Here is a 69,770-nt window from a genome sequence, read left to right on the forward strand (position 1 = left end):
ACTACCGGGCCCGGTTCTGGTACAGGAGATCCACCACGGACTGAGGCAGCTCTGCGGCGCTGGGATTCTGTCACGCCTGGCAGGAAATAGCAAATATCGAGACTTTGCACCCCACGCTAATTTTTTTATTAGCGTGCGTGGTTTAATTTTTGTAAGTCGTCTCTAATTGTACTGAAGGAGGATGTATGATGTATGAGGATGAAATGATCCTGGCAGGAAGGGCTAAGCTTGCTCCCCTGCCTGGAATCACACACGTGATAATGGGACTGTGTCCTGCTCAGAAGGAGCCAGTTCTGCTCTGTGTTGTGTCTGTGCAATCCCTCTGAACTCTGGCAGAGAAGAGATCACGCAAAGAGCAGCAGAACTTGGTGTAGAAACTTTAACAAAGCCTTAAGCTGCCTTCAGCCACAATTCATTATTTGTAAAGCTCTGGTTTGTATCCTTCAGTCTGGGGTTTTGGTGAATTCTTTGTGGTTTTTGTTTCTTGGCCGAGTAGGCCTGCAATTCTGAGTTGTGCCATAAGAATTCAAACAGGATTTTCAGTTGTTTAGATGAATTCAAGAAATGGTCTTCTAGTTCTCGTGTTAAAGTCAGACTTCATCTCATCCTCTTCTGAATTTATCTTAACAAGTGGGACCTCAAAGTGAATTCCTAATAGTTTTAAGGAATATCCACATTGCAATTAAATGTGACAGTGCTGCTGCAAGTGAAAATAATTTTGCCTTAGAGACCTTGAATATCCTCTCAAAGAAAGAAACCTGTGCATCTGAATTTTTGTATGTGTACCTCAGAAATGTCACTGTTTCATTTGACTGAGAAAACTTCATCTATGTCTTACACAGCACTTCAATGACATTCTTTTTTAATTAGTCACAAACCCAGTGCCCATTGTTGAGAAACTGTGCTTAAAACTTCTCCAAGTTGGAAAATTCACTACTTATTCTCCCAGAGATCTGCCTGAGCAGAGCCTTAAATTTGTTTTTTGAGGCCTCCTCGTGCAGAGTTCCTGGGCATCACAGCTGGGAGGCTCCTTGGGCCAGAGCTCAGCACTTGCCTTGGTGAGGGTTTTGAAATTGAGGTGGTTCTTGCTGCTGGATTAACTTCCATTATTACACTGAGGAATTGTCAAGGGCTGGTGAGGGTACAGGTTTTGTCTGTATTTAAATAAAGATTGCCTTTTAAAAAGCTCTTTGATACAATAAAGAGGGAATTGTGTTTTGTTTTCTGTATAACAAATGAGAAATGGTCAAATATGGGAGGCTGGGGCTTGGGGACTTGGGAATGATGCATTTGTTGTGTTCCACCTGAATCAGGTACAGACTCGAGATGTAGAATGTGGGAGATTTTTATTTAAATAATGAAATTTAATTTTCTCTTGAAAGCTCCCTCTATGCAGAACATTTCTGAGGCTGGATCCTCTTTGCTCCTGCTCTGCCTCTGTGCTCTGACCCTTCAGGGGCAGTGGTGCCGAGGATGGTGGTGCTGGTGGGGCAACAAGGAGAGGCAGAGCTGGGGGCAGGAAAGGGAAGTCCTGGCACAGTCACTGAGGCGTGATGTGGGATGGGTGGCAGCAGTGGCTTTTTTAGTTTTGGAGTGCCACCTTCTTTTTAATTCTGCTAAAGCACCTGTCTGTAATTCATGCACTTGTTACTGGTGTTTGGAATCTGCTTTTACCACCCTCTTTTTGTGGTTTATGTGTTGAAGCACCGCTGTGGCTGTGAACTGGGGGAGCTCTCACCTCAAGTTTCCGTAGCTCTGGGGGCTTGAACTTGCAGGGCAAGAGCAAAAAGTCACTTCTCTAACACAAAACCATCCTGCCATTGGTACCCCACTGCCTTTCCATATCCTGGGCATCCTCCTGAGGCCACGAGGTTGTTGGAGAAAGAAGGGCTGGGAGAAACAACTAATCCTGTTGAGGGAGAAAACCCCAGGGTGAAATTCAGTGTGCAAGGCCAGGCTGGATGGGCCTGGGACAGCCTGCTCTGCTGGAAGGTGTCCCTGCCCATGGAATGAGGTGGTCCCTGAGCCCCTCCAAGCCAAAGCATTCCCTGACTCTGGGAACACCTTTCCTGTGCCACTCTGGAGGTGCCAGGAATTCCTGATGCTCCTGCTCCTCGTGCTGTGAGAGCTGAGGCTGCCTGGAAAGCCGGAGGAGCTGCAGTGGAATCCTGCCCTGCTGGCCCTGAGGCAGGGCTGCCTTATCAGCGCTGTGCAGCTCCTCGCTGTGCCACGGCCCTGCTCTCACTGCTGCAAAAGAGGAAACAGGAGCCCGGGCAGAGGGCTCGCACTTCCCACTGCTCAACTGCGACAAGCTGCTGCAGGGAGACCAAGGAAAATCCCGCTTGACGCGGCGCTTTCTTACTTCAGTCGCCAAAAGGGCTTTTCTTGGGTTTCATTCTGCCCTCCTTTCATCTCTGCTGTCTCAGATATTATCTCACATGAGCAGCTTGTCTGCAGGCTGTGAGTGCTGCTAGGGCAGAGCTGTCAGATGGACTTTGCTGAGGGGAGTTCCCCACACGGGCACGGCTCGAGGGTCCCCATCCCTCTGGTTCCTCTGGCTCTCTGTGCTGCTCCAGGTGCACAATGACAACCATGGACAAAATCCCCAGGAGCAGCACACCTGCAAAGGTAGGGCTGGGTTATGGGCAGGGAAGGGTTTGGTGTTTGAATTCAGTGGGATTCTCGGTGATGTTGGAGTGGCAGCAATGAGAGCCCTCCAGTTCTGGCTCTTCCTGGCCAGAGAGACACTGAGGGGCTGGAGCTGGGAAGGGAATGGAGCTGGGAAGGGAATGGAGAATTCCTGAGGAGTGGGAAGGGAATGGAGAATCCCTGAGGAGTGGGAAGGGAATGGAGAATCCCTGAGGGAGCTGGGAAGGGAATGGAGAATCCCTGAGGAGTGGGAAGGGAATGGAGAATTCCTGAGGAGTGGGAAGGGAATGGAGAATTCCTGAGGAGTGGGAAGGGAATGGAGAATCCCTGAGGAGTGGGAAGGGGCTCACCTGGAGCACAGGAGGATCCCCAGGGATCTTTTCCCTCTCTGCAATTCCCTGCCAGGAGGGGACAGGAACAGGGACAGGGACAGGAGCAGAGGGAACGGCCTCAGGGCAGCTCAGGGTGGGCACAGCAGGAATTTCCCCATGGAAAGGGGGTCAGACAATGGAACTGCCCAGGGAGGGTTCAGTGCCCATCCTGGAGGTGCCCCAGGAACTCCTGGAGGTGCACCCAGAGCTCTGGGCTGGCACAAGGTGGGGATGGGCACAGCTGGGACTCAGAGGTCTCTGCCAGCCTCAGTTCTGTGGCTCTGAAAGTTTTGGGTTCCTCATCTCAAGGGACAGAAGGCTCCTGTACCTGATGTCCCCCTGTGCTTTTCATGGTGACAAAACCACTGACTGGGAGAAACATCTTCTGGTGAGGATGCTGGATAAAGCAGAATTGTGCTGGAAATAAACACATTTGTGAAATTATAAAGATACAATGTCAAGGTTGCACCTTACTGCTGTGCTGCAGTGACATCAGAGACACAGATCCTTTCTCTGCCAGCCCTGGTGCCCTCTTGCATGACAGAATTTCTTTCTGTTACATGCGAACCAGAAAACATTTTGAAACACTCTGTGTTCCTATTTTGAAAGACAGGACCCAGTGTATAAGGTTTGTTGCATTTATTTCTGTATCACATTCCACCTAGATTAATTCTCTATAGATCAGAGGCCCTGCTGCAGCTGTAAGGGTTGGAGAATGCTGAAATCTTGATTCAAAGTCAATGCCTTGCTGTCCTGCTGTCTGCAAGTCTAATAAGTGACTGGAATTAGGATTTTCATTGTGGATTATGATCCCAGTGTTTACTGTAAACAAACTGCCTCCTGGAAATTTAACACAAAGTGTAGTGGGGGGAAAGCTTAGTAGGAGCTCAATGAGTCATGTTTTTTACACTCCAAATTTTCCATCAAGGCTTGTAAAGATTAGGGGGCAACTTTTCACACTGAGTCATCAGTAACTGAGGCAGGGTATTTTTCATCTCTGTATAGAAGAATTTTCTATTTCTCCATATATTTCCAGTTCTCTAGAGTGGATTGTCAATAAATCAATGTAATGGTAGCAAACTGATTGCCTGTTCTGCTGTGAGCACTGTAGACATGGCCAGAGCCCACCCAGTCAACTTCAGCTGAGTAATAAAACACCAAAATTATTTCTGCAACATCATTTACGAACTCTTTATAAGTCCCCTACCACCCTGGCAGTGTGTTTATTACCATACTTGAATGATATAAAAACACAAAGGGTTTTTTTATTTCTCTCTGGACTCAGCAGCGCTGCTGTGACAGGAAATGTCTGCAATGATGATCCCTGTGCCCCAGCTGTTGCACCTGCAGGGGAAAGCCCCTGTGAGGAGCTCGGGGTGGGCTCAGCAGGGCTGTTGTTGTGTTGGGTTGTTGTTGTTGCGTCTCCAGGGCCAGCACAGGAAGCCTTGCAGCCCTTGCTGCAACCTCAGACCCCTGTGAGCTCCTGCAGGGCCCCAGCTTTGGCTGAGGGAAAATGGGAGAGGATTTGGGCGTGCCCCAAGTGGGTTTGGAGTTTTTGTCTCCCGGTTCACATCCTCACAAACACGGGCACGGGGGTGACAGAGACGCTGTGCCCAGGTCAGAGAGAGCTGCCCTGCCCAGCCCTGGCACCTGGGGGCAGCTGGAGCTGCTGGGGAGGGCCCAGAGGAGCCCCAGGATGGGCAGAGGGATGGAGCAGAGCTGGCATTGCTCACCTGCACAGGAGAAGCTCTGGGGTGAGCTCAGGGCGGCCATGCAGGGCCTGGAGGAGCTGCAGGAAAGATGGAGAGAGAGGATTGACAAGGGATGGAGCGACAGCACACAGGGAATGGCTTCAAAGGGACAGAGAATAGGTTTGGGTGGGATATTAGGAAAAAATCTTTCCCTGTGAGGGTGCTGAGCCCTGGCACAGGTGCCCAGAGCAGCCCCTGGATCCCTGGCAGCGCCCAAGGCCAGGCTGGAGCCCCTGGGACAGTGGAAGGTGTCCCTGCATAGCAGGAATTCCCTCTGGGGTTCATTCATGGGAACATTTAATTGCATTTTAAAGCAGTTCTGTGGCCACAAGCTGTGGGTTTGTAACTGATACCACCCCATCACTTCAAATGCTGGAGCACCTGAGAAACTCCAGGGCAGCAAATGAACGGCTCCTGATCAGCTGCATGAGGTGTCTGAAGGGCTCAAACTGCTGCTCCTGACGTTTAAAACATAAAAAGAAAGAAGAGAAAAACCACAAAGGCATTGAAATGGCTGGTTTGTGCCAGGAATTCTTTCTCCTCTGGACAGCAGCTCCCATCCCAGAGGTGTAGATTTGGTTGATGAAGGTTTTCAATTCAGCATTTTCTATTCAAGGTATTAAAGTCTTTTCTAGCTGCAGGATTGTGGCTTTGGGAGCCAGTGTCTAATTTAATCTCGAAGCTACTGTGGAAAGAGGAAGGAAGAGGCTTTTACCAGAGAAAAGCCAACGTGTACAAAGGCAAAACCAGTAAAAATTTGCCAACCCTCAAGATATCCTGAGTCCAAAGTGGTAAAACCTGTGCACCAGCATGAGCAGGACTCAGCTGCTGCCAAGCAAATAGCAACCAGTAATAATTTTAAATAACATGATATCTGAATAATACTCAAGGATTTTTTTAAATAGTCTAAGAAAGAAAGCCCTTCAGCTGCAGGTCATGTTTAGCTTTCCTCCTTGGCTTTTCTGCCTCTGCAGGGTGAGGTGGTTTTGCAGGGGATTTATAACCACAAAGGGGATCTGTTCCGTTTTCTAAAGACTGATTAGAAGTGTATCAAAACTCACAGCACTTTGAAGTTGAAAAAAAAATTTAAAAACCTAAACAAACAAACAAAAAGCCAAACACAACAAGACAGGAGTAAAAAAACGCTGCAGAAAAACGCTTCCCAATGCAGCCCTTTCCCTGGGGCAGCCCTGCAGCCCGGGTTTTGTGTCAGAGCAGGGCAGGCTCTCCCTGCAGGGCAGCCCGTGTGTCCTGCACATCACCAGCTGCAGCCACAGCTCCCTGCAGACGATTCTGCCACGTAATGAGCTCCCCCCATGGCCAGCGCTGCTGTCCTGGGGCTCCCAGAGCAGGGGCAGGCAGAGGCTGAGCTTTGCCTCCCCAGGCAGAGCCTCCAGAGCTGCCTGAGCGCCGGCAGGGCTGGGACATCCTCCTCATCCTCCTCATCCTCCTCCTCATCCTCCTCAGGCGATGGACTAACAGGGACACACAGCAAAATGAAGGTCAGTGTGAGTACTGGGCTCTTTTCTTTCTGCTGCAGTTGATTTATGGACTCTCCTGATTCCATTTGTAGTGGACAGAGAGTCAAATCTGCGTCTGGTGGGGTCTCTTTGCAGTGTGCGTGTTCAGCTGCTTTGCACATCAATAACTGAATTTTTAAAATATAACCCAAATTAACTGTTTCTCAATAGCACCAGCGTGGCAGAGGAGGGTGAGGGTTTGCTCTGTGTCCATTGAGTAATGACAAGTTTATTAGAAATGATCATGAGTGACTCACACTGGTCACTTCCACATTTTCTTGGGAAAAAAACAACGAGGTGAAGAGTTGAGCAGTGCTTTACCTCAAAAGAGATGATGGTTTTGCATTGACTCCCAGAAAATGGGTAATGGAAATGTCTCAAGAATTGAGGTCACTGTGTGATGAGGAAAAAGCCAAGTAATTTCAGTCTCAGCTCTGTGAGCCTGGGAAAGCCTTTGCACTCGAGGGTGAGGACTGGCCACATCCTGCCGGGGAGGAAAGCAGTGCTCATTTTTGGGAAATACGCATTTTTGGGAAATACTCACGTTTGGGAAATACTCATTTTTGGGAAATACTCTTTTCTCCTGGTGCGTTGGGGGGGATGAGTGATGGATCAAAGCCACTTTGTGCCTGGGCTTTGTGCAGAGCAGGGCTGGGCTGTGGCAGGGCTGGCTCAGCTGGGCGGGCAGGCAGGGCTGGGCTGTCACCGTGTGTCCCTGCTAATGACAGCCCGGGAGCAGAGCCCAGCTGCTGCCCTGGGCACTCTCACCAGGGACTAGCCCAGCTGGAAACCCTCTCTGCCCGGAGAAACGTGACAATGTCAGCAATACTCGCGCAGAAACCATCCACTCCTCAGTTTACTCAGTGCATCCCATTCATCTCACAAACACCAGCTTCGCAGGGCTGTGCAGAGGGCAGGGTCAGGACAAGATTTTGGGGGTGAGGACGAGATTTGGGGGTGAGAACAAGATTTTGGGGGCTGCTCAGCGCAGCCAGGAAGATGCAGCTGTGAGAGTTGTGCTGCTGCTGCTTCTTGGTGGATCAGAATCCCCCACCCCGCCCTCAGCTCCCCACTGCTGCCACACCAGGGAAAAAGGGCACAGCATGCAGGGACAGCAGCCTGGCACCTCCAGCAGCAGGAATTCCTGAAAAATTCTATTTTTCAATGAAAAATGTCCATTTGCTCCTGCTGAGTTTCTTTGGGTTTCACAGGAGGGTGAGGACGCTGCTCTGAGGAGGACACTTGTACTCAGCAGGACTTGCTGTAGAAGAAATAAACTACATTTAGACTACAAATAGAAATAAAATAGACTAAATTTAGAAATAAATGTAGTCAGGTGTAATTAAGATATGAAAAGGTTTAAAAAAATTTAAAAACCCTGAAGTGATTGGGTGCATATGGGAAAAAGAAAGGTTTGAGGACCCACACCCCTGGAATGGGCAGTTTATTTTCCCTTGAGCATGGGCATGAGAGCACTCCTGTAAAAATGCTCTGAGTGGGGTGAAATCTTGGCTGCAATTTCCCCTTCTTGTGATTTTAACACACACAGCATTTGATTGACTTCATTTGTGGAGAAAAGAGAGTCTGGGGCAAATTAGCACAACTCCAGCTTGTAATTCCCACCTCTGCAGCAGTGCCGTGTGAAGCTGCAGGATTTGTAAGCTTCCTTTTTTTAAGTGCTGCTTCTGTATTTGATCAAATTTAGAATTCAAAACCTGTGATCAGCACCTGCTTCCACCCCCACAAAATCAATTAAAGCAACAAAAGCATCCCTCCTCAAAGCTCACACAAAACTTCTGCATGAGCTGAACATTTATTTTCCAAAATACACAAACGAAGCAAAGAAATGCAGAAGGACTTTCTGCAGGTCACAGGAAATGCTGCACATGCAGGTGGAGAATGATCTGAGCTTTTAAGGTGAATTTTCCTTTTTTCTGTGGATGTTGATGTGAACTCTCTACAATTAACTGAGCAAAACTTCAGTGACTCAGAGTGGTCTGGGGTTTACAGGGAATTCTCAGGGAAAGCTGTTCCCAGCTCAGGGATGCTGGGGAATGTTTATTTCTGCAGCTTTGCTGGGAGGTGAAGAGATTAACTGGAAGCTGCTCTGTAAACATGTCAGAGGTGTCTCTGATGGATGAGCAGAACTGTTTAGCAAACACAGCCCTCTATCTCTTCCTCCTCAAATATTTTAAGTCCCACTTTCCTGCAGTAAAAGAGCTCACTCATGTATTGATGTGCAACATGAGAAATATTTCAATCCACAAAAACTCCCAGGATTAAACTGGGAGTTTATTCTCAGTTTATAGAGAATAAACTCCCAGCTTATTTACGTGATCTCAATAGGGGCTTTTAAGAAGCAAATTGAAGATAATAAATGAAAAATATATTTTTTATCTGAAATGCTGTGAAATAGTGCAGTACCCATTCACATGGAATAATAGAGGGTAGCAAATTGAGATTTCTAAATACAAATTGAGCGGGACAAGGGCATAGAGAAATTATTTTGTGAGGCTTGTGGGCAAGATGCTGAAATTATCACGTGCTGAACATCACTGTGTCCACTTGGATTTTTCTAGCAATGTTTTTATATATTTAATAATGATGTTTTTTTCTCTGTTGCATGAAGATCAGGCTTGGGATAGGAGAGGCACCAGGAGATTTTAGTAACAGTGGGATGTTCCATCCTTAGCATAAATATCTATTGTGTACACAGAGCACAGATGTCGCTCTGAGGGTATAAAATTTTACATTATAGACCTGGGCACTGATCAGCTTTACTGCCCTTAATTACAATTTCTCCATTAATAAACATGAGGGAGCAGCTTTCATCCCTACTGCTCCCAGGGGCTGCCAGGGCTTTGTAGGGGAGCAGGGCTGGGCAAGGATCTGCAAACAACAAAGATGAGACCAGCCCAGTTTGCAGGGGAATTACTCTGTCCACATCTGAGCCACAATCCAATAAAGGAGATGCACGTGCAGCAGGATGAGAGCTTTTGGGGTGAAGCTGTTGCAGGGACCTGCGCTGTCAATCCCCCGGTGTGGGACCCGCCTGCCTTGCTCTGTGGGCTCTGGGGGTCCCAGTGCCTCGGCAGGGGCTGCAGGGGACACTCTTTGGTCTTTTCCAGGTCTGTGCTTGGTCAGCCCCTCGTGTAAACCCACCCAGCGAGAGCAGAGCCCCAGCACTGCCTCTCAAGGTGCTTTTTGTGGGGCTTTTTGATGTTCTCTGTCTTAGGAGAGGTTTTACAAGGCTGCTGATGGGGATGAGGCAGCAAGCAAAGAAGGAAAATCACTTGGACCTCACCTGTGCTGCTTTAGTGCTCTTTACACGTTGGGTATTGAGGACACAACACACAAGGCACCAGAGAACACTGCACAGCCAGATATCAGGGATATCAAGGTATCAGTGCTGGGTATCAGGGAAATGCAGCTCCCAGTGCCCCCAGCACAGCCCCTGCTCGCTGAGCATCCTGGAGGGCTTGGGATCTGGGAATGCAGCCCTTGTTTGGAGCCAGGGCAGGGCAGGGATGTGGTGCTCACAGGAGAGCAGGGGGGATCCCTCACACAGCCCCGGGGAGCTGGGGGACCAGGCAGGGCCGGGCTCTGCCTCACAGCCCTGCAGGGAACCCCAACCATGGCCCTGCAGGCACAGGGGCAGCCAGCACTCACCCCTGAGCTGCTGCTGGGCTGCTGAAATGCTCTGCACCTTCCTGACACACTCCATTCCTTGCTGACATACTCCGCACCTTCCTGAAATACTGTACATTTTGCTGAAATACTGAAATACGACAGGGGATGGCAAAGATGTGCTCTCCAGATCCACAGTATTGAGGGTTTGTCCTGAAACTTGGAATTTAATTTAATTAAGCCCTGCCTTAGCTGGAAAACCTTTAGGGTTTGTTTTTTGGGTTTAATTTCCTTTCTAATCTCTTCTTTTTAAGAGCTCCACTGACCCTGCCTGTGCATGCTCTGACAATCTCAGTTCAGTCATGTTCTACAGACTGGAGTTTAGAGCTTCTCTCCATCACTTCTTTGGTCAAAGCCTTCATTTTTCCATTCCATCTCTCTGGATGGGATATGAGATGATCCATGAACAGATCTGTTCTCTAGCCAGGTCAGGTTCCCCAGAGTGCCCTATGATTTAATTGATTCATTAATAATCTCCTGCTTGGCTTGATTTGGGATGATTCTAGAGGTTCCTGGGTTTGTGTTGATCACAGATGTGAGCTCCAGAAATGCAAAATCTGAGCCACAGTGTCCTGCCTCAGCCTGGCTCGGGCTGGGGGCTGCTGGCCCTGGGACATTTGCACATTTTTATTGGCCAAACCAAGGGAATGTGTGCTGTGCCTCCAGCAGGGACCCCTCTGATGGAAAGGTTTGGGTCTCTGGTTATAAAATGAGGCTCAGCAGCATCTTGCGGGTGCTGTTTCCACAGGAAAAGGGAAATGTCAATATTTAGATGCCTTCTAAAACCACAGTGTGAACCAAAGGTTTCTCTCAGCTGTGTGGGTGCACGTAGGAAGGGCAACCTTGCTGCGTGTGCCCCACCAGGCTCTCACCCTGAGCCCAGCCTTGCTGGCCCTTCACCCTTTTCCTGTGTGTGCCTGGATGAGGCTCTTCATGTGGAAAAGGGGCAGAAGAAGAGGGTCTGTCCCTCAGGAGTGTGGCTGTGCACACCCAGCCCAAGGAGCCAGCAGTGCTGAAGGATAACAGGAAAAGTTGGCTGTTCTCCATTTTTTTAGAGGGTCTGTCCCTCAGGAGTGTGGCTGTGCACACCCAGCCCAAGGAGCCAGCAGTGCTGAAGGATAACAGGAAAAGTTGGCTGTTCTCCATTTTTTTAGAGAGTCTGTCCCTCAGGAGTGTGGCTGTGCACACCCAGCCCAAGGAGCCAGCAGTGTTGATGGATAACAGGAAAAGTTGTCTGTTCTCCATTTTCTGTCAGTGTGGAGCCCAGGCCTGGCCCAGGGGGGATTCCTGACTCCAACATTTGGCATTGTCCCCATCCAAAGTGACTGCCGTGTTCCAGGCACGAGCCAGGCTGGAGCAGGAGGCCAAGGGGGCTGCTGTCCCCCCTGGCAGCTGCCCTGTCCCACAAAAAGCCATTGTTCAGGAAATGCCTGCAGCCAACAGCGGGCCCTGGTCACCAGCTGAGCTGACACGTTTGAGTTCTTGTGCTGCAGCCTCAGGCCAGCTGCTGCCCCACAGCAAATGCTCTGCACAAAAATACAAGGCATCACGTTTCCTATTTGGGTGCTGTCTCTCTGGACATTACTTGCACTTTCTGATAAGAAATTCATGCTGAGGCACAGCCAGTGTCCCACTGACCGGGGAGGATACAGTCCATTTAAAAGCTAAAAGCAAAATCTATCTTGTACTGAAAAGAAACCTAAAAATTGCCATCCACAGCTTTCTCTACCCTTTGCAAAAATGCCTCAGGTGACTAAAGCTACCTGCTGGCTCTGGCTGCCCCATCCCTGGAAGGCTGGACAGGGCTTGGAGCAGCCTGGGACAGTGGAAGGTGTCCCTGCCATGGCAGGGGTGGGATGGGATGATATTTAAGGTCCCTTCCCACCCAAATCATTCCGTGATTCTGTGATCTTGTAATGAATAATTATGAGATGAAGAATTCACAGAATGGCAATGGGAAAAACACCTATTTTTTATATAGGAGTCACAGAATAGATCCCTATTTTTTTATATAGGGATCACAGAATAGATGCCTATTTTCCATATAGGGAACACAGGATAGATGCCTATTTTCCATATAGGGATCCCAGAATAGATCCCTATTTTTTATACAGGGATCACAGAATAGATCCCTGTTTTTTATATAAACCATTAGGATTGAAAAGGACCCCTGGAGATCACCGAGTCCAGCCCCAGTGCCAAGGCAGGGTCACCTGGAGCAGGTGGCAGGAGTGCATCCACCCAGGTGGGTCTGGGTGTCTCCAGAGAGGCAGATCCACATCCTCCCTGGACAGCTGTTCCAGGGCTCTCATAGACAGAGGTTCTTCCTCATTTTGAGGTGGAACTTCTTGTGTTTTAGCTTGCAAATTCAATATATGTAAGTCTAATATAATAAATCTAAATAATGATTAGGAGTGCTCTTTAAAGGCCTTGAGGAGGAAAAGGTGATGAAGAAATGTATCACAGTAATCTTATTATCTATTTCTTTATTGCACTGACCATAGCAGACACAAAGTATGGGAATAAATCACATGGACTCCATTTTCTTCATGGTGGAACAAGCCCATTCTTTATTCACACAACTCCTTTTTATAGTTTTACAGACCTGGTGTGGGACTCCAACTGGTCAGGAGCTTTCTTGTTAATTACTTTATTGGTCATTAACAAGTTGTTATCCTGTATTGACTGGTCACTCAAACCCTGGTGTGGACATGCAGGAAAAGTTGTTTGTGAGGGATAGTTTTCATTTTTCTATCTAATGGTGTAAAAACTGGTTGTTTTTCACCCAGGAATAGATTGTTATGTTAACAAACTGCTCACACCAGGATTGCTTTACATGGGAACTTGCAAAGTGCCATCTTGTCTTAGAAGAAATGACAGACAGCAGAGCAGCTTGATTTTATGAAGCCTTTCTTGATGATTTTCCTGCCTTACTGCAACAACAAAGTGCCACACTTAACTGTGATGGCAAAGATGTGCTCGCCAGCTCCACAGTATTGAGGGTTTGTCCTGAAAGTTGGCATTTAATGAAGCCCTGCCTTAGCTGGAAAACCTTTAGGGTTTGTGTTTTGGGTTTTATCTCCTTTCTAATCTCTTCTTCCTAAGAGCTCCACCGACCCTGCTTGATGATTTTCCAGCTCAGTGCTGCAGAGAGGCTGTTCAATGTGCAAAGGGGTGGGTGAATCAAACCGAGACCCAGGTGGGGAAAGGATCCCAGCAGGGTGGGAACAGCAGGGTGGAAGCAGGGAGCCTGGCACGGGTATGACAAAGTGACAAAGTGACACCGTGCGTGCGCTCGTGTCCCCAGCACAGCCTGGCCAAGGCTCTCTACGACAACAAGGCCGAGTGCTCGGACGAGCTGGCGTTCCGCAGAGGGGACATCGTGACGGTGCTGGAGCAGCACGTGGCGGGCAGCCAGGGCTGGTGGCACTGCTCCCTGCACGGCCACCACGGGCTGGCCCCTGCCAACCGCCTGCAGCTCCTGCCGCCCTGCCCGGAGCTGCCAGCCGCACTCGGCATCTACCAGGTGCCCTCCGTGCCCTCTGCGCCAACAATGCCCACAGTGCCCACGGCGCCCTCGGCCACCTACGAGAAGATGGAGGGCTGGGTCCAGCCCCAGCTCGTGTACCAGGTGCCAGCCCTGCCAGCACAGCTGCTCAGTGAGAGGACCAAGCGCTCCACGCACCAGGTGAGCTCTGGAATAAGCTGGTGTTGGTGTTAAAACAATGGCTGGGAGGGGGGAATAAGGACCATGGGATTTTCAGTGGGGAATGATGGTTTTTAGGAAATTCCCATCAATTCATAGCATGGGTTAAGAAATGCTGCTCAGCGAGAGAATCAAATGCTCCATGCACATTCTAAAAAACCCAGATGTTGCTGTTGAAACAATGGCTGGGAGCAGGGAAATAAGGAAACCTGAGATTTTCAGTGGAGTTTGCAGCAGAGGAATGATGGTTTTTAGGAAACTCCCATCAGCTGCTCAATGAGAGGACCAAGCGCTCCACGCACCATTCAGGTGAGCTCTGAAAAACCCAGATGTTGTTGTTAAAACAATGGCTGGGAGCAGGGAAATAAGGAAGCCTGAGATTTTCAGTGCAGTTTGCAGCAGAAGAATTGATGGTGTTTAGGAAATTCCCATCAGTTTATAGCATAGGGTGAGAAATGCTGCTCTGGGCGACAGATGAGAGTCTCTACGTTCTGTGCTCCCTCACCTTTCTGACAGTTTGAAACAGCTGTAAAACAGGGCAGGAAGTAAAGAATATACCATTTGTTTGGGAGAATCTATAAATTATTTACAAAGTTAAAATAACAAGACACAGAACCTTCTCCAGCAGCCATCCAGAGCCCTCCGGGCACATGTGGAGTCTCTACATCCATCTGTACAGGAACATGATTCATAATTTTTAAAAAATCACCCTGTGGTGTGTGATTGCTGGGTTTGGTCTGGGTTTTACTGTCTCCAGCAGCTCAGCAAGATCAGAATGATGCTGCCTGTCTCTTGTGCTGTCCCTAGGCTTGCACCAAGCAGCAGCCCCTGCCAGACACAGAAGGACACAAAGTTTTGCTCTGTGCCCTCAGTTTCTCTCCCAGCCCTTTATTGCTGCTGCTGAGATGTTGACCAAGGTGTACAGGAGGAGAGCTGCCACCAGTTCCCCCAGTTATAGAGGAGAGCAAACTGGTTTTCCAGGGTTTCATTACAGCTCCATGGCCTGGCTCTTCGTTCTCCCAGCTCCTCGTGTTTGACACTCAAACATACATGGAACATGCAATTTGATTACATCTCACTGGTTTTTACCATCAAAACCTTGTGCTTTCTTCAGGAAAAAATGAGTGGGGAACGTTTCGTAATGAAAGGGAAATAGAGCAGGTGGGGACAGAGTTTGAGTGTGAGGTTTTGTTCAGTTCTGTGAGCTCTCCAGCCCTGGGTGGCTCTTTATCCTGTGTATGGAAATCACATTTGAAATTCTAATTGAGAAAGGAACAGGAAGAAGATTCAGCTATATGGTGTTTTAGGCTGATTTAATGATGGTGTGATTTATGGGGCTCATTGAGCCCCCTTGCCTCCTGCTGTGGGGAAGGCCAGTGATGGAAACCTCCTTGCTGCTTCCTGCTGGGTGCCAGCTGGGGGCTGGAAAACAACAAACTCAGGGCATCCCTGGTGACCAAAACCTCCTTTTCAGATGCAGTGCACGACCACAGCTCAAACTCAAACCGAGTACAGCTACACGAGACTCTTCTGCACTTGCTGTCATTGATTTCCCCACATTCCCGACCCTAAAGGAGCCTCTGGCAAACTGTACCAGAGATTGGCATCCATTTTCCATGTTGTGCCAGCAAATCAGGTGGAAAATGTCATCTATTCATTATGTGGATGAATGGTCTGGCAGAGCAGCTCCTTGGCTCTCCCTGCCTCATTTCATGAATTTATCCACCTAAGCTGTGCCTAGTCTGAGAATGACAAAGAATGGAGAATGACAAAGAATGGAGAACGAAAAAGAATGAAGAATGAAAAAGAATGAAGAACGAAAAAGAATGAAGAATGAAAAAGAACTGTCCCTTTTGATGGTTATCCAGAAGCTGAGAGTGGGGCTGCCTGTGGCACAGTGTCCCAGCTGTCCCCACACCAGCTGCACCCCGGTGGTCACAGGCTGTCCCCAAGGCAGGGGAGCTCAGGGAGCACAGAACAATCCAGACCATCCCACAGAGATCCTGTGGCACAGCTGGCAAAGCTCCTGCCATACTCAGCTGTGCTCTGAGCAGCTGGGAAAAGCCACTGTGACTCTTTGGGGGAGCTGACTGAAAGCAGTGAAACAAGAATAAATCACTCAGAGCTGGGGTGTTTCACCCCTCAGAGAAACCTCCTTGCTTCTGCCTCACACCCAGGGGCACTTTCTGGTTCTACTGCCACTTCCAAAGGTGCCAACATGTGATATCCAGTGAGTTTCCTTCCTGCTGGATTCTCAGATTTGTCCATCTGGAAGCAGACCTGGCCTAAGGATGGCTTTTACCTTTTACCCTTTCACTCAGGGAAGCTGTGCCCCTGTTTGTGAGGAAGATGCTCCTGTTCAGGCACAGGCTGCCCAGGATTCCCCATCCCTGGAGGAGTTCCAGGCCACACTGGAGGGGGTTTGGAGCAGCCTGGGATGGTGGAAGGTGTCCTTGTCCTTCGCAGGAGGTGGAAGAGATGGTCTTGCAGATCCCTCCCAACCCAAAGCATTTTGTGGCTCTGTGATTCTCTGTCACAGCACTCAGGGGATTTGTGCTCACTCCTCATTCCCTGTTCCCACACGAGAGCTGAACCAGGCAGAGTGAAGCTGCACTCTTCCTCCTCTCCCATATTTCCCCTACATTTAGCTGCTGCAGGACTTGCACGATGGGAATCACTCCCTCCAGTTTAAAACCAATTTAACATTTCCTGTAATATCTCACCCCAGCAGTGTTTCTGGAGGTCAGTGCTTTGCAAGGGCCCATTTATAAATCAGCTGAGGGCAGCCAGGCTCAAGGCAGGCTGGATGAACAAAATTCCATCTTTTGGTGGTCGATTTCAAAAAAGAAAAGTCCTAACCCAGCATTCATATTTTGTGACATTATTTGTCCCACAGATCTGGTCATGGCTGCTCAAATTATGTTTTAATCAATCTGACTGCAAAGATACAATTCCCTGTTTATGGAGCTGGACAGGACATCAAGGTTTAATCCTTCCAAATGAGTCATTTGTTCATAACTACAGAATAATGCTCAGCCTGCACTTTTCTGCTGCTCTGACATTAAATTGGCTTGACCCAATGACTGTGGCCCCGGAGAAGTCAAAATTTCCCCACTTCCTTTTTTAAGTGGTTCTGCTTTTGGGCAGTTTAAAGCTTTAAGTGATAACTGCAGCTGGATTTTCTCCAAATCTTTTCTGCCCTGTGGTCAGTAAGGCAGATTGTCTTTGTGCCAGGTCAGATCTTATCTAAAATGTACCAGAAATGCTGGTCAGGGAGAATTATTTGAGAATAAACATGCTATTGCCTGTGACGTCAGCTCCTGTCTCTCACTTTCAGTGAAGAGCTGAAGGTTTTTATCACTTAAGAGTGATTACTCCAACAGTGGATTTTTGTGATTACATCAGTGGATTTCTCAGCTGAATGACTTTTCGAAGCTTCCTGCTGATGCAGCTTATTGTTGTTTATTATTATTATTATCATTATCATTATTAACATTAACATTAATATTTTTTCTCCCCTCCAAGGACCTGTTTACCCTGCCCAGACCCTGCAGGGCCTCAGCCCCCAACATCAGGGGTGAGGTGTACGATGTCCCCTCCTCGCAGCACCGAGGGTCCCCCCTGCCACAGGTGAGTCCTGTCCCTCCCCCCCTGCAGCACCTCAGAGCACATCTGCAGCTCAGTCCTACTCCCACCCTGTTTGCTTTCTGCCAAATTGGGAAGAAAATCATCTTTGGTTTTAGCTCAAAACCTCAGTTCTCCAGAGTTTCTTAAATATTTAGAGCAATGTGTCTTAAGTCTGCTGCATATCTAATAGATATTTCCAATTTTTTTTCTGTCAGCAAGGCATTTCCCCATGGATTCTGAAGCAGAGGGGTTGACACTGATACAGAAAATTCAGTAAGACATCAGTAGTGTCAGTCTCTCTGCCCCAGAATTATAATAAAAAAAATGAAAGTGCTTACTAGAAATGCACCAGATTTAAGACACGTTGCTCTCTAAATTTCTAAGAAACTCAGGAGAACTGAGGTTTTGAGCTAAATATAGATTATTTTTTTCCCAATTTTACAGAAAGCAAATAGGGTGACAGTAGAATTGAGCTGTCACCCTCTCTGCCTTGGAATCCGTGAGGAAATGTGGTGCTGTCATTTGCTGGGGGTGATTTGGGGGTGTTCAGAGAAGAGTCACAAGCCCACGTCCACAAGAAATTAAATGTCACCTCATCACCTTCTTCCTGGGAAAAACACACCCTGGATTTGGTCACACCACTGTGACGTGTCCTGTTACACAATCCTGTCCCTGCTGCTGTCCCACTGCCCTGGGCTCAGTGAATGTCACATGTCACCCTGATTTTTTTAAGATTTTCTAAACCTTCTGATGGTTACATTCTTGTAACAAACTTTCTCACACCCTTTATGTAAATAACTCATTGTTTTGCATTCTTTTATGGAGGAGGAGAAATTTGATGGACTGTTGGTTTGTCTAGTGTCATTGGAGAGGTGGCACTGTCACTTTTGGAAATCTATAAATGTTAGAGTGCAGGCTTGAGCCCATCATGATCCACAGATTTCCTGGGTGATCCTTGCTCAGACCCAACCCACTCATGTCTGGCCAAAGCCTTTGATCCCACTCAGGGCCCCAGTGGGCTCTAAAAGGATTAAAATAAATAATTTATTTTCCTTTTGAGCAGAGTGGTGCCACTCCCCCCAGCACAAGGAAGGGCTCCATGCTGGGCAGATCCACTGAGAGCTTCCAGGCAGAGCAGAAGCAGCTTTACAAGATCCCATCCAAGGCAGAGAGAGGAGGAGCTGGCAGCCAGGACTCACCAGCAGGCAGTGTAAGTAAGGCTTGGTGGGCACACAATAATCTGTCACTCCTGCCTTGGAGCAGGGACAGGTTTCCCATCTCTTCCCCACTGTTTCTTACACAACAAATGGTCCTGAATGCCCCTTTTCCAGCTTAGACTCCAGCTGTACACACAAATATTTGTATCAAGCAAAAATTAAATTTATTGAAGGCGTTTGAGCAGAGTCAGTGGTGTCTGTTGGTGATTTATTGCTTGAAAGGGTGTGCATGTGAGTGGGGAAAAATCAAGTGTCTACAGATTTCACTGGCTATGGATTCTGCTGTAGGATCTAATCACCTGTGCTGCAAATATTTTATCTTTTATACATGCAGCTTGTGCATGTTAGAGAATAAAAACTACAGGCAGCCTTTCTGTGGTGCTGTTCCATTGACATCAGTGCAGCTGCACACATTTGTGTGCCCTGAGAATTCAGTTCTGCTTCTCATTCTCATTTATAAAGATGGCTTATGAACCCTCTGTGCTCTGTTGCAGTTATATGATGTCCCTCCCAAAAGAGAGCTCGGTGACTCAGAAAATAAACCTCAGAAGAAGTTCTGGGGCCATTACAACACCTTGCCAAACCCTCGGAAGTCCGAATGGATTTACGATATTCCAGTTTCCCCTGAAAATTCCGGATTCAAAGCCAGCCCTCCTGGGCAAGCTGGGCAGAAGCAGGTGCTGTATGACATTCCCCCAGCCAGGTACAAGGCTCCAGCTGAAGGCAGGGCTGGGAACCCACAGCTGTACGACGTTCCACCACCAGCACAGCGGAAATTAACGCTTCCAGAAATCGCCCTGTACGACGTCCCACCCTCACGGGACGCGCTGCTCCTGCCACAGAACGGCACCTCCGAGCTGCCCCCGAGGCTCCTGGCTGCCAAGGCTGACAGTCACATCTCTGAGGAGAGCGTTTATGATATTCCCAAAGGTTTGCCCAGTGCTGGGCACTCCAAGAAAGAGGTGGAAAACAACAGTGACCAAGCACACGGTGCTTCTCCACAGCTCTCCGTGGATGCCAAGTCAGAAAATGACAGTTTGTGTGTCTCTAGTGTGGACAGCAGAAGCAGCACTCTCTCCTCATCCTCCAGCTCTTCTGCTGAGTCGTTTTCTAGGCTGTCACCATCACCAGAGCCTGTCCAAGAAATCAAACTGGAGCTGGAAGCAGCCATTGAGACCCTGACCCGGCTGCAGCACGGCGTGTCCAGCTCCGTCGCCAGTTTAATGATCTTTGTGAGCAGCAAGTGGAGGCTGCAGGAGCACCTGGAGAAAAACCTGGAGGAGATCCACAGAGCAGTGGACCACGTAAAGGTGTCACTGGGAGAGTTCCTGGCCTTTGCTCAAGCCCTGAAGGGAAACGCCTCCAACCTCACGGATAGCAACCTGCAGGCCAGAATTAAAAAGCAGCTGGAAATCCTCATGAGCTCCTACAAAATATTGACAGAAACGAGGGAAGCGCTCAACAGCTGCAGCTGGGCCCTGGAGGCTTTGGTGCTCAGGAAGCCCCAGAACAACCCTGATGACCTGGATCGCTTTGTTATGGTGGCCAGGACAATTCCAGATGATATCAAGAGGTTTGTGTCCATCATCATCGCCAACGGGAAGCTGCTCTTCAGGAGGAATGAGAAGGAGCAAGAAGAGAAGCAACCAAAAGTGAACCCAGAATGCAAAATGGCAAAACAGATCCCAATGCCAAGAAGAGTAGAAATTGAGTCACTGCAGAGAAATGCTCCTGAGAAACCCAGCCAAAGCCAGGTCCCTGTGCAGAAACCAGAAGAGAACTGCAGTGAGGATTGTGATTATGTCCAGTTACAGGTCAGTGACACCGGGGTTTCCTCTCTGAACTCCTCACCCTCTGCAGATGTTGGGCTGTTCACTAGCAGCTCTATTTTACTTTGCAGTGCCACATTCAGTTTGCACTACATCCCCCTTTCCAGATTTACACAGATCCAGGATTTTGGGACAGTGCTGGATGGCACGTGTACAATGAGCAGTAATTTTAATCAACAGAGGAAATCAAGTATTTTTATCATTCTTGCCAGCTTGAATTCATTTGGGAAGTAGGTTTCATTGGAAGTTAGCAATACCTTACTTCTCTTTTTTCTCTTCCTGCCACTACACTGTGTTTGGCATGACAAGAGATGTTCCTTCCTAACTTGGATGGAAATCCCGTTTGCATAGAAATTAAACTCTGTGAATTATCACATTTATTTGCTGGAATAATTCTGGATGATTGTAAGAATCTCCTTAGAATCACTAAAGTATCTACTAAGAATATCTCCCTTAGTTTCCCTAAGAAATGCTGTTTGTCCTTAATATTTAGGGAATGTTACACTGAAATGTTTTGTTGATGTTGGTTTCAGTCTCAGATCTTGCAGGATCATTTTTAGGAGGAAAAAAGCTGCAGCTCCTTCTAAAAAATCCCCCATTTCTATTTGCAACATGAAGGCTGCAGAACAAGTAGTTGTTTCCCTATGAAATAAGAGAAAACCACATTTATATTTAAATACTTTATGTAGTTGTTTCAACTTTGCTTTCATTTTAATTTGCAACAGGCACAGAAAGTCATTTCAGGTAAAGAAGTAGCAAAGAAGAGTACAGAGTCAAACCCAAAGGTATTTCTGACTTTGAAAATATTATTTAAGAGGGCTTTTAATCCTTGATTTCTGTGCTTGCTAAAACTCAGAGTAATTTGCATTCAGACATGCATCTCTACACATACAGACCTATCTGCTTCTCAGAGATCATTTCCCAGAATTACTGCTGAGAACCTGTGAAGAGCACTTATTTTCCTCAATCAAACAACCCCAGTTTAAAGTCATGCAGTTTATTTTATTGCCTTTCAGCATCATTTGAGATAAGGCTGTGAGAATCAGTATTTCAAAGTATCTTATCATGCACTGGCACTAAACTGACTCTTGTTTTGTGCACTTTCATCATTCATAACCCCAATTAAGTCCATTAAAGATCAATGTTTTGTATTATTTGAAAGCTTCAAGGCCAGACTGTGTAAAGGATTTATGTTCAGCTGCAGCACTTTGTGCTATCCAATATTAAAACTGTATTTAGGGGAAAAAAGCAATCAGGAGAATTTCCAACACTTTATGGAAAGAGAAATTACTGTAAAGCCTCCAGGGTGTGGCGATTTGGAGACCACAAAAATTCAGGGTAGAGCAGCCAAAGAACCACCAGCGTGTGACACCAGGCTGAATATTTTCCTGTTTTAACTCTTTCTCCAGGTCTTGCCATGTGCAAAAAAGACTGAGAACGGCAGCAGGCAGGAGCCTGGCAGGAGAATGCCCCTCCCCGAGCACTGCAGGCTGTGCTTCGCTGCCCTGCACAAGGCCCTGGGTGTGTTCAGCGCCAGCCTCAGCAGCCAGCAGCCCCCCGAAATCTTCATCTCCCACAGCAAGCTCATCATCATGGTGGGCCAGAGGCTGGTGGATTCCCTGTGCCAGGGGAGCCAGGACAGGGAGGCCCGCAGCGACATCCTGCACAGCAGCAGCCGCTTCTGCAGCCTGCTCAAGAACCTGGCCCTGGCCACCAAGAGCGCCGCCCTGAAGTTCCCCAACGCCGAGGCCAGCCGGGAGCTGCGCGAGCAGGCCGAGCAGCTGGCCCAGTACACGCAGCAGTTCAGGGCCATGATGGACTGAGGGGCCGCTGCTGCTCCTGGGCCCCTCAACTCCACCACGAACTCCCTGGGTGCTGGTGCAGGTCCCCACACTCAGAATTCCCACCAGGAACTCCCTGGGTGCTGGTTCTGGGGAACATCCCCTCACTCAGAACTCCCACCACGAATTCACTGTGTGCCAGTACAGGTGAAGACCCCCAGTCAGAACTCTTACCAGGAATTCCCAGGTTCAGGTGAAGATCCCCTCACTCAGAATTCCCACCAGGAACTCCCTGGTATCAGGTGAAGATCCCCTCACTCAGAATTCCCACCAGGAACTCCCTGGTATCAGGTGAAGATCCCCTCACTCAGAATTCTCACCAGGAATTCCCAGGTTCAGGTGAAGATCCCCTAACTCAGAATTCCCACCAGGAACTCCCTGGTATCAGGTGAAGATCCCCTCACTCAGAATTCTCACCAGGAATTCCCAGGTTCAGGTGAAGATCCCCTCACTCAGAATTCCCACCAGGAACTCCCTGGTATCAGTTGAAGATCCCCTCACTCAGAATTCCCACCAGGAATTCACTGTGTGCCAGTGCAGGTGAAGATCCCCACATTCAGAATTCCCACCATGAACTCCCTGGGTGCTGGTGAAGATCCCCACACTCAGAATTCCCACCAGGAATTCCCTAGGTGCCAATACAGGTGAAGATCCCCACACTCAGAATTCCCACCAGCAATACCCTGGTTCAGGTGCAGATCCCCTCACTTGCAATTCCCTCCAGGAATTCATTGTGTGTCAGTGCAGGTGAAGATCCCTACTCAGAATTCCCACCAGGAGTTCCCTGGGTGCTGGTTCAGGTGCAGATCCCCTCAAGCAGAATTCCCACCAGGAATTTCCCTGGTAGCAGGTGAAGATCCCCACATTCTGAACTCCCACCAGGAATTCACTGTGTGCCAGTGCAGGTAAAGATCTCCCCCACTCAGAATTCCCACCAGGAGCTCCCTGGTAGCAGGTGAAGATCCCCCCATTCAGAATTCCCACCAGGAACTCCCTGGTAGCAAGTGAAGATCCCCCTATTCAGAATTCCCACCAGGAGCTCCCTGGGTGCCACTGCAGTTGAAGATCCCCACAGCAGCTAATGCAGAAGAATGAAATCTGCACTTTCTTCTCCACTGTTCACATCCTGCCTGGAAATGTCATTGTCACAGTGGCTGGGTGGGAATGTTTGCTGTGTATTGGAGCAAAAGTTGTTGATTATTGGACTGATTTCTTGGTTTTTTTTGTTCTCTATGTATGTCTGAAAAATGTATTTTCCTTTTTAATTGTTTTTTCTACTCCTGTAAAGTCTGTCTTTAAATGTAGCTGCATAATGTTCTGTAACTTATGATATCCCAATATCGATTGTTTCTCGAGGACTTTACTCAAAGGTTTTAATTTCAGGGTTGTTTTGTTGTTTTTTTTAAACAGCTGCAAAGCTAATTTTTGGTTTTAACAAATGTAACACAGTACAAAGTCTGGTGAATAGGAAATGCACCAGGCTGGTACCTGAGCACAGAGGGAAACTTTGGGAGAAGCCCTGACTCTGATAAATCCACAGGGAGCACACCATCCTGTCACAATCCGGAGCTCAGAGCACTTACCCAGCTGAGAAAAACCCATTTATTTCTAAATAAATAATCACTAAAGGCGCAGAGGCTTGGGGCAGCTGGACAGGAGATGTTGTTCCTGCTGGGGGCTCCAGCCCAGCCCTCAGAGCCTCGGTCTGTGCAGCTTTTTAACTTTATCCCTTAATTTTCTGGACATGAACATTTCTGGGTGTGACAAAGACACTGCAGCCTCGCGGGGCTACACCCGTGCTAACTGTAGTCCTAATTAATTTATTTTACGGCTGCAAGGCCTGGCCTTTGCTGGGTGTCCGCCCTCACAAGGGACAATCACGGTGTGAGCAGCCCTGACGACCCGCTGGCCCCTCAGCACGGTTCTCCTTGTCCCCGCCGTGTTTTCGGGTGATTTATCGCCGACATGGGTCACTATATCGCGACATCGCTCTCGGGGCAGCGCTCGCACCCCACAGGGAATTCCTGTGGGTTAAACTCGCTCCAGTACCGCGGGGACAGCGCTGAGGGCGGGACGCGCCTCCTCAGCGCCCTCGCCAGCCCTCACCGCCCCGGGAGCGCCTGTTTGGCCGCAAATCCTCCCGAAATGGGTATCCCGGGAGATTTCCTCATAAAAATAAAGGATAAACCTGCGGGAAAGGGGCGGGAAGGGCGCTGGGAACACCTCTTCCCCCCCCCCCCCGCGCTGAGTTGGTACGTTCCGCACACCCCCGGTCCCGGCGCGATGGGCTCGCCCGCCTCGCCCCGCCCAGGCAGCAAGGCCACGCCCCCAGCCAGCCGTTGCTAAGCAACACTGAACGCTTCTAAGTGATCGTTGCTAGGCAATAGCGTCATCGGAGTGCGCCGGAAATGGATCGGCGTGCCCGGAAGTGCGCGAGGAAGGAGAACCCGGAAGCGCCATGGGATGCGATGGCGGCACCATCCCCAAGCGGCACGAGCTGGTCAAGGGGCCCCGCAAAGTCGAGAAGGTCCGGGGGGAGATATCCGTGAGGGCTGGGGGGCTGCGGGGACGGGGAGGCACAGGGGCCCCTGTGTTACTGTGGCGCTGGGGGCGGCTCAGGGCGGGGCCTGTGTGCTGTGGGGAGGGAATGGAGAATTCCTGAGGGAGCTGGGAAGGGAATGGAGAATTCCTGAGGGAGCTGGAAGGGAATGGAGAATCCCTGAGGAGTGGGGAGGGAATGGAGAATTCCTGAGGGAGCTGGGAAGGGAATGGAGAATCCCTGAGGAGTGGGAAGGGAATGGAGAATCCCTGAGGAGTGGGGAGGGAATGGAGAATCCCTGAGGAGTGGGAAGGGAATGGAGAATTCCTGAGGAGTGGGAAGGGAATGGAGAATTCCTGAGGAGTGGGGAGGGAATGGAGAATTCCTGAGGAGTGGGAAGGGGCTCACCTGGAGCACAGGAGGATCCCCAGGGATCTTTTCCCTCTCTGCAATTCCCTGCCAGGAGGGGACAGGAACAGGGACAGGGACAGGAGCAGAGGGAACGGCCTCAGGGCAGCTCAGGGTGGGCACAGCAGGAATTTCCCCATGGAAAGGGGGTCAGACAATGGAAATGCCCAGGGAGTGCTGGAGAACTGATCAGGAATTTCACCAACATCTTTGGCTGAAGTTATTTTATTAATTAACTCTGCACCAAGCAGGTTTGGTAAGAAACCTGGGGGTTGTTGAATGCTTCACGTATGAGCTGATTTTATGCTTAAATAATTTCCAGTTTTTTTAACTAATGAGTGTTTTTCTCCCTGCAGGTTGACAAAGTTGCTGAGTTGGTGGCCAGGTGGTTCTACTGTGCCCTGAGCCAGGAGAAGCTGCGCCGGCCCATCGTGGCCTGTGAGCTGGGCAGGTGGGAATGGGCCAGGGACTCCTCAGCAGTTAAAATAAAATTATAAATTCTAAATACAACACTAAATAGTGTAAAATTAATTCAAGTATATTATATATATAAATTTATTTTATATAAAAATCAATTTAAAATTATATTATTATTTTATTATATTTATATAATAATTTAGTTATTTATATTTATTTTTATTTATTTATATTTATAAATATATTTATTTATATATATAATTTATATTATATATTATTATATTATATTATTTAAAATCAATTAAAATTATAAATATTACTTATAACTGCAAAATTAAATAATTTAAAGTTAATAAAAATATATTAAAATAATTTTATGTAAAATATGAAATAAATTAAGATTATAAATATAAAGGTACAGATACAAAATTAAATTATATAAAATTAATTGAAATATATTGAGATCAAATTTAATGTAGTATATTAAATATTAATTATGGAATCGATTTTTTTATAATGTTATAGTAGTCTATTAAAATTAGATAAATATATAATAAATTATTTAAATATTTAATAATTTAATTTATTAATAATCGATTGAACTTATAAATATAAAATATTGACCACAAAATTAAGTGATATAAAATTAATTTAAATATATTAAAATAAAATCCCATGTATTATATTAAATACTAATTATATATTATATTATAGCATTATATTAAAATAGTAAAATTAATTAAAAATGAAAATATTAGAGCTATTAAAGTTATAAATATAAAATTATATCTATGAAACATTATGGCAACCCAGTATAACCACTGGGATTTTTATGTTGCAGGCTGTACAACAAAGATGCCATCATTGAATATTTGTTGGACAAATCCCCTGATAAAACCCCCATGGAATCTGCATCCCACATCAAGAGCATTAAGGTAAGCAGCTTGTGTTTAACTTTGTGAGAAGTTAAAACAAAATGTTAATTCATGAGTCCTGCTGTAACTATAGATTAATGTGTTCAAACAACAAAACACAATGGCAGAAATGTTAAGGATTGTTATCATGGTTCAAAAATCACAGGGAATAAAAGCTTAAGGTTTCACAGAATTCCCAAAATGACCAGGTTGGAAGAGACTTTCCAGATCATTGAGTCCTGTCCAGCCCCAACCTCTCAACTAAACCCTGGCACCCAGTGCCACATCCAGGCTTTGTTAAACACACCCAGGGATGTTTGATTCCCTGGGCAGCCATTCCAGAACTTTCTCACCTTTCTGGAAAAAAACCTTTTTCTAAAATCCAGCCTAAATTTCCCTTGGCACAGCTTGAGCTGGTTGTGTCAGTTCCTGGAGAAGGAGCCCAGCCCAGCTGAGCACAGGCACCTTTCAGGGGGGGTTTAAAGAGTGATGGGGGCACCCCTGAGTCTCCTTTTCTGCAGGCTGAGCACCCCCAGCTCCCTCAGGGTTCCTCTCAGGGTTTGTGCTCCCAGCCCCTCTCCAGCCCGTCCATGTCCTTCCCAGACTGAGGGCCCAGAGCTGGCACAGCACTCCAGCTGTGCCCCCAGCAGTGCCCTCCTGTTTCTGATGCAGGTTTGTGTTTTTCCTTTGCAGAACGTGACAGAGCTGCAGCTGGTGGATAACCCAGCCTGGGGTGGGGACAAGGAGAGCATCAAGGGGGACAAGTACGACGACCTGCAGGCTGCACGCTTCATCTGCCCCGTGGTGGGGCTGGAGATGAATGGAAGGCACAGGTCAGGGCTCTGCAGGCTGCACTCAGAGCAGGGAAACTGCCTGGAAATGGGAACCAGCAGCTAACCCAGGGCTGGTGGGGGGAATATCTGCCTGGCTGGCAGCTTTAAAGGTTGAACTTTCAGAGCTCAAGATGCTTCTGGGTGTTCTTTCATGGTATGTTTAAGAGGAAAGGTAAAAGTTCACCTTTTCCTGAATGAATTGAGATGTGTAATGAAGGAGAAAGGGCAGTGTTGGCAGAGGAAAATGCCTAAAGGTTGTTGGGGGCTGAAGCACAGGAGATGGGATGTGACCTCCCTTAGAGTCACACCAAGGAGTTGGAATCATGGATTGATTTGGGTTGGGAGGGACCTTAAAGCTCCTCCAGTGCCACCCCTGCCATGGCAGGGACACCTTCCACTGTCCCAGGGGGCTCCAGCCCATCCAGCCTGGCCTTGGCACTGCCAGGGATGCAGGGGCAGCCCCAGCTGCTCTGGGCAAGGATATTCCTGCCCAGTGTCCCATCCATCCCTGCCCCCTGGCAGTTTGAAGCCATTCCCTGTGTGCTGTCCCTCCATCCCTGTCCAAACCTCTCTCCATCTTTCCTGGGGCTCCTCCAGGCCCTGCAGGGCCACACTGAACTCAGCACAAACTTCTCCTGTGAACAATCACAGCTTTCCCAGCCTTTCCTCACATTCTGCCTCTCCCTGTGTCACATCAGACTGGAGATGGATTCTCTGTCCCAGCCCTGCAGTAAATCTGTATTTTACTGCTCTGGGGCAGGAAATTTCCTCACAGCCTGGTTTGGGCAGAGCAGCAACTTCTGTGTCACCTGAGGGATGACAAGAGGAGGAGTTCACAGCTTAATGGTTGCAAAGAATTTCTTCTCCAGAGAGGGATTAGCCAGGAGATACACAAGATAAAAAACCAAAATACCTATTGTGGTTTAATGTAGCCAGTATTTTTCATTCATTTTTTACATTGTGCAAATTAATAATAAATTAATTACCCACTTAGCTATGCTGGTAGTTTGATTAGGTGCAAGAACTTGTAACGAAGGTGGGCTGTGACCTGCTAGCACTGCACAGATTTCGCTTAATTCCCCAAAAATTATTGTGTGTTGTCTTTTGTTGGCAGGTTTTGCTTCCTGAGGAACTGTGGCTGTGTGTTCTCTGAGCGTGCTCTCAAGGAAATTAAAGCAGAAGTTTGTCACAAGGTGAGTTTTGCCAGCTGTGGAAGCAGCTGGGCCATGTGTGTGTTTATACAATTGCATTCACTGCTCTAAAAAGGGAGTTTTTAATCTCAGTATGCAAGTTGAAATGGAACTTGGGAAAGTTCTGTTCCATTATTGCCTTAAGTATTTCTACATGGACTTTTAAATTAAAAAAATATTCTAAATAATTATAAAAATCAGTATTTTTGTTCTCAGAGTTCAATTGTGCAGTTACTACTTTTTTCCCAATATTTGGTACTAATTTCAGTTTTTTTAAAGGGCGATTGGTTTGGTTTTGGGGGTTTTGTTTGGTAATTTTTTCTTCCTGAATGCACATTACTTGTGTTTTCTCAGTACCTGTTCTATGGTTAAACTGGTTGTATGTTCAGGTTATGTTTTGTATTTTTGAGGACATTGGGCATTGCTTTTTTTATTTTTGGGTGGGGCCAACTTTGTAGAATTCTCAGCAGTTCTGTAAATTATTGTAGAAAATACTGACCTAATTTCACATAGCTGATCTCATTGTACAGGTTTTTTTGTAGCTAAGGACAATGAGAAAATGAGCAAATACCCTTTTTTCCTATCACTGCTTTCATTATCAGCAAGATTGGGCAGTTATTTAATTTCTGTGGACACCCTGATATTGTATAAAACATGGAGTATATTTATATTAAACAAGATTTGGGAGAGAAACACTTTTGTCTTGGCAAATTGTTGAATTTTGTAAGGTTTAATCTCATATTGCTGCTTTCAGTGCTCATTTTGTTCTGTCCTAATGGCTTTGTTTCCTCTTGGCAGATATTCATTTATTTTTAATGAGGGTTTTTTTGTTTGCATCTAAATTTTTGTTGATGGATGGGTGTAACCAGAGCATAAAATGCAGGAGTGAGATGTTTTGCCCATGGTTTGGCCAGTCTGATAATTTTATAAAAACCAAATGAATCTCACATATTTTTTCCTGGCATTTTTTCAGTAATGAGTATTTAGCATGCAACTGGAAATTCTTCATAATATTCAGAAAGATTCTTCTAGAAATAATTGATAAAGAAGTTCCTGTGCATGTAAAATATGTTAGAAGTGTGTGGGGACAGGAACGAGGTTCTGGGATTGGTGCTGGAGTCCTTCTGGGGGTCACTTTGAGAGTTACATTCAACTTCCAAAAATGTAATCAAAGATTACATTTAAAATGTACTTTCTTGGATCACTCCAAAGTTTATTCTGGACTTGTTTTCACAGTCAAGTAAACACAAACTTGAACTGGTGCCCTAAATATTCAGCTCTGTGCCATACCAAACACTTAACCCCAGGTTTAATTTAGATATGAAGCTTTTCTGAATTTATGCCCATGGCTGTCAGATGCAGAGCTGGGTGTGCAGCAGTGGTTCCTGGGTCACTTTGGAACTTTCTGCTCCTAGGGCACCAAATTAACAAATATTTGCTGAGGTCTGATTGAGAAGCTCTTAATAACACAGAATTCATGTGTGAAGGTTTTCCATGTGTTTCAAGGTGATGTGGTCATGTAATCACAATAATGAGTTGAATACTATTTCTTATTACTTGAGAATGGTTTAATGATGATTTTCCTAAAATTTTGTTTCAAATCCAAAATCCTTTAAGCAAAGAAGGTCATGCTGCAAAGAAATTCCAAGTCATACCAAAATTGTATTTTCAGAGGCCTTTTTGTGCAGGTTTTTTGCCTGGTCCAGTTTCTGCAAAAGGAGCCCATGATACACAGTGCCTGGCTATTGAACTTTTCATTTTAATTCAATTTGCAAGTGATGCACAACAATTTTTCTGTGTGCTGGTGCCAGGGGTGAAAGCTGGAGACTGGATTTGCTGCACTGATGGCAATGAGGAACCTTCCATTCTCATTTTAAAAGACATCATGGAGTAGATAAATGTTGGCAGTGCCCCACAGTGGACTGGAGAGAAATTAATTATGAATATTGCTGTGATTAGTACATGCCAGACACCCATTAGCTTCAGTCATGGTTTGGAGAGAGACTCTCAACAAGCTCAGCATGAACATGTGCCTGGCTTTTATTTTCCTTTTCTTTTTTAGCTTTTTTTCCCTCCATAAAAAAACTATCTTCAGCAATATTTAGCCTCAGGATAAGTCCTGGATTATCCATGAAACCCAGCGCAGGCCTTTGGGTTGAGTTTGTAAATAAATAGGGACCAGCTGGCCTTTCTTTAGGTTAAAGTTCATTTGCAGAAATGATGTTTCCAATAAACTTGTGTGGGAAAATGAGGAGTAAAGTTCCAGCAATCTGGGAATAAGTTTGGAACAAGGAACTTGCATGTCCTGTTGTTGGGTCATTTGATTTTTTTGGGAATAGGCTCAATCAAAATAGGCCAGTTTTCTTGTAAAAACTCAGGGATGGTTTGGGTGCATATTGAAGATTGCATTGAAATGGCTCCATTTAAATTTTTATTATTTATTTATTTCATTTTTATTAATAATTTGCAGTTTTTAATCAAGTGAGTTGTCCAGGTGTTACTGCACTTGCTGCAGGCTCTTTGCTTCTCTCAGTCAGGTATACTGGGATGGAAAAACATTTGAAAAATGGCTTTTTGCTCAGTTTTCCTGTAATCCCTAGCCTCAAATCTTCCCTGTCTCCTTGCCCTAAACTCCTGCAGAGACTCAGAACAGAGACTTGGAGATAAACATGTGCTGCAGGATCCTTCTGTCATCAGGAGCAAAGCCTGGAAGGGCAGCAGTGATGTTGCCATGCTACAAAATGAAATTAGGGATGTGGCTGGCCATGGGAAACAAAAACAACCCCTCACCCCCCAGTGGCATGGGCTGTGTCACAAGCTGCTTGTCACTTATGTACAAGCTCTGAAATTTTAACATCAACTTCATTATTCAAAACATTTCACGAGACGTGCAGTGGCCAAGACTTTAATCTGTTATTTCTCCGTATTTTATCTTTGTTCAGTCACTGCTTCCATTTTATTATTTTCATGCTTTGGCTGTGAACATGAGGAATATTAATTTTCCAGCTGAACAAGTCACTTAATGAATTATGAACTTCCCCCTTTGAATTCAGGCACTCTTTGGGAACGAACCCATCGCTACCAGAATAAATAAACCCATTTATGTGCAGGACTGTGCTTTACCCTCGACGCACAGAGAAGCTGTGGCTGTGCACATCCACATTTCCTGCTGTCTGCTGCCCAGGGCGTGCTGTGAGGGGCTGCCTCACACATCCAGCTGCATGTTGAAGGGGCTGTGCTCCTGCAGGCGCCAGTGCTGCTCGATGGGCACCCGAGCCTGGCGCAGCGCCTTCAGCCGCAGCCGCCGCTCCAGGCACTCCAGGGCCAGCGGGTTGCTGCCAGCCTCAAACTTGTTGGCAAACAGGTGGGGGGACTCAATAATCCACTGCAGGTCCCCCAGGCCATAAATGCAGATGTCTCTGACGTAATGACCTGCAGAGATAAATTGGAGAGGTGTGGCAGCGGCGGGAAGATGAGCGGAAGCGTTTTTTAAAAAGCGTTTTTTTGGATTTCTCCATAGAAATGGAGCTGGAGGATAATGCCACAATTTATAAAGGCATTTAGAATGTTTATGTTTTACATAAATAGATGTTTGTTACCTCCAGCTGCTTCCCTGCCATGTTGCTCTGCTCAATAAAATCTTGTAGGTGGGCATCAGATGTTCTGAGCTCCTGCTGGGATTCCCTGCTCAATCACACCCGGGCTCAGCTTGCACACTTGGGGATTTTAATTATTTCTGCATGCTTTCCATGTGGCCAGCACTATTCTGTCCTATTGTTGCTCAAATTGAAGGGATTCAAGCCAATATTGATGAAAGTTCCTGACAAACATCCTTGTCAGGTAAAGCCCCTCCACTGAGACCTGATCAGTCAAATTAGTGCATTGGTAATTAGGGGCTGAAAGAAGGGTTGTCAGTGTATGGATACTGTGCTCATCTCAAAATATATAAAATATGCAACTAACATATATTAATATAACATTTATCTAAAATCTCTTCAATTGGATATAGTGCAGTAATTTATAGGGTGCCTTGTTTTATTTAACACTTCCAAAATCAATTATATATGACCACTGAGGCACATTTAACAGCTGCTTTAAATAATATGTAAACAATTAATGCTCACCAGTGAATGAAATTTAAGTTAATGATCAAAACTGACATTACCTTTGCAGCCTTTGTGTGAGAGCCCTTCTTGATCTTTCCATTTAATGGCTCTTAGGTCTCCGTCCCAGCCTGCATTGGGTGTAGCCCCTGGAGCATCTTTCAAAACAAAAGGCTCTGATAAGATTCTTTTCTACTTATTACAGGGAAAATTTTCACTGCTGGACACTTCTTAACTGCAGTCACATTAACTATTTATTTGCAGATATTTATGTCATAAGAACAGGTATCATTCTCAGTATTATTGCTTTTTAAAATTTCTTTAGAGCAAAAGCTTTCATGCAGCAAAAAACTTCTTTTTAACCAGCATGTTCCCAAATCCTGCTCTGCACTGCCATAGCCATTTCCGGCAATCAAGCTTTGTTTCTCAGCCACCAGAGATGACTTTTCTAAAGGGCAGCAGCAAAGCTGAAGAAATTATTTTATTGCTGCATTTCAGAGCTGTTCAGCTCCGAGCTCACAGCCTCTCCCTGCCCTGCTGGGTTTATTTGCAGCACAAATAGCCAACTCTTACCAGGTAATCGATTGAGGGTGACCCAGTAGTGCTCATCAGGGCTGTAGGTGTCCCTGGACCACTCCAGCAGAGCTTTAGCCCGGGCATCACTCAGGGTGAACTGCACAAAGGCCCTGCTGAGGATGTAATAGGCACTGCCAAAATAGATGGTGAGGTTGTGTGGGGGCTGAGCCTTCCTGACCTTTGCTGGGTACACGTAGGGCACTCCTGAGTGCACAAACTCCCTGTAGCTGACCTCTGTCCTGTGCTTCACATGCAGGGGCTGCACTATCCCAGGAGTGATGTTCTTACCATTCCACTTGGTTTTTATATATTCTATGATTTCTTTATTTGTTTTCAGGGGGTAATCTTGCCCACACAGATTAATAACATAATTCCACTGAACTTTGGAGTTAACGAGGTCTCTCATGCAATTAATGTCAGCTTGTAATCTTGAAAACCCTGCATAAACAACGTGTTCTCTTTTGGAGGAAATAAAAATATTTTCAAAGCAGTTAACAATGTTCTGTACAGCAGTTTTATAACTTCTGGGTGACTTTTCATCAATGTGGATGCAGTAAATATTCTGAGGCATATAAATAGCTCTTAGCAGCCTCACAAACATTTCCAGCTCCTTGTGAATTGTAATAATGTATGCCAAGGAGAAATTTCCTTCTTCCTCTGACAGTGGACTGGTGATAAAATGCAAAGTCTTCAGCAATGTGGAGCAGCTGCAGGAAGTCTGAATGCAGCTCAGGGCTTTGGGCTGGTAGGACTTCTGACAAAAGTTTCCAATTTTAGAGGCTGCAGGTTTCCCCACAAAAAGAGCAGAGCAAAGTTCATCGGGGTAAAAACCACACTCTGCCCTTTTGACCTGGAATTTCTGCTCATCTGACTCGTCATAAAGTGGAACCGTTAGGTAAATGAAGGTGTAGATGGACATACAGGCAGCAACACACACTAAAAATCTGGATTTCTTTGCATGAAGTGGGTTCATCTTTTACTTCCAGCTCCTGTCTTCTTATCATAGTCCAATTAAACATTCAGATCATCTGAAAGGAAAAGTGAGAAAGAGGGAAAGAACCTGTTTATTTTTTTAAAGAGATGCCACGTTTGTGCTGCATTTATAAATGTTGGGATTGCTACCAGGAGGAACTGTGTGTGCCCACTCAGCACTCAGCCCTGGGAATGCAGAGCCACAAGGCAGGAATTTTTTCTTTCCAGGACAAAATGATCTCAAAATGGTACAAAAGGACCCAAAATGGCTTTGAATTCTTCACTGCTTGACCAAGGTCTGAGCCCCTCAGGTGGGAGATCCCTGTGCTCAGAAGTGAGCTCTGAGTGCTCAGGAGCAGCTGCTGCTGAGATTTCCTCAAGGCCTGGGAAACTTGAAGTTCTGCCAGAGGATCAGAATTCAGTAAATTAAATCAACAGAAAATTTATTAAATAAACAGAAGGAAGAGGCTAAAACGTAATCCAGAAAATACACTGGGTTTTATCCTTATAAAGGCAGCTAATGTTTCTGACTCTGAGATTTTTATTTTTTTTTTCCTCTGACATCTTTGTATTTGAGCTTTGGAAAACTGAACAAGGGGACAACACTCATTTCTTATTTTTGGTATTTGTGCATACCCTGAGATAAGGACACAATGCCAGTACTGGCATTCTGAGATAACCAATTTGCAGCACTATTAGCACAGGAGTTTTTCCAATGTGGTTTTTTCCTTACCTTTGCCTCGTTGAACAGTCAGAAGAATGAGAGTGCAGCAGTCCTGAATCCCACAGAAATTACATGAAGTCTTTATTCTTGAAGCACAAAATTCTAGAGAAAGACACCAAGGAGAAGGTGCATCAATTCCCATTGAGCTCAATACTTAATTTTTCAAACGTTTTAAATTTATTTTAAAGGTAATTAATTTTCTCTTCTTTCATTCAATGATTTTTTAAACAAAATTTGCATGTCACCTTGAAATATTTTACATGTTGCAGCTGTCAAAATCATGAAGTATTTGGCTTTACACAGAAACAGAGAAAAATAGATTTTTATAAAGATAGCTTCATTAGAAGAATGCTGCTGTGGTTAGAAGGCTCGAGGTTTTCATTAGAAAGAAGTGGAAAATACTTTTTTTTAATAAAACATTCAGTATGTCCTTTAAAAGCTCGAAAATAAAGAGGGCATTGTAATTAAAGCACCAATGAGACATGAAATTCAAAAAGCATCAAGCAAACAAATTGAACCCAGGGAAGGGATCCTCCATATTCCCACATTTTTAAGATCTTGTTAAGCTGTTGGGAAGGAATGTATTTATCTTTTCCTCCTTACTGGTATGCCCTGGATTTCATGCTGGAATGGTGCCTCCTTCCCACTGACGTTCCAGAGAGCAGAGCTGCCCGTTAGGTGCAGGGCTCCTCCACCATCCTGGGATGCTCTTTAGGCAGCTCAAAGCAAAACAGGAGGCAGGCAGCTCCCAGGAGGGGATTTCAGCCTTGCAGCTCCTCAGGGATCCATTTACTGGGTAAACAACCTTGATGGGAGCCTTCCATCCATCCACCCGAGCAAAACGCTGCAGCAAATCAGGTCCGGGGCAACCTCTGGATGCTGTGCAGAAAGCAGGAGAGCAGGGATGCCACTGCAAGGGGAAAAGCAGCATTTCTGCATTAAAAAATGACATTAAATCCATTAATTTGATTTTCACAGAACCCTCTCTGTGCCAGAGCCCAGAGGGGTTTCTTGAGGACCATGATGTTCATACCCAGGGGCTGGATTTGGGGAAACACTGATTTCTGTGGAGCCCTAATTACCATCATTACACAATATTACTTAAACTTATGAAGAAGAAGGTAAAGAAGAATGTGAAGAAGGACTACCTTCTGCTCTAAAACTTCTATTTTGCTTTATATGTATATTACTACATTCTAAACCTTTAAATTTTAAGTTTTCTATTATGTGATATTGCACACTTCTATTCAAACGACACACTTAGAATCTTAGTTCTGTTATTTAATTTTGGAAGCTTTTTTATGGCTTCAGGTTAAATGTAGTGTTCTCTTGGGGGTTAGTGTCTGGTAGTACAAAAAGTTTAAAATTCTCAGCAGCTAGGGTTCTAACAGAGCTGGACTTGGGTAAACTCTTTATTCTGAGGGAATAATTGGCAGGAGGAACATTGAGATTCCTCTGAATTAGTGAATGTCATGAGATCTCTGTGGTGTCACAGGGAAGGTTCATTCTGAATATAAGAATTACACTAAAAACAGCAGGCAGATGTAAAAATATTTAGGATTTTATACCCAATTAAATATAAAATAACACCAAGATTGCGGGTTCATCACTGTACAGATCATTTACTTGGTGGTTGAACTCAGTGATCCTCGTGGGTCCCTTCCAACTTGGAATATTCTCTGAACCTGTCCAGAATGAGGGTGCTTGGGAGGTTTTTATCCTTAAATACATTTTGGACAGGTTGCAAAGTGTAATTCCAGAGAGCCAAGCTGTAAGCTGCTTGTTTCATACCCCTGAATTTTTATTACCCTGCAAGTAATAGCTTCTGGGGCTTTTCAGGCTGTTAAGTGCTTACCATGGATTTTTTCCTACTGGACTGTGTGACATCTAGAAACTGTATTTTTATGGCAGCATAAAAATACACAAACAGCCCATAATCAGGTAAGAGGCAGCAATTCCTCTCCAGTGTTAACATGTTTATGGGGGACTGCAAGAGCATTTGACATCTTTCAGCCTCGGGAGGATATTATGGAATGAAAGCTTTTTGGTACCAGACTTAGAGCTGGAATTGCAGCTGTCAGTGCCACTGGATATGAAATTTGTTGTTTAGCAGCATTCTCTCAGCCCTATCTGCTTGAAGGATTTTTATCCCAAATTTCCTGCTGCCCTTGAGGAGCAAGAGATCCTGTTGGGAATGTCCATGATGACCCTGCTGGGACTGTCTTGCCCTTGAGTCTCATTATGTAAGAGTGCCATGACAAGGATTTTCTGTTAGCAGAATGTCTCTGAAACTCAGCATTTCCTACCTTGTGCACAGGTTTTCTGAATCTAGAGTTGTATGAATTTTTAAAACTCCTGCAAGTAGTGTGTGACATTCTTGGAATAACAGAAAAAACAGCAGAGATTTCCAAGCACCTTTGTGGATGCTTTTAAGGACATGGCTTTACAGAAAATTGCTGTAAGCCTAAGATACTCCATCTCAATTAACAAAGTAAACTCTAGAGGAAAGGGGAATTATGATGATGACTGGAAAAGGCTGTGAAATGGAGACCCCATTAGCACACACTGTGCCTTTTGTGGTAACAACTGCATTTGCTTTTTGCCATTGCATTTAGGACTGCATCACTGCACCCTGAAACATTCTGGTTTCTCTGTGCTCTTTGCTTTTGCCTAACATTAAAGTTTAGATCAAGTTTGCTTCGTATGACCTTGTAATTTAGGGAGACAAATGACTTGGGAATGCTTCATCTACTAATGAAAGCTGAAAAAGCATTAAATACTGCATTAAATACTTATTTCAACTTTTTTACAGCTGATTTTTTTTGTTTGAAAGGTATTTACACAGGTATTAATGTAGACATTTTATAAACAAGAGAAGACTAATTCAATCCTTTTAAAAATGTTAAAATCAGTTCTTTTAAACGTTTTTCCCATTGCTTTTTGTTTAAAAGGGGGTCAGAACATGGAGTCTGCTTCTGGACTTTGAGATGCATGAGTAAAAACAGTTCTCCATCAAACCCAGTTATTTAAATAATTATTTAAAAACACTCCGTAATTTGCATATACAGCCAATTTATGAAGTTTTAGTGTTTGTCTTTGCTATTTTTCCTCTTTTCCTGTTACGTTTTTTTCCCCTTGTGTATTTGACCTCACAGTAATTTAAAACAAAAACAATGCAAGCTACTTAAACCCTTAAGTTCTAGAGCTGTAAAAATAGTAAGTTGCATAAATACTGTGATTTTTAGAATACAATTAGCACTAATGACCTCCATCCTTCGTAAAGAAGGAAAGGAAGCGTAAAGCTTGGCGCAGCGTTTTCTCAGTAAAATGACCACTTTACATAAGGAAAAAGCGAGAAGAAAGAGATGCAGCCTTACCTGGTCCAGGAGACGGCAGCATAATAATAATTATAATAATAAAAAAGATGATTTGGGGGCTCATTGTCCTTCAGCAGGGCAATTAACCATTAACGGAGCGCTCCATCCCGCAGTGCTGTCCGGGAACGCTGCTGCCTTCCCGCACAACAGCCGGAACCGGGCTGGGAGTATTGCCCGGGGCTGGGAATGTTATCCAGGAGCTGGGAATATCGCCCGGGGCTGGGAATATCACCCAGGGCTGGGAATATCACCCAGGAGCAGGAACAACGCCGTGTGTGCCCCCTTGTCCCACCTGAGCCCCCCGAGCTGCGGCTGCAGCACTGGCAGCTGCCTCCTCCTCTTCCTCCTCCTCCTCCTCCTCCCCCTGCCCTTAACTCTTCGCCTGCCGAAACTTTCCGGTTCTGCTGCCTGGCATTCGCAGGGGCTGGCGGCTGAAAAGAGAATAAATCTCCTTGAAAAGGATCTCTGGTGAAAAGAGAAATATCTCCTGGAAGCACAGACCTCACTTGGGAGAAGCGGCTTAGCGGGAGTTAGAAAGAATTAAAGTGTAAGTCAGCAAAAGAATTCAGCGTGAGTGCCTCTTATAAATGTAACAGCCTCTGCAAAACGGGGATCAAGCCCTGAGATAAGAAAAAAAGGGTTTGGATGGAACTGCTGGCCCTTGTGCAGACCCTGGTGGGTCAGGAGATAAGGAGGAGGTTTAGGTGTGAGTGCTGTGGCTGAATGCTTCTGTCAGCAAAGGACCAGCCCTGCTGGGCCAGGAAAATGAGAAGAGCTGATACAAAAGGCTAGAAAAATAGATTGGTAATGGATAGGAGGCAGAAGGACATAATAATTATAAATCACAGAATGTAAATAAACAGAATGTAAGTGTTGTAGCAGTAAAGTGAGGTGTGTGTGATAAATGTGTGTGATAGAGCCGTGTGCCATGCTTGGAACACTCAGATAAAGAAACCACAAGTTCTGTAAGACCCCAGCCCTTCAAACTCTAATTTTTAGATTAGCAAACAAACAAGGGCAGACCCCCGAATTGTGAAATTTCAAAAGTTTGTGTAAAATGAACCCCAGGCAGAAATGCAGTAGGAGGTGTTGACCCTATGTGTTCTCTGGTGCCAGAAAGGTGTGGAGCAGATTTCTTTGAACCATCCTTCACACACACACAGTTTGCTGTTACAGCCTTTTAAAGGTTCTTTAATAAGTGGAAAGTTGAGCTTAAATGTGCTGGGATTGGGAGGAAACATTCTGATAAAAATAGCATGTTGGTCTGAAATAAACAGAGAAAACCTCGAAGTTCAGGCACAGCTGCAGGTGTGACAGGTACAAAATTATCACTGATTTTAAGATAAACTCTGTAAAATGAGGATTTCTCTTGAGCTGGTTTTGAAGTAAATGCTGCAGCTCCTGAGTGGAAGTTCACATTCTGTGAATGACTAAGTGGGAAATTTCCACTGCTCCCAACTTGTCCTTTGCTCCCTGACCCATTGCATGTCTGGCTTAGGTGACATTTAAAAAAAAAACATGTTCAGCAAATCTTACGCTCCTGAACTTTTAATGGCTAAACCTCTGGAAATTTCTCTCTCTTAAAACAAGTTTCAGTTAAATGTGGCAAGCAAGAATAATTTTTAATACATGAGCTTGTGTGGCTGGGAGATGAACAGTGAGATGATCAATCCTCCTCCTAAATGTCCCCGTTTGAAGAGGGACACTCAGGTTGTGGGCATCCATGTCCCATGTCCTGGTGGGAATTTTGCATTTCCTGGTAATGGTTATGTTCAGGAGAACTGCAGGAATTCACTGTTAAAATGTGGGAAAGAGCCTTTAGGTTTCTCTGAAGACACCAGGCTGTAACACTGGTGTAAATATTTAGGTACGAAAACATATTTGTTTTTTTATTTGTGTTTTTATCTGTTTTTTTATCTGTTGCTTATTTGTGTTACATTAAGACTGGAGTAGTCATGTACAGAACTGCATTTTAGATGCCATAAAAAAATAAATGTGTCCATGTAGTTTACAGCAAGAAATAATGTACAACTCTTGTCTTAGGCGGCTGAAACTGTAAACTCTAGAATTCAGAAAGTCATCTTAAATTAAGAGTTCATTAGTACTTTAAAAATCTTGTATTTTATACTTTAATGTAATTTAGGAATGTCCACTATTCAAGGTGCTAAAAACTCAGCAAGTACCTTCATCTATATTTAAATGCCCAAGATAAACAAGGCACAGCAGAGGAGACCCTGTGATATCATAAAAGAAACATCTGCCCCAAGACCTTAATTAATTAATGTGAAGGAAGAAACGTCTGAATTTGCAGAACTGAAACTTCTTTCTGCTTTTTATCTCATTAAGATGTTTGGAAGGGTATGGTCTCTGACATAATCCAATGTTGTCATGGCAAATTTTTTTTTTTCAGGGAATGGAAAGAACACTGTCCTCATTTCCTTGTTTCTTGTAAATACTTTTCAGTTTTGAACAATTCAGCCTGTGTTTTCCAGAAGGGAACCTGAATTTGGTTGCTCTTTTAAAAATGCAACATTTAATGGAATTAGTCTGCTGACAAAATATGTTTGAAAAATGCTGTGTTAGGAAACCACCCTAGAAAAGGAATTTGTGGGGCTTCTTTAGAGCCAAGTCAGCTGCCAGCTCCTGTCACAGAATGAAGACTGAAATTCTCGATTTTGACTTTCAATTTCGTCAATTCTTGATTTGACTTTCAATTTTGACAATCAATTTCTTGATTTTGGACTGAAATTCTTGATTTTTTTTCTTCTCACTCCCAAGTGTGAGATCACCCCAGGCTGGGATTTCTCCTTGAGCAGAAATGGAGAAATGTGAGCGACTCCCCCATTTCCTGGGTGTGACTTTTCCTCTTCCTGCCTGCTGTGCCTCTCTCTAACCCTGGTTCTCCTCTCAGTCTCAGGTTCGTGTTTGAAGCTGTGCTCAGCACTTGAGCAAAGTCCTGCCCACATGTCCTTTCATTTGTTTAATTCCTCCTGCAAATACAGGAGTAACCTTTCTAAACCTTCATTTAGAAAAAGGAGAGTAATGGCAGAGGTAGGATTATAAATTAATCTTGCAGATTAATAGAAAGCATTTAACAAGATAACAAAAAAAAAACAAAACCCAAAACCAACCAACCAAGCAAAAAAACAAAAACCCAAAAACAAACAAACAACCCCAAAAAACCAACCAAAAAAAAACCCCAAAACAAAAACAAATAAACAAAAAAAAAGGCAAATTGAGATCTTAGACAAGAAAACATCATGGTCAATGGGCTGGTACATCAAATTATTGCAAATGTGCACAGGAAAACATTTGTGCCTTCAACCATGAAACATGTGGAGGTACACAGAGCACATTACAGCCATTATCCAGATTAATTTATGAAAGTAGTTGGAAACTTGGGAGTGTTTGATAAATCAGATAAGGGTATGGTCTCTGTGATACAATCCAGCGAGGCAGCAAGGCAAGGGTAATGAATTATTCTGCCTTTATGACTCCTTTTTATTCCCACAGTAAAATTAAAACAACCAAACAAACCCAAATAAAAAACCCTTCATGTTTTTCTGTCTACCAGTTGAAGAGAAAAATTTGCTGTCTGTTCCACATGTGGAGGAATAACACCTTTGCTCCCATCAGTTGTTGTTTCTTATCTCACTAAGGTGAAAGACACATTCAAGAGCAGAATGGCATCCAGGTCTTAATCAGATACACTCATAACTGAAAATCAGAAGGTACTTTTGGGTTTTAGCTGTGGGGCTCAGTAAATTGAGTCGATATTAATTAGGAATACTTTCAAGTACATCTGTGCCAGTAAAACAAGGAAACCATGAAAAGAAAATACACAAATAAAATAATTAGTTCAGACTGTTGTTTATAGGAGACAGAAAAAGAAACATGTGATTTTGTCCTTTCTTTTCTTTCATGAAGTGTGGTGTTCCCTTTCAAGAGGAAGATGTGATTGTCCTTAATGGTAATAAAGAGGATGTGGAAATACTGAAGAAAAGGATGGAGGAAAGAAGACTTAAAAGTAAATTGGAAAAGGTGAGATTTTTATACATAATTTATTATTATTTATTATCTAATTAGATTTATATATTTTATATAATTGCATTTATTGTATAATTATAATTTATTATAAAATGAAAAGAATTCTTGTCTGCAGTGAATCTGCTCTTAGATTTGCTGATCTTTATAAAGATGGAGGACTTTACTCCATGAGCTGTGCTGTATTCAGACACTACTTTGGAAAGCAATGGGGTTTCTTGTGTGTATTTGGCCAATAACATCTCAAAGTTGTACATCCTAAACTTTCTCCTGACCAGCAGGAAGTGCCTTGTGCACTCAAAAGGGCTAAAATGGAACAATATTTTGTGGTTTTCTTGAAATGAATTCATTCTAGTAATGAGCTACATCATCCCTGTATTTCTTGTGGCGGTTCCTGATGACAGCATCAGTTTTTTGATCTTATAAAATAAGATGGTTTTTATTGGCCTCTGTCAGAACCAGGATGTTGGGGTCTGTGCATTCCTGGGCTGGTGCTGTAAGAGTGTGGAAATTGAGGATGTTTTGTGGTTCTCAGAGTCCTCAGCAATCACTGCTGCCCTAATTCCCACCGTGCTGTTCATGCCTTTGCATTTTGCTGCCTGCCCAGGTAAAATGCAGTGGAAATGAAATCCTTCAGCTCTGCCCTGTGAGCTGGGAGCTGTTCTGTGCTTGTCAGTGGCACTTCTGCATTTGGGGATTTGTCAGCACTGCTGTTTTCCCTGAACTCCCTGGACCATGCCAGAGCAAGCAAACCTTTGGTGCTGACTCAGTTCAGGGTGCTCAGGCTTAGCTGGATCTCAGGAACATAAATCATAAATCATAAATCTGATGCTTTCAGCCTCTGAGACTTGAGATGGAGGTTTCATCCCTTGATTTTGCCATGCAAATATTTCCCTGGTTTGTTTTCAAACAAATGCTTGTTTACTTGCTGGGGAGCATATGATTCCTCCTCATCACAGGGGCTGTATTCATCTGTGCCAGTGCAGCATCTCTGGGCCTGGGCAATACATCAAAAGGATGCTTTTCCATAAAAATCCTGCTGCTCTGCTTCCTGTTTTTCACAGTCTCTGCATCTCATGTCTGATGACTTCTGGCATAAAAGTGATAATCTCATGGTGTCTGTTCAGAGGGTTTTTTCTTTTTTTTCCCCCTCAGTGCTTGGTAGTTAAAAGTTTGGGGTGAAAATCAATTTATAATTTGCTGCTAGACTGTTGCAGATCTCAGCAGATGAGTGAGTGGTTGGTGGCACTCGGTTTTCTTTAGGAACAGGGCCCTAACAAAGCGCCTGTAGCTTTGGAGCAAATAATATTGAATAATCTGGGAGGTGATGCTGCTCACAATTTCTGCCCAGCAAAGTGCCTGAGTGTGCAGGGCAGCTGTGGCTTTAGGGTGACAGCACAAAGGACACCGTGCCCTGCTCCTGGGGCTCTGTGTGCCCTGGAGGAACATGCAAATGGGATTTGTTTGGTTGGTGGAGAATTACAGGACAGGATTTGCAAATCTCCCAGCCTCAGGTGGTGACCTTGGTGCCCCAGCTGGTCCCTGCAGCTGGAACCAGCTCTGCTGTCCCTGCACTTCTGAGCCTGGGAGCCCCAGTGCCCGTGGCAGCACAATTCCCACTGTCCTGGTGCTGTTATCCAGATCCCTTCCCTTCCCTTCCCTTCCCTTCCCTTCCCTTCCCTTCCCTTCCCTTCCCTTCCCTTCCCTTCCCTTCCCTTCCCTTCCCTTCCCTTCCCTTCCCTTCCCTTCCCTTCCCTTCCCTTCCCTTCCCTTCCCTTCCCTTCCCTTCCCTTCCCTTCCCTTCCCTTCCCTTCCCTTCCCTTCCCTTCCCTTCCCTTCCCTTCCCTTCCCTTCCCTTCCCTTCCCTTCCCTTCCCTTCCCTGTTTTTGGGGCAGGAAGCACAAACCCCTTTTCTTTATCCCCATGAGACAAAGCCTCAGGAAGATGCAGCTGGGATCAGGATAAAAATGATTCCAGCTCAGCTGTCACTGTGCCCATACTGAAATCTCTCCAGTCCGTGTTCTGCATGGTGAATTTATGCATCCATGGAGTTACAAACATCTGGGAAATGACTTTTCTTGGTGAATCCACCCTAGAAAAAGTGGGAGTCCCCTGCACTGTGCCCGTGTTCACAGGGGTTTTTGGATGAGGGAAGAGATGAGGATCTGACTCCATGTTTCAGAAGGCTGATTTATTATTTTATGACATAAATTACATTAAAACTATACTAAAGGAATAGAAGAAAAGGTTTCATCAGAAGGCTGGCTAAGAATAGAATAGCAAAGAATGATAACAAAGGTTTGTGGCTTGGCTCTCTGTCCAACCCAGCTGACTGTAATTGACCATTAATTAGAAACATCCAACATGAGACCAATCCCAGATGCACCTGTTGCATTCCACAGCAGCAGATAATCAATGTTCACATTTTGTTCCTGAGGCCTCTCAGGAACAAATCCTTTCCTAAGGAAAGGATTTTTCATGAGAAGATGTCTGTGGCATGTCACTGGGGTTTCCCAGGAGCCTGGAGGGCAGAGTGGACAGGACTGCTCTGTCTGGGGAAGGTTGGCTGGGATGAGCTTTGGGGTCCTGCCCACCCCAAGCGTTCCTGGAGCTGCCCCCAGCCCAGCCCTGATCCTCTGCCACCCCCTCCTGGGGCAGCCTTGCAGCAGCATTGGCTGTGGCATTTGCTCCTCTGCTCCACAGCAGGGGCTCTCCTGAGCTTTAGAACAGAATTAAATATATTTATTTTCTTTGAGTTTGTACAGCTGTCTTACAACATGTTCACAATTCAGAATGTGTCCAGTGAGAATAATGCTAATGACTGTTATAATGCATCTTTTTATGTAATCAAAGCCAGTAATGGGATTCTTCTTGTTTTTTCTGTTTCTTAATCTGTACAAACATAAATTAATTCGGAAAATCTGCTGCACAGATGCTTTTTAAATAGTTAGATTAACTATTTGCATCTTTTCTTCCCAAACAATCCTGCAGCAGAGGGTTCAGTTATTGGCAGGTGCCCAGGAGGAATTTTTTATGGACTAAACAAAATTGAGTGAATACAAGATTCCAGATTCTTCTGACATTTTTATTGAAAAACATCTTTATTTATTACAATTAATTGTGTCTTATTAATGTTGTGCAATTTATTGTGCTGTTGGGTGGGTTCTGATGATCATTTAATGAAATAACACACCCCCCTTTTCAAAGTATGCAACCCAAAATATTAAATCCAGACAAATCCAATTTTGTCCTGCATAGTTTTCTTTAATGTAACTGCAGGGTTCTCAAGATTATTATTTTTTCCATGTAGAAATAATACAAAAAATGTGGAAGTAAGAGTTCTACTGGGTAAGAAATAAAAATGTTGTGAATTCAATTGTGTGTGTATCAAATATGAATTGGGAGTTTTATCTCCTTTCAGTCTGTACAGATTTCTGCTTGTGTTGTTTCAGAAATCAAAGAAAGGCAAGACAGCAGCAGCAGCAGCTTCTCAGCAAGAGCCCTCTGCAGGTAATATTCTCAAATTCTGTCTCACCTTCCGAGTCCTGAAGCTGTCAGGATTTCATTTTTCTGGTTTTTTTTTTTTTAATTTATACATTTTTTTTAGATTCTCCAGGTCCTTCAAAAGCTAAGAGTGGAAAGGATTGTATCAATTCCAGCTCTGGGGAAAGCAGGCAGATAATCTTCACCAAAAGTTCAGGTTGGTGATTAATCCTGATGTGAAAATGGGGCCAGATTTGCTTGTTTATGTCATTCTAATATTGCTTTAAGTTGGGAACTTGACTTAATGAAATTAGAAATTCTTATTTACACACTCTTGGGTTTGCTGTGTCTGTTTTCCTGGCTGTGATGTAGTGGGGGAGAATTTGCAGTTTTCTGATGTACAGTTGATCAAAATCTATGGTATGCAATTTATTTGAATGAATTTTGTTAAAAACCCTGATTATTTAACTTCTAATCCTCTGTTTTACCTGCTGATTTGCTGTGGGACCTTGGGAACACTGGAATAGAACTTCAGGATGAACTGATGAACCTACAGCAGCCTAAAATCCAAAGAGTGGTGCCTTCTCTTTATTTAATATTTATTTATTCTGCTGTTTAATGTCCCCAGACTGATATTTTCAAACAGAATAGGTACATCTTTAAAGTCTGAGGTTTCTGTGGGAAGAATTAAACCCTGCACCTTAAAAAATCAGAATAATTGGAAGAATCTGAGAATGATGATCTGCAGATAAACTGGGAGAAGCTGAAATTCCATCAGCAATGCCTGACCTGCCCTCTACTGTCTGCTTTTATACAGGAGAGACTTGTAAAAATATTTCATCCCAGCTGATGAGAATTGCTCCTGGATGTTGTAATTTTAATAATATTAATGAATTTTTTATTTTCTGAGGGTGTAAAAAAAAAAAAAAGTGCTTTTTGAAACTGTTTCTGTTGGGATTGCACACTCGGTTCTGTCAGGATTTGGGGTGGCACACACAATTCTGTGAGGATTTGGCATAGCACTCACAAAACTGTGAGGATTTGGGGTTGCACACACAATTTTGGAGTTGCACACTCAATTCTGTGAGGATTTAGGGTTGCACACAAAATTTTGGGGTTACACACAATTCTGTGAGGATTTAGGGTTGCATACCCAATTCTGTGAGAATTTGGGTTGCACACACAATTCTTTGAGGATTTGAGGTGGCACAACAAATTCTGTGAGGATTTGGGGTTGCACATCCAATTCTGTGAGGATATGAGGTGGCACACACAATTTTGGGGTTGCACACCCAATTCTGTGAGGATTTGGGGTTGCACACCCAATTCTGTGAGCATTTGGGGTTGCACACCCAATTCTGTGAGCATTTGGGATTAATTCTGTGAGGATTTAGGGTTGCACACCCAATTCTTGGGAACCCCTGTGCCTTACTTTGACTCAGGATGTTGAATTTCTGCATTCATTTCTCTGCACCAGAGACTTGGCTTTTTCAAACACCATCCATTCAACTTGGGAGATGAAATAGTAAAAAAAAAAAAAAGGATTTTTATGTAGCAGGAGATAAAATACACTGAGAGAAATGGTCTGAGGAGCAGAAGATGGGCATTTCCCCACTGCAGACATCTCCTGATGCTGAGCATTGTTGTTGGCCATAACTTTGCAGAGAATGAAGAGAGCAGAGGGGTTCCCTGGGGAAAGGTGTGGCACAAGCTCAATTTTTGGCATTTGGGAGCTGATTTCCAAACAGTTCTGCAGGCTGTGGGGGCTTTCATGTTGCTAAACACCAGAGCTCATCAGGCATTTTTCACTTGGAGGAATAAATGTTGTCAGTTCTGAATTGCAGTGCAAGAGATTTGCGGAATTCCTCTCTCAAATTTCTAAATCTATTTTGAGTGTGAATTCTAAAAGCTGTTGCATCCAGTTATGGGAAATATTTATGAGAGAGCTGAAAAATGCATATATTTAAATTTTCAAACACTGTTTTTCATCTTTATTGAACCACCTTTGTCCATTGCAAGCTGTCATGCTTCATTGTGTTCCTTTTTCCCCTCAGAGAATGGAAACCCAGCAGTCCCAGGAAAAGTCAGTAAAGCTTCCAGCAGCACCAAGAGATCCATTGCAGACAGCGAGGACAAGTCTGAGGCTTACAAATCTATTTTTACAACTCACAGCTCAGCGAAGCGTTCCAAGGAGGAGTGTTCCAACTGGGTTACTCACACAGCTTACTATTTCTGAAACAATGGGGAGCACCCTGGCTCCTTCCCTCCTTCCCCATGGCTCCCTCTGTGCAGAACTTTTGTGCTACAATTCCTCTTTGTGAGTTGGTTACAAACCTGGCCATAGCTGGAGAACCTGTGTCTGCAGCTGCAGCTTCTGGTGAATATAAGCAGACCAGCAGAATCCATGTTGTAGCAGCAGATTTCATTCTGAAATGTTGGAATTTTTGCACAAAAATTCTCCTTTTCTCCTCCCAGCTGGATGTTATCCTCACAGTGTCCTCAGGAGGAGGAGAGGAGAAGTTCCTGCTCTCCTCCTCTGTTGATTTGTGCCACAAAATAATTGTGTAATTACAGCTTTCAGTGTATTACTACAGAATTCAAGCCCTCTGTAACTTTCTGACAGCAAAAATAGAAATAATGTCGTTAATATTGTTAGTTTTTTTTTGTCAAGCCAACTGGGCCCTCAGTAGAACTTTATATTTCTAAAAGCTTCTGCAGATTTTTTCAAATAATTTACCTTTGACAGAGTAGATGAGAGCACAGTCATGAAAATGTTTGTGCAACACCCTTGTCCACTTTGTTGTAGCCTGTTTCTAGCAGCAGAATATTCCCTTGCTAATGTCTGAATCCCATAATACCCACATGGAATGACCAGAGGGAAGGCTGGAACTTCTTCACTTTCCTCTCTCCCTCTTTTAAAATTGAAATCTGCTTTTCTAATCCTGGCACAAAGTAACCAGAATAGAAATGCAGAAAGTAGGAGGCTTTAAAAACCACTGCATGGTGTTACCTTGTTACCTTTGTGTGTGAAAATGATTAATTATCTTTGTAATATAATTTTAAAAGTGTCCCCGTGTATAATTGGCAGTAGTTACCTGGAGATTCAAATGCTCTGTTGATATTTGCATAGGTGGTCTCCATGATTCAAACAGCTTGAATGAAACTGCTGGGATTTTGTTATTATTTTGATAGGTATAATTAAAAATTGGTTTGCTGCAGAGTTTCTATGGGGGTAATAAGAATTTTTTGTTTCCCAGAGATGTGAGCACATCAAACAGTTTGAGGTTTGCTGGAGCTTCCAGGAAGCACTCAGGCACATTTTGTATGCATGGCTGGGGATCAGCTTTGTTCTTGTTCTGTATTCTTTTCATTATGGTCCTTTATTATTTGTTGCTTACAGATAATGAAATTTCTGCACTAAAGGTGTCCCACAGTAGGGTTTTTATTTGCAGTTTAATTCTGTTTGACAGCACATGTTAAAATCCTATTTGTGTTTTATAGGACTGCACTTTTCTTTTACTTCCAGCAGTTATAAATCCTAAAGGGAATTAGTTTAATGCTTTTGATGTAGTTAATACTTTGCTAAAAATACACAGAGAAACATAATATTCAGTTTATTTGTCTTTGTTAGTGATAAATCAGGCAAGCTGTTGGTCCCAGGTTTTCCTGCCCACTGGGCCATAACAGAAACTCTTTTTCTTCTGATTTTCTCATTTATTAGAACAAATTCCTGCCTGATTCTTCCTGTACCCCTGGGTCCATCAGCTCTGTCTCTCTGCCAGGGCTGTGTCCAATATTCCCCCATGCCCACCTTACACCATTTATGGTTTCTGGAGGTGTTTGCAGTGGGGGCTTTTCCTTCCCTTTACAGAGCTCCAGCTGGGAAGGAATGTGATGTATTTTTGGCATGTAGGATATGAAATCTGGTTGGAATATGAAATATTTCTGGTCTGTGATGCAGTTCTTGCCACAGCTGGTGGCAGACAGGAGCCCAGAGTGCCACTGGTGGTGTTGGCAGCCCAGGATGGGCTCTGGAACGTTGACTTGGCAATTTTTAATGGATTCAAGGGAATAGTTTGCTGCAGGATGTTTGCTTTGTTGTGGTTTGCTCTTTGTTGGAGAGGGCAATTTAATTTTCTTTTAATGTAGGTGAATTTGAATGCTGGTGAAAGTTGAAGACTGCAGAAGCCTCAGAATGTGAAATCTGTGTTTTGTGAGGTGCCACATGGCAGCACTGCATCCATGGGGCACTGCTGGGGAATTCGTGGGGCAGTTTTGTTTCCATGCTGCTCAAGCCTTGGCCTCCCTTCTGAAAATCTTTAAAAAAATCCAGTTAGTGCCAGTTGTATAATTTGGGGCTGTTTTGGTGTGGAATTTGGGGATGGGATTGAAATGCAGCAAATTCCTTCTCACTCTGGTGGTGAAAGCTGACCCAGGTATGCACAAGGGGAAGGTTCTGTGTCCTGAATCAGCATCCTGGAGCTGCCTCAGTTCTTTCCACTTTGCTGCCTCTGAATCCCAAAACTGTGTTTGGGAGTTCCCACACCCAGCCCATCCTCAGTGGTCAGAGCTGCAGCTTCATTTGTTCTCCAGCTGCCACACCATGAGATCATCACATGCCACTCAAATTGGCCAAGAAAGCTGAAAATTCCCTTCAAAACATGATGCCTGTTAGATTAAAATATTTCTTACTAATGTCCTATTCTTAGCTGAACTGAACAAACAGAGTTGTCTGTGAGTGTCCTGCCTTGTGTGAGCCCAGACCCCAGTGCACTTGGGAGATTCTGCTTCAGATTCAGACCCTGCCAAATCGTTTCTTGGTTGCATTTAAAAATAAAAAGGCTGTTTAGACATTACAATCCACAGAGGGGCTGAAATCAGCGTGTCCTAAGCTGAATACAAATCACAGACAAAAAGGGTTTTGTTGGGAGGGTCACAAATGGAACTGATTACTGCTAGACAGTGTGGATTTCCTTCTGGAGGATGGAGCTGATGGAATTCCTTCCTGACAGCTAGAAATTATAATTGAGTTGGGTTTTTTCTCTTAAAACCAAGCTTCAAAATGAGTAAGAGGGATGGAATCCAAACCCCTCTGCAGCTCTGCCTGTAAACCAGGGTTTTAATGTGAATATCCATCCCAGAGCCCAGATCCTGGGGAGGAGCTGCTGCCCACGTCAGAGCTGTGGCTTTGTCAAGCACTGAACTTCTTGTGGATCCAAGGATCTCTTACAGGTCAGTGACAGAATTCAATTTACAGACTGACCACAGATCTCATTTGGGAAAGAACCGGTTTCGTTGTGGCTTTGAGTAAAATGAAATTCTCTTGAAAATGTTTCCCTGCCAGCTCTTTGTGACACATCCAGCAGAGCCCAGCCTTTGTGTGGGATCTCCGAGAGGTTTTCTCAAAACTCAGGGGCTGACTGCTGGATAAACCCCTTCCCCTTGCAGATGTGTTCAGCTCTGCTGCTTTTTCCACCCAGTTTTCCCCTTGTTTCTTTTGTCTCTTTTGTCTCTTTCTTTCTGCTGCCCTCAGAAATGTCCTCAGTGATGGAGGAGGGCAGGGAACAGGGAATGATGAGGGTGATGATCCTCTGGTTTTTCAGCCCCTTTTGCTCCCTTGGGGCTGATCTCCATTTGTCCTGCAGCCAAGACTGGCTAAATTTTCTCCTTGTTCCAGGTCATGTCCTCAATGTGACAGGGGCTGGAGTCAGGGTAGATTTGGAGTTTGTCACTCCTCCATCAGCAGGAATTTCCCCATGGAAAGGCCTTGGAACTGCCCAGGGGGGTTTGGGGTGCCCATCCATCCCTGGGGGTGGCACCCAGAGCTCTGGGCTGGGGACAAGGTGGGGATCAGGCACAGCTGGGACTGGATGGTCCTGGAGCTCTTTTCCAACCACAATAATTCCATAATTCTCTGCAAGGCTGACCTGACTCTAAATTCTATGTTGTTAGCCTAAAATAGAAACAATTTGACAGTCTAAGTTTTCCTAGCAGTCATGAATATCACATTTTTGTGCTATGAGTTTCCTCTTTTTTTTTTTTTCTTTTTTAATTAAGAGCAATTTCTTTTAATTAAAACTAATTCCAAGGAATGCCTTGGTCTCAGTGATAAGTGAGGTTTGCCCTGTGCTGGCCGGGATGGGTGCAGCTTTCTGCAACTTGCCTACAAAGCTAAAGAAATGCAAAGCAGCTTATTGCTCAATTCTGCTGACTTTAGCAACCGGGGAGGACAAATTAAAAAAAGAAAAAGGAGAATATCTAGTCTCAACCTGGGCATTTAATGGGTCCCAAAATGTGCTGAACTCTTTAGTCTAAATGGGCTCTTTAGTGTGGTGTCAAATAAGTTAAAAAGCAGGGAGCTTTACAAAGCTGCCTTCATTGTTTAAACTTGTTTCACTCATGTTAAGGCTAATGTACATTTATTCAGACTGACAAAGTGCTGAATTTACACAACAGGGATAGTAATAATTAGGTCAGATACTTTTCAAATGGCAGCAGGGGGGTGGGAATACCTGACTCTTTCATGCTTATGAATGGCAATGGTTATTAGCGCTGGCCAGGCCAACCACAATACCTGCAAATAAATGCTCCTGTCAGCCCTGGATTGCCCTGCACGGCCGGTGCCACCTCCAGCTGCTGCCTGCCTGTCCCAGCTGCTGGGAACACCTATTCCCAATGGCAGCACTTGGAATTTTAGTGAGCCCAGCGCTGAACTTCGGATCTGAGCTCCTCTTCACTGCCTGGCACCAATAAATTAAATTAACAAAATTGAGGAGCCGGCCGTTCAAACAGCATTGTCCGCTCACTTGGATGGAGTTGAGCTCTGGTGTTTCACGTTAGATTACCCAGTTCTTACACACTGATGGTGCTGCCCTGACCCATTCCAGTGTCCACTCCTCGCACCTTCCTCAGGTATTTGGTGCTGCTGACTCCTGGGACAGAGCCCCGCGTTAGTCAGCCCGTGGAGCTCATCCAGCACTGCAGGATTTCTTTCTCCAAGAGCTTTTTTTCCCCCTTGTCTTTCCTAATATTTGAACAAGCGCTGTTGTTTCATTCAGTGCGGCCCAATCTGAATTGCTGTCAGCAGTGGCCGGCCTGGGCTGCTTGGATCTCTTAAACTGCAGCCCTTTACTCCCCCATTGAGGTTTCAGCTGCCCCAAGCTCATTCGGTTTGCATGTTCCCGTTCCTTTAGGAATCATTAAACCCATCCCAGCGCTCTGGTCCCAATGGATGCAGCGGGGAGGCTCCATGGACAGCGCCAGCCGGCGGTCCAGTGGGCAAAATCCCCAAAAAAAGCTGGAATTTCACTGAACAGACCAAGTTTCAGTGCCGCACACACCTTTTCCCCAGCTCCCTGCGAACGAGCTCCTGTAAATGAGTGAGGGGCGCTCCTGGGGATGCAGCCCGGGCAATGCGGGATCCGCAGCAGGAGCGGGCGCCTGGAGCATCCCGCAATGCTGTGGGATGCATCGATCCCGGAGGAATGGCTGAGCACGGGCGTGGATTGAGTTTCTTCCAGACTTTTTTGGGTTTATTTTGTTTTATTTAAGGAGTTCGGAGCCAAAATCAGCCCGCGGGCCGAGGCCGGACTGCTCTTCCCGGCGGCGGCCACGAGGGGGCGGCAGCGGCTCGGGCACGGCAGCGCCGGGAGCGCCCCGGGACAGACAGAGGGACAGAGAGGGGACGGACAGAGGGACAGAGAGGGGACAGACAGAGGGACAGACAGAGGGGACAGACAGAGGGACAGACAGGGGATGGACAGAGGGACAGACAGAGGGACAGACAGAGGGACAGACAGAGGGACAGAGAGGGGACGGACAGAGGGACAGACAGAGGGACAGAGAGGGGACGGACAGAGGGACAGAGAGGGGAGGGACAGAGGAACAGCGGGAATAGAAAGGGGATCCGGGGGACAGAGAGGGGATAGAGAGGGACAGGGAGGGGACAGAGAGGGGATAGATGGGGGATAGGGGGGAGAGAGAGAGGACAGGGGACAGAGAGGGGACAGGGGGAATAGAGAGGGGATAGAAGGGGACAGAGAGGGGACAGGGGGAATAGAGAGGGGATAGAAGGGGACAGAGAGGGGACAGGGGGAATAGAGAGGGGATAGAAGGGGACAGGAGGGGATAGCGGGGACAGAGAGGGGAGGGAGGGACAGAGGGGAGAGAGGGGACAGAGAATCACAGGGGGCGACAGAGAGGGGACAGAGAGGGGACAGAGAGGGGACAGAGAGGACAGGAGGGAGAGAGAGGGGATAGGAGGGGACAGAGAGGGGGTAGAGACGGGACAGAGAGGGGATGGGAGACAGAGAAGGACAAAGCGGGATAGAGGGGACAGACCGGGGACGGGGGGGACAGAGAGGGACAAGAGAGGGGACAAAGAGGGGCAGGAGAACAGATCGGCAGGGCTGTCCATCCCCGCCCTGTCCATCCCCGCCCTGTCCATGCCCGTCCCTTCCCAGCCTCGGGCATCCCGAGCGGTTCCCAATCTCCCCTTTGCCCCCTCGGGCTGCGCCGCGGCTCCGGGGCACGGGCGGCGCTGCAGGAGCCGCTCTGCTGGGAAAATCCGGGATTGCGGGGCAAATCCATCGCCTCTGCCCTCCCTCCCTGCTCCCTCGGCTGTTTCACACACCCGATGTTTGTGCACACCTCATACCGAGGGGACATCAATGGTGACAAAGAGGGAGAGGCAGAGCCCGAGCTCCCAGCTGACAGCAGCAGGATTCATTTCACTGCTTCGTACACTGATTTTGCGAAGTCAGTCGGTCAGAAAATAAAGAGTTTGTTACACAGAAAATTCCTGTCTCTCAGAGCTTGTTTCCGTCCCAGATCAGAATGAAAAGCACAAACTGCTCCCCCAAGAAATGTTCTGTAAGATGATGATTTGGGAGAATTGTTCCAGCAATGTTCAAATATTTTCTTAATAAAAACAAGCTACTCAGAGAATTAACATTGCATATATCTTAAAGTTGAAACGAAATCAAACATTTTGCTCTGTCACCTCCTAAAAACAATGTAAATAGCTGCATGTTTAGGATTTAAATCCTATTTTCTGGCATCTGTATTAATTTGAAACATTTTCTCCTTGCAGTGTTTAGTGCTTCACGTTTGATTTGGAGAAATCTTGGAGTCAAGTTGGAATTTCAGAAACAAAAGAGGGAAAGAAAAACTTGTCTTCTATTTTAGGGTCCTGCAGTACTGGAAATGCAAAGGCTGCAGAGTGAATATTTAATGAGTGCATGAGAATCCCAAAAAGTGTAAAGCAAATGCCATGCAGCAGTCGCCTTGCCTCGCTCAGCATTAAGACATTAAAAATAGATTTACAGATTTCATCATGCGATTGCAACATTCACACAGGTTGGGATTTTTAATTTAACTTTGAACTGGATCATGCAGATTGCAGGCAGACCAGAACGGACTTTATTCTAATGGGAGAATTTGCTTTATGCAGGATTAACATATCAAAGGCAGGGCAGGATTTGGGGAGAAGATGGCACAAGGATGGGTTGGCACCCAGGGGAGCTGCTGGCACTGGAGGAGATTTCAGGCCATGAATTTGGGTGGCACTTGCTCTGCCCTTGTCACATTCCTTGTGTTCCCATTGGGTTCGGTTCAGGCTGATTAATTGTGCTCCAATCCTCCCTTGGTGATTGAGCTCTGGCCAAACAGAGGTGGCACCATCCTGGTTTAAAAAAATGACTGAAACATTAAGGAAAAGTGTGTTGGCACTGCTGGCTGGGTGAGTCAATTAGTGCTGGGTGAGTTAATTGGTGCCATCCCCTCCTGATCCCTCCTCACAGGTGCCAGCACACCCTCACCGAGGGGTGGCTCAGGGTGGCTTCAACATCAGTCAGAAATTATTGACAGGAGATGAATTCAAGGCAGGCAGGGGTTCCCAGGGCTTGTGTCCCCAGCAGGGCTGCAGAGTTTGGGGGCGCAGTGGGAAGGGTGATGGCAGAGAGGACAGGGGCAGGTGCTGGCCCCGGGGTGGTGCAGGGCATCCCTGCCTTGCTCTGGGTGCTCCCCTTGGGAATGCACCTGCAGCTGTGCTGGGCGTGACTGCTGCCCTTCAAACAGCCCCAGCAATGGGATCCTCGGCTGTTCCGCTCCAGCAGGACCAGAGAAACCCTCCCCAGAAAGGCAGGACACCCCTGTGAGCCCCCCAAGGGGCCATTTTGTGTCTGTCACATTTTACTGCGCACCCAACACCAGGACATCAGATGGCATCACACCCCCTGCCACCTCCCAGGGCAGGATATCCATCAGCAGGAGCAGTCTGGTGTGAAAATGTGAAAATGTGAACATGTGAAAATCCAACCCAGCTCTTTGAGCAGAGGCTCCCCTCAACAGCTGCATTCCCAGTGTCACATCAGTGAGTTTTTCCTGCAGGGTGGAATAAAACACTCTGCTCCCACTCAGCCCTCACTGCTGTGGTGGATTCTGAGTGCTCTGCAGGGCTGGTGGCACGTCACCCGTGTCACCATCACAGGGTTATCCCTGGTTCCCAGTCAGAAAATGATCTGTGGTGGGTTCTGAGTGCTCTGCAGGGCTGGTGGCACGTCACCCGTGTCACCATCACAGGGTTATCCCTGGTTCCCAGTCACAAAATGACCCACATGAGAGCAGCCCAGCAATGGCACGGACAAAAGGAATGAACACAACTCTGCAATTGTGTCTGAGAACTCTGGAGCCTTCTGGGAAGCACCACTCAACCCCCAGCATGGAACATCCCCTCAGCCACAGCGCTGGGCAAGAGCCTTGACCAGAGCAACCAATATTGACCTCAAAACCTCCCAGAGCTGCGAGGCCACAGCAATGCAGGGCAAAACCGGAGCAGGCAGAGCAAAGCAGAGATCCCTTCCTGCAGATATCCACAGCTGCAGAGCTTCCTGCAGGGACTTGCCTTGGCTGGGCTGCAGTGTGGGCATGGGCACACGCAGGGGAGAAATGCTGGATGGATTGGCAGGGAGCAGAGAGAGAATTCCTGCAGGATTGGCAGGGAGCAGAGAGAATTCCTGCAGAATTGGGGCTGCTGCACATGCAGAGAATTCCTGCTGGATTGGCAGGGAGCAGAGAATTCCTGCAGGATTGGGGCTGCTCAGGGAGAGGTGACAGTTCTGGTCATTGCCTGGCAACTGAGTTATCTCCTTCCTCCTCCCTGAGTTATCTCTATCTTCAGAAATGGAACATGAGGCGCTTTGTGAGCTCCTGGTGCTGGGAGCTGTCCTGAGGATGAGGATGCTGTGTTCTGCCAGAGCACAAATGAAGCTCCTGCTTTAACACTTGGCTTTTTTGGAATTGTGCGCTTCCCAGCCAGCTCCAGCAGCTCAGGCCTTCACGGGCCCTTTGCAAACAGCCTGTGCATGATAGCAAAGAAAAATAAACTTTTGTTCAGTGTGTGCTGCTCCCTCAGATGCGCTGGGAGGAGGCTGAGGAGTCAAAGCGGGAGATGCTGAGAGCTGGCCTCTGTTAGCAGCTGGTCAGAAACAGCAAACCCAGCAAATCCTGCATTTGAGGGGCACAGACACTGCCCAGAGTACTGACCCTTTTTTACACCAAAATATTGGATTTTAGTGTTACAGCAAAACTGCCAAGAAGGAGATTATGCCACATAAGACACCCAAAGTGTCACGGTGCTTTTATGTTATTTTTTCACATGCTCTCTTTGCCTTGTTTCTTCTAAAGCAGAAATCACCTGCCTGAGGAGTCTGGGCTGTCTCAGAGTTGAGATCCATCCACAGTGTTGGGTAAAATTCATGGTAGCATCTGCAACTGTATTTGCTGATTTTATGTGTTCTTCTTTTCAGGTTATCCTGTATTTAATGAGAGGGGGAGTTTTTTCCTAAGATAAAATTTCAGATTTATCTGAAGCAAAGAAGCAAGTGCTTGTGAAATGAGTTCATTCCTCCCCATCAGAGCTGGGTTCAAGACTCAGAGATTATTGAAAGTGTTTTCACTCATTCAGCTTGGAGCATTCCCATGGGATTTTTAACCTCTGAGCATGTTTCCTTTCATCAGCAGCAATTGCAGAACTCTGCAATGACTTTTTCTCCTTTGGTGCAAAAGTTAAATATGAATTTATGGCGTGATTGCATTGAGATTTCAGAACCGGGCTGCAAAAATCGAAGTTGCTGTGATCTTACCTGCCTGGAGATTACAGACAGATAACACTTGCTAAACACCCCATACCTTGGATGATATATTGATCTCCAGAGGATTTTTATTAAGCTGCTCTGAAATTATTCCCAAAGGATGCAAACCTCGGCTTAGCTACAACTGCTACCCACAGTCTTTAAAGAACATTCTGAAACCTTTTTGCTAAACAATCTGCTCAGCTGCTACCAGGTTTTACCCAATATTCAAATGACACTTCTTTCCTTTTCAACCCTCGCCAAGCTGAGGTTATTAAGAAAGAGATACAAATTAAAAGGATTAAAAACGCAACTCTAATTAAACACATATGAGCAGTTAAAAGTCGGCTCTGCCCTGGTTATCTGCGCACACAGAAATATCACACACACAACCCAAAGCAGCCAAAGTCTCCATTAGGAGCTCGCTGAAGGCACCACAGAGCAATCACACACTGTGCCTCCTCTGCAGCTGCTGCTGGGGAGGAATGGAGGAGCTTTTTGAGAATGGGTCTTGAAATATTTGTTAGAATGGGATGAGTCTTGAGGTATTTTTTAGAATGAGATGAGTCTTGAAGTGTTTTTTGGAATGAGATGAGTCTTGAGGTGTTTTTTTAGAATGAGTCTTGAAATATTTGTTAGAATGAGATGACTCTTGAAATATTGTTTTAGAATGAGTCTTGAAGTGTTTCTTAGAATGAGATGAGTATTGAAATATTTTTTAGAATGAGATGCGTATCGAAATATTGTTTTAGAATGAGATGAGTCTTGAAGTATTTTTTAGTATGAGATGAGTATCGAAATATTTTTTAGTATGAGATGAGTCTTGAAATATTTTTTAGTATGAGATGAGTATCGAAATATTTTTTAGTATGAGATGAGTCTTGAAATATTTTTTAGAATGAGATGAGTCTTGAGGTATTTTTTAGAATGAGTCTTATATTTTTTAGAATGAGTCTTGAAATATTTATTTTAGAATGAATCTTGAAATATTTTTCAGTATGAGATGAGTCCTGAAATATTTTTTGGAACGAATCTTGAAATATTTTTTAGAATGAGTCTTTAGGTGTTTTTTAGATGAGGTGAGCCGTTGCTGTCCCCGCTTTCAAGGAAGCAGCAGCTGAGGGTGGGAGGAAGGAGAGGATTCTGCCCTGGCATCCCCCGTGGGTTTGAGCTCTGTTGAGCCCTGGTTGTCCCCAAAAGCTGAGCCAGCGGCACCGGGAGGGGGTGGCTGCCTTTTCCCAGCAGACCTGGGGTTTCTCTTGGGTTTCTCCTCACAAGAATGTGCTACAAAAACACGCCAAGCCACGGTGAATCTCTCCATGACGAAAGTGAGCTGGTATCTCTTAAATAAGTATCCAAACAAGCCCTTGAAGACACATAATCACCAAGCAGCATCTGTGATCACAGCTCGGTGTTTTAAAGGATTAGGGGGGGATTAGGACCGTTTGTAAATTCCTCGCCGACCTTTTGTACGGGCGGGATGGAATATTTTTTTAAGGAATTCACAGACTGTCTGCTAAAAGCCTTTATTCCCCTGATTTGTGCTGGGTGTGGACTGCTCTGGGATTTTTTTTGAAAGGTAGCATAACATGGCTCATCAATCTAGGCTGCACATAAATCCTGCTTTGTGTGATTCCTAATGGGTTCCTGCTCCTGGTGAAGAGTGGGAAAACCTCCTCGCACTGGGGAATAACAGGTCCTGTCATTGTGCCACTGGTGCTGCTGGTTTAACGCCCCACCGAGGGCAGGGTTCCACCTGGGGGGGAAATGAGCAGGGTTTGGTCCCCAAGAGGAGTTCCAGAAAAGCCTCTCGTAGCTCCTGTGGGCCCATCATGATTGGTTTGAACATTAAATAATCAGGGTTATCCAGACAGGGTAACAGGACTTTCCTGCTTTTTCTGGGAATGGGAGAAGCTGGACAGGGGAGGGGAGGAACACCCTGCCCCGTGCCTGCGTCCAGGTGAGGTGAGCTGGCATCGTCTGGATGCACTGAGGGTCAGACAGGGATGCTCAGAGCATCCCTTGGGCCAAGGGAATAGGAAATATTGCATTAAAAAAAAAAAAATCTGTGTGCTTGAATGGTTCATTTTGCCATATTCCCTTTGGCTGCTGTCATCTTCTCCCCAGAGGGAGCATTCCACCCTGCCGAGGGTGTGAGGATGGGATTCCTGTGCTGCCCAGCTCTGCCCGCAGCTCCCAGCCAGGGGCAGCAGTCCCTGCCTGCCTGCAGGTGTGCCAAGCACAGGGCAGTAGAACAGCCTGCAAACTGGGAGCTTGCTGCTCGTTTGTGTTCTCAAAAAAGGCTGAATGTTCAAAGCTCTGCAAGTGGCATTTCCTCTGCAATTTTATCACTTTTCCTTCAGCCAAAAGCCAACCTTGACCACGAAATCTGCTTTTTGTGTGTGATCTCCTGCTGCTCTGGAGACACCTCAGAGCTGTGATCCTGGACTGGAGAATATTTCTGGACACCCCTTTAGGAGAGCAAAATCTGCCTTTGACAATTCTGCGCCTTCTCATCTGCATTTTCTGATTTCGCTTATTTTTATGCTTTTTACCAAGGTACAACCATAAGGAATTGAAAAGATAGATAGATGATAGATAGATAGATAGATAGATAGATAGATAGATAGATAGATAGATAGATAGATAGATGATAGATAGATGATAGATAGATAGATAGATAGATAGATAGATAGATAGATAGATAGATAGATAGATTAGATATTAGATCATAGATATCCCTGGCAGTGTCCAAGGCCAGCTTGGAGCAGCCTGGTCTGGTGGAAGGTGTCCCAGCCCATGGCAGGGCTGGAATGAGAGGAGCTTTAAGATCCCTTCCAACCAAACCTTCTGTGATTCCATGATTTACAGAGGGAAGGGAGGGTCCCCTCAATGTCAGCCTTCTGGCCCTTTGCTGTTATCTGAGCTGGGGACTCGGGTGAAAATTGGGGTTTTGTTAAAAATCCAAGCATCAGCATCCTCCCTGCCAGGGAAAGAGAGAGGGATGCCACCCCATCCCATTCCATCCATCCCATCCATCCCATCCATCCCATCCCATCCCATCCCCTGGATCCCATCCCATCCCACCCCATCCCATCCCCTGGATCCCATCCCCTGGATCCCATCCCATCCCATCCCACCCCACCCCACCCCACCCCATCCCATCCATCCCATCCCATCCCATCCCATCCCATCCCATCCCATCCCATCCCATCCCACCCCATCCCATCCATCCCATCCCATCCCATCCCATCCCATCCCATCCCACCCCATCCCATCCCATCCCATCCCATCCACCCCATCCCATCCATCCCATCCCATCCCACCCCATCCCATCCATCCCATCCCATCCCATCCCATCCCATCCCATCCCATCCCATCCCATCCCATCCCATCCCATCCCATCCCATCCCATCCCATCCATCCCATCCCATCCCATCCCATCCATCCCATCCCATCCCATCCCATCCCATCCCATCCCACCCCATCCCATCCCATGTCTGTTTGGCAGCTCCTTTTCTCCCTCCCGCCTCTCCTTTGCCTGTTTTTAGAGCAGGGTGCCCTTGCCAGGACCTGAGTGGGGAATTAGGGCACGGGATGTGAATTTTTGTCCCTGATTGTCCCTCGGAGGTGGCCCCAGGGCCGGGCTGAGGAGGTGCAGGAGCTCTGTGTGTCTGTGTGTCCCTAACCAGAGGTGCAGGAGCTCTGTGTGTCCCCAGCCAGAGGTGCAGGAGCTCTGTGTGTCCCCAAGCAGAGGTGCAGGAGCTCGGTGTGTCCATAACCGAGGTTCAGGAGCTCTGTGTGTCTGTGTGTCCATAACCAGAGGTGCAGGAGCTCTGTGTGTCCCTAACCAAGCTGCTCCCCTGCACAAACACACCCACGGGGCTCTGCAGGGTCAGCCCCGAGGAAAGGCAGCAATTCACAGCAGTTTAATTAACTGTGAGCCACTGAAATGCAGTCACCTGCCCGGGAGAGCAGAGGCAGCCCCATCGGGGTGTGAAACGGGGGAAATGTCCCGGTTTGGGAGCAGAGTGGGTGTGAACCTTCCCCTCAAAGTGGGCAGGGATCAGCGCACACGGGCCCATTATTGCTAATTGCAGCTTCACCTTTTGGCCAGATATTAAAAAATGAGCTAATCCTTGCATATTTAATGTCCTGTTTCTTCACGAGCACGGGGATTAATTGGGAAATGGGAGGAACTGGGAGAGAGGGGCAGGGGCAGAGCAGCCCTGGGGCGCCTGCCCTCCCTCCCTGCTGGGCAGGGCAATGGAAAAGCACTTTAAAAATGAGGATTTTGCTCTTTTTGGTCTGTTTCTCTCCTCCTCCGTCCTTCAGTAACTCCTGGGTGACTGATAGCGACCTTCCAGGCCCGGAGTCTGCAGCTACGAGCCGGGAAATGCCCTTCCCATCGGTCATTATTGCCCAATTAGCAATTGCAATATTTCACAAACGTGACAATGACACCGGGTGCCCTCTGCAGGGCTGGGGGCTGCGGAGCACTCGGCATTTCCCTGAGAAACCGGGCAGTCACAAAATTTCCTTGTAGTCACAAAATTTCCCAATTTTCTTTATTTTTTTTCCCCTTCAATTGCATCTCCTTTGACGGGAACTCCATTCTAGAGTGTTTGCAACTCCTTCTTTTCTGTTTCCAGCACTTTTGTTTCCAGCTGAGGCCACGGCCAGGCCCAGGAGAGGTGCTGTGCCATCCCAGCTGTGCCACCAGGAAATTCGTATTTGTATTTTCCCAAATACAGTGCCTGGGAATGGGCTCTATCTCTGCCTGGCAGGGAGAGCGGTGGGAGAGGGAAGTGAATTTGATGTGCAGGAAAAGCAAAGCAGAAACTGCCCCTGATGGGCACCTGGTGCCCATGGGAGCCCTCTGGAGCCACTTCCAGTCACTGATCCAGCAGAAAATGCATGGAGCGACCCAGGAGCTGAGAAAGAGAAGGGAAAGAAGGAAAAGGAGAAATTCCCAGTCCCTTTTGGCTCTGTTGGTGCCCCAGGAAAGGGCAGCCTGAGGCCGTGGGCAGTGCCAGTGAATGTGGGCACTGCTCCCCATCCAGCAGCCCAGGGGTGCAGGGACACCTGGGTTCATCCCTGCTGGGGGGGCACACGCTGTGGCACACTGTGCACACCCCAGCTGGCCCCAAAAACCATCTCAGCACTGTGCACACCCCAGCTGGCCCCTGTAACCATCGACACACTGTGCACACCCCAGCTGGCCCCAAAAACCATTGACACACTGTGCACACCCCAGCTGGCCCCCAAAACCATCTCAGCACTGTGCACACCCCAGCTGGCCCCTAAAACCATTGACACACTGCGCACACCCCAGCTGGCCCCCAAAACCATCGACACACTGTGCACACCCCAGCTGGCCTCAAAAACCATCGACACACTGTGCACACCCCAGCTGGCCTCAAAAACCATCTCAGCACTGTGCACACCCCAGCTGGCCCCAAAACCATCTCAGCACTGTGCACACCCCAGCTGGCCCCAAAACCATCGACACACTGTTCACACCCCAGCTGGCCCCAAAAACCATCGACACACTGTGCACACCCAGCTGGCCCCAAAAACCATCTCAGCACTGCACCAGGCGGGCACGGAATGGCTCTTCTGGCCCTGGGTACCTCTAGACAGGGTTTGGCATCTCCTGGCAGTGAGGGAGTCACTCTGGGGCAGCAAATCCGTGTCGTTGATTAAAGTGAGCTTCACCTGCAGGCCCTGAGTGCTTGGTGCGTGTCCCAGGGGCTGTGGGATGAATGCAGAGGGCACAGCCTGGCCTGGGAGCTCCTGTCCTGCCAGGATCCTTGCAGGGAAGGATCACGAGGTGTGGAAATGCTCTCCCATGTTAAATTGCCAAATTAAAGGTGTGGAGCCAAACAGGAATACACCTGAAATAGTATTTACTACTGTAAATGGTGCAGAAAATGAACGTGGATGGGATTCTGCTGAGCCACTCTGCAGGCTGCAGTTGTTCACTGGGGATCCCTGGGCTGCAGCCAACTTCTCTGTTTGCTTTGGAGAGCCAGAGTCCTTTTATTTGTGCTAATAGTGCCCCTGTGATAAGAGAGAAAAATCACAGGGATAAATCCAACCTGCCACTGCAGCATTGCTGAGGGTGGGAGGAACACAAGGCAACTGCAGGGTCTCTGTTGAGAATGAGCTTTTGGAGGGTCACAGGTGATGGAGAACATCTCCTGCTCCATCCACCAAATCCTGGATAAATCCCTGGCTGTCCCTGGGCCCTGTTTGCTTTTCCTCAGACCAGTTTCCCAGCTAATGCTTTTCAGAGACAGGCCTGAAATTAAGATTTCCATATTTATGTGCCCATTAACATAGATACATTAAAAAACTTAATGAGCTTATGTAACAAATTGCTGTGTGACATGGCTGGGGAGAGGATCTGTACTTAGGGAGATAAGGATGGCATTTGCAATGGCACCAGCTCGGGGAAAATTACAAGGAGCAGCAATTGCAGGGTGCAGGGAGAGGCTGTGCTGAGACTGCAGCCTGCAGGGCTGTCCCAGCCTGGTGTGTGTGGGGAGCCTGCCCAGAGCCTCCTCCTGCCCATTCCAGCATTTCATTTCCCTGCCTGAAAGGAAGAAATATGAAATTTCCTTTCGGGAAGGGAAACGAAATCTTGCAATTTCAATTGGGCAAGCTTTGGTCCGTGTCCCTGCACTTGATGGCTTCCCGTGCCTTTTGATGGCTTTCACTTTGGCCAAGATTTTTTTATTATTTTTTAAAGTATCCATACCGTGTCCCTCATCTCTTCCCCTCAAAGTTGTGTCCTTGATTTTTTTTTCCTTCCTCCTTGATTTTTTCCCCTGCTTTTGCACCATCTCTGAGGTTGGTTTTGGCCTCTTTTGATCCTTTGCATGCACCTCATGTAATCCCGGTCCGCTTGTAGTCCGCTTTCTTGTAGTCACAAAATTTCCCAATTCTTTTTCCCCCTTCCATTGCATTTCCTTTGATGGGATCTCCATTCCAGAGTGTTTGCAAGCCCTCCTTTTCTGTTTCCAGCATTCACTGGGCATGTCCCAGCCTCCACCCAGAGTTTTCCGTGTCCCGGGGAGGGGATGAGGCCGCGCTGGGAGTCAGCATCGCCTGGGTGCTGGGCGAGGTGCTCTGGGCACATCTGCAGGGGCAGCGCTGTCCCTGGGCCTGCTCAGGGCTGGCTGGGTGTGCCAGGGCTGGGGACACAGCTCAGGGGAAGCTGACCCAGCTGCAGAGGCACTGACACAGCTCCTGGGTGTCCCAGCACATCCAGGGCTCCGCAGCTCCCGGCTCAGGGCTCAGGGCAGGGTGAGCTGCAGGTTTGTAGCTGGCAGAAACGCTTTACATGTGCCTGCTTCCTGCTGCCCTGCTCTGCACGAGGGAACAGCTCAGCCCAGGAGGGCTGGTGCTGCTCCTGTGTGCGTGGGCTGCTGAGGGCAGGCAGAGCGTGGCACAGTCTCACTCTGGGGCTGCTGGAGATGTGCATTCTCCTCCCCTGCTTGTGTGCAGACGGGATCCTCGCCGCTGACCATGGGCACAGCACGCTCTCCTGAGAGCCTGAGGGGGGATTTCAGGGAGGGAGGGCTCAGGATTTTAAAAGGAGAGTGCTCAAACTCTTCCCCTCCCAGTTGGTGCAGTTTTATTCAGACAATCAACAGCGTGGGGCTCTTCCACTCATCATCCCAGGAAACCAGCACTGGGCAAAAGTTGTGGCAGCAAGGTGTGAACTCATCCCTCCTTCCACGCACTGGGAAGCCTCCCTGTGACCATCCACACCCCTGTGTTATTAGGCAGGGCCAGCTTTGGGCTCCAGAAGGCACTGAGGGCATGGAGAGGTCTGGCTGGCTGTGCTGGAATGAGCCACGGGCACAGGGCATGGAGCCCATGTCCTGGGCATGGACAGGGAGCCTGGGCATTGCTGGTGCCCTGGAGGACCCTCACACAGGGCCTTATTTCCCTGGCCATCGTGATGGCTTTGTTGATGTCTGGGGCAGAGGAGGTGACTGTGACTTGGGAACAGGGAGCAGCCTGTTGACTCCTTTTCCCAGCAGGGAGCACCATGGTGATTTGGGAGCACAAAAGTGATTTGGAAACGGGGTGCACAGTAGGGATTTGGGAGCAGGGAGCAGCCCTGGTGCCCAGCTCAGTGCCAGTTCTGTGAGCAGATCCCAGCCCACCTGGCAGAAGGAGTGAGGATTCCTTGTCAGGAGGCAGCCAGGCTGAGCCCCACTGAAGGACGAGCACTTCAGCTGGGCTGTTCTGTGTCTGCACAGGGCAGAGCAGCCTTTATGGCTCTGCTCTGCTGGCACAGCTCCCCACGGGCACAGGGAGAACCATTCATCCCATCCCATCCCATCCCATCCCATCCCATCCCATCCCATCCCATCCCATCCCATCCCATCCCATCCCACCCCATCCCATCCCATCCCATCCCGTCCCATCCCATCCACCCCATCCCATCCTATCCCTTTATCCCATCCCATCCCATCCCATCCCATCCCATCCCATCCATCCCATCCCATCCCAGGACTCTGTGCCAGGCTCCCCAGATCCCGGGCTGGGCTGGGGTCACCCTGAGCCCCCCTGTTCCCTCCTGGCTGCCTGGCTGAGCTCTGGGCTGCCCCAGCATTTGCATGGGTGCAGCCTGACCTGCTTGGAGCCGTGTCTGCCGCTGCATTTGCATCCCTGGGGCTGAGCTGGTTTTGTTTCGCTGCTGTGATTGTTTTCCATTCTAATGCAGCACCACAAGGAAGGGGTGACCTGGTTCCTGTCTCAGCACCAGGGCTGGCTCTCAAAGGCACCATCCACCTCTCAGTGCAAGATCCACCTTCCTGCCCTCCAAATTCCCTCTCATTCCAAAGCACAGCTCCCCGTGCCCCAGAGCAGCTCTTCCCACATCCCCAAGGCTCCCTTCCCTCAGCTGCTGTCCAAGGCTCCCAGCATTGCTAATCCCAGCTCTCTGGACACCCAGCTTCCCTAACAATCCCAATTTGGATCAGGGCTGCCTTCCTGCTGAGCCACTCAAAGCACAGGCTGGAGTCAGCTTTGGAGCTTCTGTGGATTGGTTTTGGGGACAGGGGGACAGACCAGGTCAGGCTGCAATGGGGTGGGCAAGAGACATCTCACACAGCATTAAACTGCTGCAAGTTACTGCCAGCTTCATTTTCCATACATTTCCATTGGTACAGTGAATTTATACTGACTTTCCAGGGCTTTCCAGTGTTGGATTTTTGTAGGAGGAGGAAGAGATTTAAAGCTGCTTGTACTTGTTCCCTGATGTCGTCTGGACTGTGGCTCCTAAATCCCAGGAAACCCAGAAATGCAGATGCCTGAGATGCTGCCTGAGTTCACATTGGAACTGAAGCACCCTGAGCCATCTTGCCTCTGTTTTGTGGGGGTTTAACAGAAGAAAAATCACCTGGACATCCCAAACCTGTGTCCCTCTGCAGCCCCACCTGCATGAAATCACCTGGACGTGGATAAGAGCCTTCAAACCAATGGGAATTCTTTCACCTTGGGGTATCCCCTCTGTGCCTCTGCAGCACTAGTGTACAGGAATTGTCAGAAATCATTTTACATGGAAAAAATAAATCTGTTAAAGAACCACTCAGCCCCTGCATGCATTGGCTAGAGTGACCAAAATCAACTTGAGAGAGCTTGTCCCCCCTTTGTGATGCAGTTCAGATTTTGTGCAGCTGAGTTTGATGGAGAGCTCCAGGAAAAAATGGCCATTTAGAGGGATTCGGAATTTTCAAGAAACTGGACCATGGAAGTCAGAGAGTAACTGAATATGTTTTCTTAAATTGCCTGCAGGGAAAATCCTCAGCTTCAACTCACACGGCCCATTGTCCTGGCATCAAGGTCAGTTCCCTTATTTCATCACCCCTGAGCAGTGAAAGGCAACAAGAAATAAGGGAACTGATTTGGAAATTCCTTCCCTCCTGCACAGGGACTGTCTGCATCTCTGCTTTATATTGTGCCCAAAGTCACCTTGGGAGGCGTTTGGGCAATTTTCCTCCCATGTCTGTGTGTGTCTGTGGATGTACATGGAGAATGTTTTAAAAGTTATATTTTACATGCTTGATGGATACCCTGGCAGTGCACGGGCTGCAGGAGCCCTCAAAGGCAGGGATGGAAAGGACCCTTTGTACCTGGTGCCCATCTCTGTCCACAGAGGAACCTTCCCCAAACATCAGCAGTGTGCCCCAGCCACTGTTTGCATGAAACATCATCACCAACCTTTATTTTTTATAGTATTAATTGTGTCTATTGAGCCAAGAGCCTGTTTATGTTTTTTACTTACAGGAAACAGAAAAATATACAAAAAATAACTAAATATGTGAGTCCTGATTTCACTTTTAACATTGTGGTGCTTTGGCTGTTTGGGGTTTTTTATCTTTTAATTTGAGCCTGTTCCCTGCAAGGGGAGCTGGATTTGGTTACGCAGAGTCCAGCAATGACAGCCTTTGGAGCAACACTGGCTAACAGCTCCCGGTGGACACAAAAAGGAGGGAATTTTAAAAAATCAGAGCATCTCTCCAGAATGGAAGGATCAGAGCCCTGAGGAGGCATCTGGGGGTCATTGGGCAGAGATGGGATCAGGGACCACAGCCCCCACTCCTCTCCTGCTTCCACCAGAGCTGAATCCAGCTCTGGCCACTGCTGGGATTGTCATCCTTGTTCTATGAATGAGCAGAGCAGGGTAAATGCAGCTGCTGTCACATTTGTGCTCATGCCCCGCCTCAGGGCCAGGGCCGGGCTGGGATCTGGCTGTTCCTGCGCCCTGTGCCCTGCTGTGGCTGCAGGCAGGCTCCTGGGTACCCTCTCTCTGCCAGGTGTCCCTCTCCTGCCTCAAACCACCCAGCCTGACAGAACTTCTGGGGCACAAAAGCCAGAGGAACTCCTCTGCAGGAGCCCCAGGCAGCTGCCCATGGCTGCAGAGCCTCTGCCACATGCCAGGGAGCATCTCACCCCGGGCCCAGCCGTGCCTGCTGCCAGAGCCTGTCCCTGCTGCCCAGGAATTGCCAAACGCCCTCTGGGCTGCAGGCTCAGGGCACTCTGCTCCTCCAGCTCCAGAGGGAGGGAGCAGGAGGAAAACGCAGCTGGGATGGTGTTTATGAAGCAAATTGATTGGTTTGGGGGGAAATGAAGAAAGTGTGGGCACCTCTCACTTCCTGCAGAGGTGAGGGCTGGAAGCTGAGGCTGGGAGCCGGGCAGGGATTCATTCCTGCAGTGCAGCCCCTCTCCACTCCCCATCGCCTTCACTTTGGGGGGGCCCAGCCCACCCACAGCCCTGATGGTGCAGACTGCGCCTCCCACACCGGTGCGGAATCACAGAATGACGGAATGACGGAATGACAGAATGGTTTGTCTGGGAGGGACCTGACAGACGGCGCAGCTCCAGCCCCGTGCCCTGGGCAGGGGCCCCTCCCGGCAGCCCAGCTCGCTGCGAGCCCCGTCCAGGCTGCCTTGGGCACGGCTGGCAGCGGGGCCGGTGCCCGGAGCCCCCGGGCTGCCATTCCGGGCCTCGGGGGAGCCGCCCGGGGCTCTGCGGCCGGGGGGGCACGGCCAGGGCGAGGAGAGGCTCCCGGCAGGCGGGGATTCCAGGGATGCTCACACACCGCACCCCCGGAGCGCCCCGAAGGGAGGAGAAACGGCGGAACAGCGGGGAAAAGCCCGAGAACGTGCGGACTGTGCTCCGGCCGGGCTGGGTCTCGGTGCCTGGGCTGGGGACGGGCGGACAGCGGCACGGGGTGCGGTGGGGATGCTCCCTCCGCGCCCCTCCGCTGGCCATGGCTGTGCTGCGGAGCATCCCCTGGCACGCTCGTACCGCGGCCCCGGTGCCGGGGACCCCCTGA

At 46.8% G+C, this 69,770-nt stretch overlaps 4 protein-coding genes across 5 annotated transcripts in view; 3 read left to right on the forward strand and 1 right to left on the reverse strand.

The window, feature by feature from the left end:
• CSTF1 (cleavage stimulation factor subunit 1) overlaps positions 1-175 on the forward strand; it is an 8,703-nt gene extending 8,528 nt beyond the window's left edge. For both annotated transcript variants that reach the window (XM_058036520.1, XM_058036521.1), the window contains one exon: positions 1-175. This exon is cut by the window's left edge and continues 216 nt beyond it. In XM_058036520.1, the coding sequence (XP_057892503.1) occupies positions 1-44 (44 nt within the window). In that variant the 3' untranslated portion in view covers positions 45-175.
• A 6,092-nt stretch (positions 176-6,267) lies between these two features.
• On the forward strand, positions 6,268-22,180 carry CASS4 (Cas scaffold protein family member 4). The gene is made up of 7 exons (XM_058036399.1): positions 6,268-6,279; positions 13,286-13,666; positions 17,210-17,314; positions 18,375-18,521; positions 19,023-20,342; positions 21,083-21,142; positions 21,767-22,180. Exons 1-7 carry the CDS (start codon positions 6,268-6,270, stop codon positions 22,178-22,180), a joined length of 2,439 nt encoding a protein of 812 aa, XP_057892382.1.
• Positions 22,181-24,644: 2,464 nt separating this feature from the next.
• On the forward strand, positions 24,645-49,386 carry RTF2 (replication termination factor 2). The gene is made up of 9 exons (XM_058036289.1): positions 24,645-24,725; positions 25,502-25,596; positions 26,404-26,497; positions 27,170-27,309; positions 28,424-28,502; positions 42,179-42,292; positions 45,748-45,805; positions 45,903-45,995; positions 47,833-49,386. The coding sequence occupies exons 1-9, from the start codon at positions 24,657-24,659 to the stop codon at positions 48,012-48,014; spliced, it is 924 nt and encodes a 307-aa protein (XP_057892272.1). The 5' UTR covers positions 24,645-24,656; the 3' UTR covers positions 48,015-49,386.
• Positions 30,972-38,462, reverse strand: LOC131090726 (beta-1,3-galactosyl-O-glycosyl-glycoprotein beta-1,6-N-acetylglucosaminyltransferase 7-like). The gene is made up of 6 exons (XM_058036288.1): positions 38,252-38,462; positions 35,478-35,784; positions 34,884-34,976; positions 33,176-34,206; positions 32,665-32,760; positions 30,972-31,931 (listed from the first exon to the last, which is right to left on the reverse strand). Exons 4-6 carry the CDS (start codon positions 34,149-34,151, stop codon positions 31,705-31,707), a joined length of 1,299 nt encoding a protein of 432 aa, XP_057892271.1. The 5' UTR covers positions 34,152-34,206; positions 34,884-34,976; positions 35,478-35,784; positions 38,252-38,462; the 3' UTR covers positions 30,972-31,704.
• Positions 49,387-69,770: the final 20,384 nt, after the last annotated feature.

The sequence above is a fragment of the Melospiza georgiana genome, chromosome 17 (assembly GCF_028018845.1).
Source record: "Melospiza georgiana isolate bMelGeo1 chromosome 17, bMelGeo1.pri, whole genome shotgun sequence".
NCBI lineage: Eukaryota > Metazoa > Chordata > Aves > Passeriformes > Passerellidae > Melospiza > Melospiza georgiana.

What these genes read in the sequence shown, in the direction of transcription:
- CASS4 (XM_058036399.1), top strand. An exon ending in AGGACTCACCAGCAGGCAGT is followed by an intron (nt 18,522 to 19,022) that starts GTAAGTAAGGCT and finishes GCTCTGTTGCAG; the next exon opens with TTATATGATGTCCCTCCCAA. An exon ending in GTACAGAGTCAAACCCAAAG is followed by an intron (nt 21,143 to 21,766) that starts GTATTTCTGACT and finishes CTCTTTCTCCAG; the next exon opens with GTCTTGCCATGTGCAAAAAA.
- RTF2 (XM_058036289.1), top strand. Translation starts at nt 24,657, where the DNA reads ATGGGATGCGATGGCGGCACCATCCCCAAGCGGCACGAGCTGGTCAAG. An exon ending in TTAAAAGTAAATTGGAAAAG is followed by an intron (nt 42,293 to 45,747) that starts GTGAGATTTTTA and finishes GTGTTGTTTCAG; the next exon opens with AAATCAAAGAAAGGCAAGAC. An exon ending in AATCTTCACCAAAAGTTCAG is followed by an intron (nt 45,996 to 47,832) that starts GTTGGTGATTAA and finishes TTTTCCCCTCAG; the next exon opens with AGAATGGAAACCCAGCAGTC.
- LOC131090726 (XM_058036288.1), bottom strand. Translation starts at nt 34,151, where the DNA reads ATGAACCCACTTCATGCAAAGAAATCCAGATTTTTAGTGTGTGTTGCT. An exon ending in CACCCTCAATCGATTACCTG is followed by an intron (nt 32,761 to 33,175) that starts GTAAGAGTTGGC and finishes TTGTTTTGAAAG; the next exon opens with ATGCTCCAGGGGCTACACCC. An exon ending in CTCACACAAAGGCTGCAAAG is followed by an intron (nt 31,932 to 32,664) that starts GTAATGTCAGTT and finishes TTATCTCTGCAG; the next exon opens with GTCATTACGTCAGAGACATC.